The sequence below is a fragment of the Solanum stenotomum genome, chromosome 11, assembly GCF_019186545.1.
Source record: "Solanum stenotomum isolate F172 chromosome 11, ASM1918654v1, whole genome shotgun sequence".
In the NCBI taxonomy this organism is placed as follows: domain Eukaryota; kingdom Viridiplantae; phylum Streptophyta; class Magnoliopsida; order Solanales; family Solanaceae; genus Solanum; species Solanum stenotomum.
This window is the reverse complement of record NC_064292.1, coordinates 26,939,373-27,001,755: the sequence shown is the minus strand read 5'-3', so window position 1 is coordinate 27,001,755 and position 62,383 is coordinate 26,939,373. Positions and strand designations below refer to the sequence as shown.

General features: G+C 39.2%; 1 protein-coding gene across 1 annotated transcript; it reads left to right on the top strand.

Moving 5' to 3' along the window:
• The first annotated feature begins 21,378 nt into the window (after nucleotides 1-21,378).
• Nucleotides 21,379-23,026, top strand: LOC125843525 (mRNA-capping enzyme subunit alpha-like). The gene is made up of 5 exons (XM_049522637.1): nucleotides 21,379-21,499; nucleotides 21,909-22,046; nucleotides 22,186-22,308; nucleotides 22,400-22,498; nucleotides 22,825-23,026. Exons 1-5 carry the CDS (start codon nucleotides 21,380-21,382, stop codon nucleotides 22,939-22,941), a joined length of 597 nt encoding a protein of 198 aa, XP_049378594.1. The 5' UTR covers nucleotide 21,379; the 3' UTR covers nucleotides 22,942-23,026.
• The last annotated feature ends 39,357 nt before the right edge of the window (nucleotides 23,027-62,383 follow it).

Here is a 62,383-nt window from a genome sequence, read left to right as displayed (position 1 = left end):
TTCTCATCATTTTATCAAGTTCTCAACTCCAAACTCACATGTGAGGCTCTAGTTTCACTAGTTCGTTTTTAGGGTCATTACATAGAATTTTCGGGGTGTTACACCATGGGGGAGCATTTTTGTGAGGAAAAATGGCCTGCCCGGTCCATTTGGACTTGAGTTTGCCCGGAAACAATCGCAACCTAGAGTTGAATAGAAGCATAAGATCACCCACCACAAATTCTCGCTTTTCAATTCTTTGATAATGATACCTCTTCATCTTCTCTTTGTACAAGGCTGAACTTTCATAAGCTTTTAGGCGAAACTGATCAAGCATATTCAAGTCATTCATTCTTTGATTAGATGCGGCGCCCCAATCCAAATTTATCTTCTTCATCGCCCACATAGCCTTTTGCTCTAACTCTACCGGTAAATGGAAAGACTTCCCATATACAAGTTGGTAAGGAGACATACCTATGGGAGTCTTGTAGGTAGTGCGATAGGCCCATAGAGCATCATCAAGCTTTCTTGACCAATCTGTTCTATTAGCATTCACAGTCTTTGCCAAAATCTGTTTGATCTCTCTGTTGGACACTTCAACTTGCCCACTAGTTTGTTGATGGTAAGGAGTGGCTACATTGTGGCGGACACCATATTTCTCAAGTAGCGCCTTGAACAACTTAATACAAAAGTGGGAACCTCCATCACTGATAATCGCTCTCGGTGTACCAAATCTGGAGAAGAGATTCTTTTTCAAGAATGCGGTGACACTTTTACCTTCATTGTTGGGGAGCGCAACTGCTTCCACCCACTTCGATACATAATCAACCGCAACGAGAATATACTTCATCCCATGTGAACTTACAAATGGACCCATAAAATGAATGCCCCATATATCAAACAACTCTATTACCAATATAGGATTCATAGGAAGCTCTTGCCTCTTTGAAATTCCTCCTTCTCTTTTGCAACGATCACAAGACTTGCGAAATCGTGAGGATCTTGGTGGATGGTAGGCCAGTAGTTCCCACACTGCAAAATCTTATGCGCAGTTCTAATACCACTATGATGCCCACCAACAGGCGATGAATGGCACGCCTCAAGTACACTCAACATCTCCACCTCGGGCACACATCGACGAATAATCCCATCAGCACAACTACGATACAAGGAAGGCTCATCCCAAAAGAATTTCTTCACATCATGCATAAACTTTTTCCTTTGGTGAAAAGACAAATCTGGGGGTACCAAATCGCTTGCCAAATAATTAGCAAAGTCTGCGAACCAAGGAATCAAATCATGAGAAGCAGCCCATACCTGTTCATCTGCAAAAGCATCCTTAATTTCAGCCCTATCACCAAGCTTTAGCATAGCCTCTTCCTCTAATCTGGACAAGTGATCGGCAACTTGATTTTCGGTCCCCTTTCTATCTTTTACCACAAAATCAAACTCTTGCAGCAACAATACCCATCTAATCAACCTCGGTTTTGCATCATTCTTCGCCATCAAATACCTCAATGCAGAATGGTCAATATGCACTATGACCTTAGTACCAAGCAAGTAGGATCAAAATTTCTCAAATGTGAAAACCACCGCAAGAAGTTCTTGTTCAGTCACAATATAATTCTTCTGGGCCACATTTAGAGCTTTGCTAGCATAGTAAATAGGATGAAGAAATTTCTCTCTCCTCTGTCCTAATACTACACCAAGTGCCACTCTACATGCATCGCACATTACCTCAAACGGTTGTCCCCAATCCGGTGAAATAATGATAGGTGCAATAACCAACTTCTCTTTCAACTCTCCAAATGCTCTCAGATAAGTATCATCAAAATCAAACTTATACTCCTTTTCAAGCAGTTCGCACAATGGATGTTCAATTTTAGAGAAGTCCTTGATGAACCTCCTATAGAAACCTGCATGCCCAAGAAAACTTCTAACACATTTTACAGAGATAGGTGGTGGAAGCTTTTCTATTACCTCTATTTTTGCTCTATCAACCTCAATGCCCTTCTTGGAAATCCGATGACCCAGAACTATCCTTTCTTTCACCATAAAGTGGCACTTCTCCCAATTTAGCACCAAATTGCAGTCTTCGCACCTTTTAAGCACCTCAACCAAATGATCCAAACATCGATCAAAAGGTCACCTACCACAGAGAAACCATCCATAAATACCGCAATATGTCCTCCACCATATCAGAGAATATCGACATCAAACAACGCTGGAAGGTCGCTGGAGCATTGCACAATCCAAATGGCATCCATTTGAAGGCGAAAGTCCCATAAGGGCAAGTGAAGGTGGTCTTCTCTTGGTTTTCTGGGGCTATATACATCTGATTGTAGCCCCAATAACCATCAAGTAAACAATACCAACCCTTACCCGAAAGTCTATCCAACATCTGATCCATGAATGACATAGGGAAATGGTCCTTTTCTGACCAAGCATTTAGCTTCCATTAGTCCATGCAGACTCTCCATCCAGTCACGGGCCGCATCGGAACAAGCTCGTTTCTCTCATTAGGAACCACGGTAATCCCACCTCTCTTGGGTACACATTAAACATAACACACCCAACTACTATCTGCAATTGGATAGATAACTCCAAAATCTAACCACTTGATGAACTCTTTTTTAGCTACCTCTTGCATAGGCGGATTTAATTTTCTCTGGTGCTCAATACTAGGCTTGTGATCTGGCATGAGTTGGATTTTATGAGAAAAGATACCAGGAGGGATCCCAATAATGTCCGCAATAGTCCACCCAATAGCTCATTTGAATCTCTTTAACACAGAAACAAAACACTCTACTTGTCACCCCTTCAAATATGCTGCAATCATGACCAGTTAAGTATCATCCTTTCCCAAGAATACGTACCTCAAATGTGATGGTAGAGCCTTAAGCTCCAATTTTGGCGCCTCCTCAACAAATGGTTTTGTGGGTGGGGACACATAATTTTTCATGTTTAACTCCAGTTTCTTTGGTTTCGAATGATATTCGCACCTATCAAGTGCGGCGGCCAACTCATCATATTCTTCAATACCATCACTCTCAAAGTTCATCATAATCGCTGCTAGTGCCTCAACACCTAGTCTTTCCTCAACTTGCACCTCAGAAACACTCTCAACTCTATAGGTTATCGTCGATACCGATTGGAGCTCACTACTTTGCTTCATAGACCTACAAATATTGAAAGTCGTCTCTTCATTGCTCAGTCTGAATTTCATCTGCCCCTTTTCCATATACGCACTCCCCGTAGCTAAAAATGGTCTCCCAAGAATGATGCTGACCTCAAAATCAACCTTGCAGTCAAGAATCACAAAATCTACCGGAAAGATGAACGACTCCACTTTCAGTAGTACATCATGGAACATACCTATGGGCCTCTTCACAGTTCTGTCGGCCATGAGAAATCGCATCGCAGTCGATTTTGGATCTCCCAAACCTAACTTTTTGTAAATCGACAACGGCATTAGATTAATGCTAGCCCCAGGATCACATAATGCCTTAGCAAAATGCAACAACTCGATGGTTCATGGAGTAGTAAAGGCACCATGATCCTCCTTCTTCTGCACAAGGGACCTAGTAGCACTAGCGCTACGATGTTGCAATCTATCATCATCCTCGAAGCTAACGGCCCTTTTCTTGGTCACCATATCCTTCATAAATTTTGCATACCTAGGAATTTACTCCAAAGCCTCTATCAACGGAACATTGATGGAAAACTGCTTCAACATGCTAATAAACCTGTCATATTTGCTCTCTTCTGTCTGTATCACTGACCTTTGTGGGAAAGGAGGTGGAGGTTTGGGTATGGGGACAACTTTCTGAGTTACCTCATCTTCCTTCTCTTTCGCATTCTCAGACTCTCCAGTCAGCTCAACCACATCATCATCTTTACTAGCATCAGTTTCTACCCAGACAGCATAGGTGGATCAATGGTCTGCTTACCTCCTCGAGTCGTGACTGCCATGAAATTTCTATCATTATTTGGATTTTGGATAATATTACTAGGAAGAGTGCCAGGTTGATGTGGGTTTACTGTAGTCGACAACTGAGTCATCTGTAGCTCAAGATGCTTGATCGACATTGCGTGGGCGTCAACTTTTTGACCAATACCAGACAAGTCATTTCGCATCTCCTTCACATTCTCATCAGTCGTGTCAAACCTCCTCATATTGTTTTGCATCATATCCTCAATACGTGACATATTACCTCCAGCTTCTCTAGGAGCAGAATCTTGATTTGGAGGAGGAACATAAGTCCAGCCCGAACGTTTCTGTTGCCATAGTTATTTCGGTTGTAATTGTTGTCGCGATTATAGTTCCCATCCCTGACATATTGACCCTCACAGTTGTAATTACAATAGTTCCGACCTTGCCACCAATTATCCGTGTTGGAACCTTGGGCATTTGGTCGGAGACCCCCCCGTCTGCTCATTCACCACATTAGCATCCTCTTCAAAATAATACTCCTCTGCCGGTGGTGGAGTTCTAGTCAGATAGTTCACAACATTTACCTTCTCCGCTCCTTCAGTCACATGCTTTAACACCAACCCTAGTTCAGTTCTCATCTGTGCCATCTCCTTGTGAATCTCATCTGCGAGCTAGTTGTTTGTAGCTTGAACGTCGAATGTGCTCCTCCCAGTGTCTTACTTTCTTGTGCTCCAAGCTTTATTATTTCAAGATATCTTCTCTATTTTCTCTGTAATTTGTGCAAAAATGCATTCACCGTACGATCCTCCCGCAATACTATCGAGCACTACCTTACCAATATCATCCTGTCCTCGGTAGAAGTACTCTTTCAGTGACTCATCATCAATACGGTGATTCGGGACACCTCTCATTAAGGCAGTGAACTGATCCCAAGAACTACTGACAAACTCTCTAGGTAATGCTACAAAGTTGTTGAGTTTATCCTTCTTGTTCAACTTATTGGACTCTAGAAAGAATCTTGCTAAAAATGCCTCTGTCAACTGCTCCCATGTATAGATTGAGTTGTAAGGGAGTTCATTAAACCACACAACAGCATCTCCGGTCAATCATAGGAGAAACACACGCAACCAAATGACGTTCATATCCTAATCCGGTCGACCTATACAACTTTTGCAGACATGATTAAGTTTGGCTATGTGAGCATGTGGATCATCCGCTGGTAACCCCGCAAACAAGCCCCTCGCTGTAAGCATCTGCATCAACCTACTAGTCACCACAAATGTATGCCCTTGAGGTATAGGTGGTATGACAAGAGGTCCATCAGAATTGACACTATTAAGGTTGACTCTGGAATTTTCATGCAGACGTGGTCTTTGTGGTTCTTGTGCCCTCAGTGCATCTCCCAATCTATTCTCAACTGGAACCTGATTATTCACATCAATTACCTTCAAGGGTTGCAAGCCAACACCTTTACCTAACTCTTCCCCGATAGAGTTAACTGAAACTCCTTGATTATTCATTCTCCACAAAGTTCTATTCAGTTCGGGATCGTAGGGAGTAAGTGGTTAGCCTTGACTCCGTGTACTTGTCATACACTAGAGTAAGACCCTGAGAGACACAACAACAAAAGAAAAAGTAAAAANTAGGTTCGGGTCAATCCTACGAGGAATATGGTTTAGATTTAAGTTTAATGACGATTATATTCATTTAGCCAATGTATTTTTGAGATAGCTAAGTAAAAGGGGGGGGGGAGATTTGGTCCGGCAAGTAGCAACAAGGAAAGTTCTAACATTGCGCACTGTTAAAAAGACTTCTAGATGAAAGAATTATCAATGCATGCAAAACACTATTCGGGAATTACATAGTTACTATTCATACTTCGTTAATCGCTCAAGGTTCCCACAACCCTAGTTGTGGGTTTAGTTACACATATTAGTAAGAAAACAATTCATATTTTTAGAAGAAGAAATCATGAACTTACGTAATGAGAATGATAAACCCAAAGTTTCAACTTGAATTTCCAAACAAAAATCTTCAAAACAAGCTTAAGAAATAAAGAATTGCTAAAGTTGCAAGTTAATCTCCCAAGCCAAAAAAGTAGGACAAAAGTAATAAAGTCTAACCCCCAAAAACGAGGTTTACATGCCCTATATATAGAAAAATAATTCCTAACTAAAGAGGAAATGAAATAAGGAAATAATGTTTCAGGACACGGTTTCGATCGACGATATTGACCTACGGATCGTGGATTGATCTACGGTCCGTAGGTCCCTTCCGTGACTCAGGACTTGGGCAAATTTCTAACTTCAAAGTCTTTAAATCTCTGAACCAAATGACAGAGCACCAGTACGGACCGTGGATCCTCCTCCATAGCTCCATACTTAGAATCTTCAAAATCAGGTACTGGAACCCTTCTCTGAATTATTTGACGGATCAGCAGTACGGTCCATAGATCAATCTAAGGATCCGTCGATTTCAACTGTGGTTCCACACTTGGTCAAGAATTCCCTGATTTTCCTTCAAGCCTTGCCTGCCCATCTATGACACCCATCTACAGAGCGTGAATGGACCTACGATCTGTGGATCACCTCCGTAGATGCCCTTTTATGCACGTCCTTTAGCTGCGTCTCTCAGTTTATTAAGTATGATCATTTTGATATTGGGTGCTTAGGTAATACCTAGGTATGATTGGTTGGTAGATCCCTCCAAAGGTGATGATAAGGGATGAAATGTTCTAGAATTGTCTAACCTTAGTGAAAGAGAGAAAGTTTCATGTACAAAGCTCTTCTAAGTTTCCCCTAAGGTTTAACCAAGAAAGGATGTCTACCCATAAGTCTCAAAGAGTGAGTAGTAGTGAATCTTAAGGGTTCTGGTATGTATTTTATGCTTTATTAGGTTGCGAAATTCTATGCGTCAAAGATAGAGGAAGATCCTCTAGAGCTTATAGATTAGATTTCAAAAGTGATGAACCTTGTAGAAGTAATTCCTGTAATACTTGTGTTTGTGACCTGATTAATTGGGATATGATGAAATTTTGTGTTGCCCTTAGTATTCATGGGTTTAATTATAGTCATATGTGGCTGTTAGTATAACCCCACTTAACCATAAAGAGTTTTATGATGTGTTAGATTTTTGAGGGAATAGTGGTGCTTAAGTGGTGCCTAGAGAGGTTGAGTGAGTGGACTCCTTTAAAAGAGGATAAACGTGTAATCCTCCATGGTTTAGGATCATGTTATGTGGGGAGTGTGAAGGTTTAATTGTGACTTGCTCCGACCTTAGGATTAAAGGAAGTGATGTTGCAAGGAGTTTGTATAAGCTTACCCTAAGTGGGGGATAATCTTCTAAAATGGGAAGGTCATTGAGTGTCCTTGATGTTCATGATTTAGGCTTGCTTGATAATCCCACCTTAAGAGGTGTAGTGATTTTGAGAAGTTTGGCCCGGTTTGGTAGGCTCCTATGAGGCTTTGAGCGGTGTTGGTAAGGTTTCTTGTGAGCAAGAGTGCTTAGATGAGAAACTCTCTAAGTTGGAAGTACCAATTGGTATCTTAGACCAGGAAGCTAACAAATAGAAGAATAAGGAAATGCTTCCATGAAAATGTTGAGCAGTGGTATTTTGGTAAGGGTCTTAGTTGAGGGTGCTTATTTGGGAGGCCAATGGCCAATGAAATGTCCCAATATCCTTATGTTCCCTTCTATTCCTCCTCTAGCTTAAAATGATGAGTTCTCCTTGACTCATTTCTTGATTTTGGAGTCTTGAATGTTATGTGTGTCCTATAATTTCCTTGTCCCATAGAGTTACTTTTGTTAACCTTGGTAGGATTTGGATGCATGCTTATTAGACCTCTATTAGTTTTAGAGCCCGGTAAGGTCTTAATGAGTCTTGATGATTCCTTGAGTTGGTTGAAAGGAGCAGTATTTGAGGTTTTTGTAAAAAAGGGCTTACTCCCAAGCGGAAGATCATGTGCTTGAGTAGCAACATTGATTGAGAGTTCTGTTATACTCATCTTTGTCTTCTATTCCTATTTTAGCTTGAGACCAAAAGTTCCTTTTTGGGCTTGTTCTATATTTAGGGGTCATGAGTGTTTTAGAAATTTCCATGATCTCCTTATTTCTTGCATGTTTTTGAAAGATTCTTACCTTGTATAAAATGGATTTTTCATGATTTACATGTTTCTCATCTTGTTGTGCATTCTAGTATGGAGATGGCATATTTGTCTTCATGAAATGGTGTGATGAACATGCTTGGTTGTGTTTTGATGAAATGGCACTGGGCTCCATGTTGATTGTTTTGAGCTTAATTTTAATGAGAAAATGTAATTCTTCCTATGATTATGAGATTGGTGATGTTTGGAAGTCTTGGGATAGGCTCACTCCTAAGGGGGGGGGGGGATGGTATGCCTAGATAATCTTGTGGTTATGTGCTTAAATGTTGCCATGACTTCTTTATATGATGCATATTCATGAAAACTTGGGTTCTAAAGGAAATGAGCTGATGTGAATTGTTTTCCTCATGTTGTAGTGCATTGAGTATGAGTTGCCTATTGAACTTCATGAGAAGGTTTTATGAGCATGTTTTAGTTAGGAGTTGATAATTCTTCCTTGGATGAAATGCTTTTGAGAAGTGATTCCATATGAGCTCTATGAGAGTATGTTGAGCATGTTATGACTAGGAGAAGGTAGTTCCTCCTATGAACATGAGACATGTTGCATATGATGCATATGAGTTTGTAGATGTAGTTCTTACTTTCTTGTTGTGTTTTAAGATTATTGATGTGGAGTTGATGTTTCCTCCTAGTTGTGTGCTTTTGATTATGCATTTATATTGATGTGTCATGATTGATGGGCTGCTAGTCTCGAATCATTTTCCTCTTAATGTGTTTAAAGTGTCATTCGAGGACTAATGTTCCTAAGTGGGGGATAATATAATGACTCGGAAAATGATAGGTTGAACTAGAGCCTTAACGTTTGGATTAGTGTGACTTTAGGTTGATGTTTATGCTATTTTAGAACATAGATGGAGCAAGGTAGAAGCCTAGGGTGCAAGAAAAGGCCTAGACTACCAAGATAGGGTGGTGGAAACCTTGTTACTTGATGGAGCATTTTGGCGATGGGCTACTTGATCACCCAAAGGGTTGGGTGAGTCGCCCTTATGCTCTTTTGATAGCCTAAGGGACTGCCCTCTTAAACTTAGTTCTGGAACAACGGGCGAGCTAAGTTGAAGCTCGCCAAGCTGGTTGGCGAATCGCCCATTGCTCCCTCTCCATCGCCTAGTTCACTCCCCATTTGTCCAAGATGCTGGACCAAAGGGTGAGCTAAATGGTTGCTCTCCAACCTGGTTGGTGTGTTGCCCTTTAGCACCCCTCCATCGCCCAATGACTTGCCCTTTTAGTGAGCTCACTGGAACAAAGGGCGAGCCAAGGGTAAACATGGTTAGTCGCCTAGTGCACTTGGCGGGCCCAAGGTTCCAAAGGGCTAGCTTAGACGGGCAAGGGGCAGATTTCTAATTTACAACTTGTAGGGTCAAATTCAAATGACAATATCACTTAGCTCTAAACGAATTAGGTGGTCCATTACCTATCCAATTAAAGGACTCTGAGTTCTCATTCCAATGCCACCGAGTTTGCCCAATTCCAATAACGGAGTAAAAAGTTATTCCCAAAATAGTGAAGCACTGCCAAGCTGGAAAAATGGGCGATCCAAGGGCCATTAGGCGAGTCGCCTAGTGCCTTTGGCGAGCCAAGGGGGGCAAAGGGAGAGCTTAGACGGGTTTGGTGCAAACTTTTAAGTTTAAACTTTATGGGTCCTTAGTTCCTTTCTAAAGTTGAGTCCACATTATTTTATTCCTTCCCTAGCAACTATAAGACCCTTTTAGACTTGAATTCCGTTAATTAAGTCACGTTTCAATAAAACCCAAATCAAATCAAAAGTGCTTCTCCTCTCCAATATTTCTCTCTCTAAACTCAANACATTATTTTATTCCTTCCCTAGCAACTATAAGACCCTTTTAGACTTGAATTCCGTTAATTAAGTCACGTTTCAGTAAAACCCAAATCAAATCAAAAGTGCTTCTCCTCTCTAATATTTCTCTCTCTAAACTCAAAAAAGAAGAAGAAACCATTGGAGCTAGGGTTTGGTGACTTCAAAGAGGTTCTTCCCCACATTTCTTGGAGATTCTTAATTGAGGTATGGAAGTTCTTCATTCTTGGTTATCTATCACCATTAAGCCCCTTCAACTATGTTTTCAAATTACCTAAATCTAGGATTTTCAAATCTAATCATGGGTCTTCTTCCAAAACGATTTCAATTGTTTAATTATGATTTATTATGATTGTTTAAGTGATTTATGGTTGGATTAATGGAGTATTGATGGATTTTGATGAAAATCTCCCTTAGACCCATGATTTCCCTATCTTCCTAAATTGTGAACTAAGGTGTGACTTGATTGATTTTGTAAACTTAATAATTGATTTTGTTTATGTTTAATATGTTGTTGAATCATGATATCTCTAAATCTAGCATGATAATTCTAGAATTTAGGGTTGATCTGTATTCTTAGCCTTGAAAGGCAATCCACTAGGGTTGTATATGTTGATAAATATTGTATATGAACCTGTTGATCCACTTGAAAGGTGGAGGTATTTAATTATGATGTAATTGCATGATCTAATAGTGATTTTACATATATTCTTGATTAACCTAAGATTCTAGGGTTATGTCATGAAAGAGGCAAATTGAGGGTTTAAATGTGACCTTCCTAGATTGATGAATTTCTTCTTGTAATGCCTTAGATTAGACCACCTAGACTTGAATTGGTTTAAAATAATGCTTCTAAACATGAATTGAATTGATCATGATATCATATGCATGTTTGTGAATACTTGAAGTATAAAGTGTCAATCATGATGTGATTAATGTATTGATGAGTTGTTGGATCATGCTATTGACTTATCTATCGTGCTATTGTTGTATGTTTGGGTTGAGTTGGTTCATAGCCCTTGAAGGGCCTATTATGAAGGTTGGTGCATGTTGAAAAGATTGTGTGTGAACTCATGATTTACTTAAAAGTTGATGGCCCTATGAATATTGGGTATATTGAAGTATTGTTGAAAGGCCATTCTTCCCTTACCCTTACAATTAATTGTGAATGAAGTGTCCATTATTATAATGTTGTTGTGTCATTGCAAGGACAATTACACACACACACTCCATGCATAAACATGATTATGATGTATCAATGGTGTTAATTGAAAGTATAGTTCTCATATGCACCTTTACACATTTTTATGCACGAAATGTACATGCCCATGTTGATCCTATTGTGTTGATTGAAAGTGCATTATCATGAGAACACATAATCTTGGTATGAATGTCATTCTCACGTACTAATTATGATTCTAAGGTTGAAAGTACATTCTCACCCTTAATGAATCTAAGAGCTATTTTGATGAATTGTATTGGATGGATAAAGTATTCCTTCACACATGTAGAAACAATTTAAATACTATTAATGTATAATTTGGGAAATAATGCTTAGCACCGAGTGGATATGGATAATGAGGAAAAGGCCCCATCCACCAATGCAATAGAGCGGGTCATCGAAGTGATACTCATGAGATGGAAGCCCCTCCGCCAATGCAATATGGCGAGTTTCTAGAAGCAATCTCCCTATCCCATAAACTATGTGCCCACATAGGTCTTTAGCTAGTGGAACCACCTTATAGCTATATAGTTAATTCTACCTTAGGCAAGTAGGACACCTTCTTTCGGTGTGGGGTTACACGACACCAGATTCCATGTAGCTCACATGGTCTATGTCGGTTATGGCAACTTTTCCCTTAATAATAAAGATAATGAATGAGACATGAACTATACTATGACTTCTTGATGAGTTTACTTAGTAGGAGTGGGGGTATGGGACTTCACTCCTCCCACATTGCACAAGTAGACTTAGTAGGATGTCATGGGATGGTTCCTTTGCATTATGATGAGATTTGAAGGCATGCATGTATATTGAATGGATGGTTGTTATGAATGACTTTCCTTAGGATTCAAGTTTATTTGTGACCATTGATTATAATGAGGTCTAAAGATGAAATGCATGACTAATGTAGCTTCAAAGGAATACTTAGTGGGGTTAGTATTATGGGATGCTAATCACATTTCACAAGTGTTTTTTAGGGGTTACTAAGGTAATTGCTTTACTATGAAATTAGTATGAATGTGATATTGGCTTGTGTTGTACATTGTAAATGCATGTTAGTTACCATACATTACACAATTGTGTTTTAGAGGTTGCTTAAGTGATGATTACTTCAATATGTGATGGTCTTGATATTTAACCTTGTATTCTTGTATAATTGGAGGCTATGCATTGTGAAGATTGGGATGTGTATTATATTGATGTTGGAGACTGTGCTTGTTATTATAATGATATCTCTCATGTTATAATGAAATGTATGTGAGTTGCCACATTGGTTGCATTCTCCAACTATTTCAAAGACGATGTTCAAAAATGACATAAAGCATGATTTCAAATGAAATGTCCCTTTCTCATGCATGTTTTAATGGTTTTGTGCATGGCTTCCATACTTAGTACTTTTTGTGGTAATCCCTTCTTTCTACATTTTCTATAAGTGTAGGCTTTGGAGATCTTAGATTTCATCCTAGTGGCTAGGTTCATAGGAGATCAAGAAGAAGAAGAATGGTGAGTCCTCATTGTATTCGAGGGCTCAACCATATGTCCTTTATTGTCTTTCTATTATGTTTTAAACTTTTGTTATAAGGGTCGTGCCCCTAATTTTGTATCTTCAAGAGTATTCCAACTATAATAGATGGTTTGAGACATAGTTTCATAGATACTCTTTCATTTTATTAAGAGACTTCGATTGTAAAGAAAAGTTTAAATTCCGCGTTATTTTCCTATGCTTTAATGTTCATGAATTCTATGAGGCTTGTGTGCGACCCCTTTGGGGTCAATTATGTCGTGTTACTTCTAGGGGGTAACCCCGGGTCGTGACACAAAGGTCCTGTAAATTTCAGCGAAGAAACTAATGTCGCCGAGTGGGTGAAAACTGGACGGTTTTTGCAAGCCAAAGGTTTAAAAGTTTCAACTTCATTCACTTCCCCTCACTTTTTATCTGTCCAAACTCACACCTGCACTCTAGACTCTATATTTCGTGCACTTTTTGAGTATTTTAGTTGTTGAATTGTGCTCGGACTTGGATTACATTGCCACTTAGCATTTCAATCCTCTCCTTAGTGACACAAAAGGTTAGTTCTCTATGCCCAAAGTTTAATTTATCATAAATTATACTCATTTGCAATAGAATGATCTGGTTGAAGTGCTCTACTCCTCTTTGAGAGGATTAGATTGTTTACATGCATGATTTAATTTGATATCCTTGCTCGGGTAGTTGTGACTGTTGAATTCCCATAATATCATGCCTTAAACTGTATTAAAATTTGAGGGGTTGTGTTTGGGTATTATGGGTCCTACCTTAATTGTGTTGGTGCATGCTTTGATTTTATTTTTGGGAGTTGCAGGGTTAAATTCGAGAAGTTGGGTTGAAATTAGGCACGTTGGGCCATTTTGCGAGCTGGGTCGAGCTCGCCAAACCACTCGGTAGTTCACCTAATGTCCCTATCTCACTTTTGATTTCATGCTATATCTGATAATTAATTTTGTAACTTTCGGTGAGAAGCTTAATGTCGCATAAAGCATTTGGCGATTCACCGAAACTCTTCTCTTTCGCCCTTTATCTGCACCCTTGAACCTTTATGCCCCTAAACTTTTGGTGGGCTTGTCCTGGTTCGCCGAAAACTATGGATGACCCACCGAAGAAGTTCCCCTTTCGCCTTCTTGCTGCAGTTTTAGAGCTAATTCCTTTAGCGAGCCTGATCTAGCTCACCTAAGAAATTCGGCGATTCGCCATCTGGTTTGGCGAGTTTGTTGCATAAGTTCCACTTTGCTTTTATTTAAGTTTTTCAAATATCTCTTCAAGACTTTGCAGAAATGACTAAATCAAAAGCTGTGGAAAGAATAAAACCAGCCCAAGAAAAGTCAAAAGGGAGTGTGATAAATGACGAGACAGCTACGTCCAAAGGCAAATCTATGAAACTAACCACAACTACTGGTAAAAGCAAGGGAAAAAGGCCCACTTCTACCAGGAAGACCATTACCCTGGAGCCTAATTTTCCATCATGGGCCAGGGGATTTTGCAGAGCGGTGCATATCTTTCTGGCAGACACACACTCAGCAAACCTTGGTGAATCCAATCCCGCTAGCCCCCCTGAGGTGACTTTGGGCAGTAATGCCCAGATTCAGGGTGACACATCGAGCACTGATGCCCAGGCAGATGGAGTGACTGCTTAGACAGGATCCCTTTGTTACCTCTATCTCTGTCTTCCTTTAATTTACATTCTTGATATTTTGTTATATGCATTGGAGGACAAATATTTTTTTGTGGTGGTGTGAGGCCCATACCTTTTGTGTGCTACTTTTGTTTGTATTTAGTGTATATATTTGGGCTGTACTATTTCAAATTGTGTTAATATTTCTTTTCTATGGATGTTTGAGTTTGTGGCTTCTTTTATTTTAAATTGCAAAATGATTTTGACCCGTTCGAAAATTTGTGCCACCTCTCGTGTGTTGAATGTAGTTGTTCTTTGCACAATTTAAGTAGCGGTTCTAATCAATACCGATGACTTGAATAGTGCCTACAATCAAACGAACATGAATGTATTGCTACGATGAAGCCAAATGAAGTTGCATAGACAATATGTGAAGACTTTGCATCTCGTTGTGATTAGCCGTTTATCAAATCGATTATCTTGTGATGATCATTGCACACTAGCGAAAGTGTGGCGTCTTGTTTGACTGTAGTGCCAATGCCTAGTGTGATGAGCTTACTTTGAACCATGTATGATATATCCTAGAATTTTCCCCGTTAGTCCCGTCAACTAGGTGATGCTATCTCTTGATATGATCTTAGGCAACTTCTAAGAGTGTGAGCCAATTTGACATATACCTCTTTTGTGACCTACCTTATGAGTGTGTGAACCGCGTTTGAACACCCCTTGAGCATTACCGTTCTTTGGAAGAAACTTGATGAAATCATAACCTTTCTTTATCCATTACCCATAATCCTCATGAAGTTGTGCTTAGTTGAATAGCCAACTTCGGCCAAAAGCCTAAGTTGTGGGTGTGGTGAAAATATAAGGTCAAGTCAAGAAGTGCAAGGAAAGTCTCCTCTTACCAATGGTTTTAAGAAAAATGGAACCCCTCCATATATATTAAAAAAAGAGAAAGAAAAAGAAAAAGAATGAAAAAGAAAGTTGTGGAATAAAGTACAAAAGAGATGGGGTTCCCAAGCAATCCATGGAAAGTGAATAATAGGATGACTTATGAGCACTAAAGAGAATGATGAAGGAAAAGGAAAGGAAGTGTTGTGAGCACCACATTTCATGAGGATGAAAGTAACTGAGCCTAAATGACCATACCTTTGCACTCAGCCCTATTACATACCTTGAAAAGACCTTTTTGATCTTGAGTGAGCTGAAACAAATGTTTATTTGAAAATACGGGCAAACCTATTAGTGAAATTATGCATTGTGTTCTTCTTTGTGAGTGTGAGCATTGCATCTAATTCCAATGCTTTAAACTATGAACCATTGTGTGAATATGGAATCATTCCTTGTGTGAGGGCATTTGAACAGTTTAGTTGAGCTTGAACTTGGATTTGAAGCAAGTATTGTGAGCATGAGTGGAATCAGAAGAATGGAGACCTGATTTGCAGCTTATCCCATATGTATAACTGAAGAAGAACAAGAGTGGTTACAAAGAGAATTTGAAAAGAAAGAGATACTAGACAGTCTCAAGTTATGTGCAATGGAAAAAGGCACCAGGGCTTGATGGCTTCCCATGTCCTTTTACCTTGCATTCTGGGATGTGCTTAAAGAGGATATTAAGAATGATATTCAGGATTGTCATGCTAATACAATGTCTAAGAAAAGCTTTAATGCAACCTACGTGGCCCTCATCCCTATAAAAGCAGGGGTTTTTGAACTGAAGGACTTCAGACCAATAAGCTTGATCACTGGAATTTAAAAGTTGATAACAAAGTTATTGGCTAAAAGATTATAAAGGGTGATAGATAGGTTGGTCAACAAGAACCAAATGGCTTTCATAAAAAGGAAACAGATTATGGATGCTGCACTTATTGCTAATGAGAGTGTAGATTCTAGAATGAAAGGAGATGAGCCTAGAATCATGTGCTAATTAGATATTGAAAAGCCTTCATAGCTTCAAATAATCAAAATATCATTAGAATAGAACATAATAAGATATTGAAGACACTAATTGTTGTACTAAATAGTCCTCAAATGAGTGTAAATCTACCACTTGTCACTTTCAAAAAGGAGGTGCTACAAGGCAAACCAAGGAAATATGCCATCTACTTTATGCTGATGATACTATTATTTTTTGTAAACCTACCGAGGAATATAGAAATTACATCAGATTATTACTACTATTTTTTGAAACCACTTCAGGTTTGAAGATAAATTAGGTGAGGAGCAGTTTCTTCCCAATCAAGGAGGTACTCAACATCCAGAGTATGACATACATACTTGGTTGTAATGTGGATCATTTACCTGTTGTTTACTTGGGCATGCCACTTGGTTATAAACATAAAGAGGCAAGGATATGGGATGGCATAATAGAGAAGGCAGAAAAGAGATTAACAAGGTGGAAGTCTCAATATTTATCATTTGGTGGAAGACTCACTCTTATAATCTCAGTTTTAGACTCTCTTCCTACTTATGTAATGTCTCTATTCCCTATACAGCGGAAAGGTTCCGAAGAAACTGGACAAACTCAGAAGGGATTTTCCTTGGCACAGATGTAAGTAGGACAAAGGATATAATTTGGTGAAATGGGAAGTAACAATGAAAAATAGGTACCTCGTAGGATGGAGAGAGAATGATAGCCTCTTGATGGCTTTGGAGATACAGTGAAGAAGACCAGGTTCTGTGGAAGGAGATCATCAAGGTGAAATATGGTGAGAACAACCCATGGTGTAGCAGTACTAGTTCTATGCCCTATGGAAGTGGGGCATGGAGAACAATCAGAGACCTTTGGCCAAAGATAGAAGAGAACATGACTATAAAAGTGGGAGATGGGAGAAAAACAAAGTTTTCGAGAGATGCTTGGAACTATCAGAGCCATTTCAAGGATATCTTTCTTGACTTAATCATCATATGCAACAACCCAGAATCAATTGTCAAAGAATGTTCGACCGATCACAGATGTGATTTTTCTTTTAGAAGATTATTAAATATTAAATTATTAGGTGGAAAGAGTGGCCAACACGCTTCTTCTACTAAATGACTTCACAGGCACTACATCAAATTCAGGTTCCATGAGATGGAAGCACAAAAATGAGGGAAAATTCTCTATTAAGAGGGCTTATGAAATAAGTAATGCACATCAAAACAGAAGACAACAATTTTTGTGGAATAATGTGTAGGAAAACATAGGTCCAACAAAAGTAAAATGCTTCACCTGGTTGGTAGTAAGAAAGGCTTGCCTAACACATGAGGTTTTGAAGAGAAAGTGGCGTATCATAGTTTCCAGATGCCAACTTTGCGGGGAAACAAAAAAGACAAACAATCACCTCTTTTTGCATTGTAAATTCACTGAACAACTATGGACCTTATTTCTTACCCTCACAGACACATTATGAACCATGCCTGAGCAATCGACATATATGCTGAGTTGTTGGATTAGAAGACGAGGAAGCAAGAGCCAGAAGAGATGGTGGAAAATCATCCCGCACTTTATATGGTGGAATGTATGGAAAGAGAGAAATAGCAGAAACTTCGAAGATAGGTCCAATTCCATCCATAAAGTTAAATGGAGATTGTATTGTATCTTTTCATTAAAGGTGTAAAAAGATAGAAATAGATGAATTTGAACTAGTAGATTTGTTAGGATCTTTGTTAGTAGCATCCTCCTATTCTTCTTTTTTTGGCTTCTTTTTGAAGATCTCCAACATATCCTTAATGCTGAGGAATACAACATTACCAATTTCAAGCAAAAAAAAGTAGAAATTAGTGAAACTTGATTTTGAGTGCAATGTTAAGCTTGATTATGAAAATTACCAATTTATGACATTCCCAAGTCAGTTTGCCAATGGATCTTGTAAATGACAAATTCTTGAGTACCGACCTCGCAATACTTGGGATGCGAGGCTCGCCACAACTTTTTAAATTCCTAGTCAGAGATCACTTGATTAGGCCTGGGCTGGTCATTAAAGCCTTATGCCTGTCGAGGCTAGATAGCTTGAGCAACCTTATGTGAGTCTCCTTTCGCCAGCCAAGAGACGTTTTCCATGTCTGGTCTTAATACTCACTTTATTTTTTTCGATGAAACTTGTACCATAAAATATCGATATATTATTCTCAGATTGAGGACTTCTTTTCCTTAGACTCTGCATCAACTATGCTTCAATCGAAAACTAGTTTCAATCAGGATATGAATCCTCTATATAATTTTCTTTATTAGACTCAGTTTCATTTCAATTTTGGAATGATAATTAAGAAAATGGTCTCTTGTGCTCCTTTATCTGTCCATTCCTACCCAGTAGCCCTTTATGGAGTTAGCAGATTAAAGGTGAAATAAGTAGCCAAAATTTAATGCTGAAGAATTTTGGGTCATCATCCATTATTTTAATGTCTGACCGGGGTGCCTAAATGTGATGATAAAGGTTTCCTAGGATTGTTGTTTCTTGACTGATAAAGNTCATCCCGCACTTTATATGGTGGAATGTATGGAAAGAGAGAAATAGCAGAAACTTTGAAGATAGGTCCAATTCCATCCATAAAGTTAAATGGAGATTGTATTGTATCTTTTCATTAATGGTGTAAAAAGATAGAAATAGATGAATTTGAACTAGTAGATTTGTTAGGATCTATGTTAGTAGCATCCTCCTATTCTTTTTTTTTTGGCTTCTTTTTGAAGATCTCCAACATATCCTTAATGCTGAGGAATACAACATTACCAATTTCAAGCAAAAAAAAGTAGAAATTAGTGAAACTTGATTTTGAGTGCAATGTTAAGCTTGATTATGAAAATGACCAATTTATGACATTACCAAGTCAGTTTGCCAATGGAGCTTGTAAATGACAAATTCTTGAGTACCGACCTAGCAATACTTGGGATGCGAGGCTCGCCACAACTTTTTAAATTCCTAGTCAGAGATCACTTGAATTAGGCCTGGGCTGGTCATTAAAGCCTTATGCCTGTCGAGGCTAGATAGCTTGAGCAACCTTATGCGAGTCTCCTTTCGCCATCCAAGAGACGTTTTCCATGTCTGGTCTTAATACTCACTTTATTTTTTTCGATGAAACTTGTACCATAAAATATCGATATATTATTCTCAGATTGAGGACTTCTTTTCCTTAGACTCTGCATCAACTATGCTTCAATCGAAAACTAGTTTCAGTCAGGATATGAATCCTCTATATAATTTTCTTTATTAGACTCAGTTTCATTTCAATTTTGGAATGATAATTAAGAAAATGGTCTCTTGTGCTCCTTTATCTGTCCATTCCTACCCAGTAGCCCTTTATGGAGTTAGCAGATTAAAGGTGAAATAAGTAGCCAAAATTTAATGCTGAAGAATTTTGGGTCATCATCCATTATTTTAATGTCTGACCGGGGTGCCTAAATGTGATGATAAAGGTTTCCTAGGATTGTTGTTTCTTGACTGATAAAGAATTTCTCCTAAAAATCCTTAGAACTCTGTACTTAGCCATATTTGTTTTCTTATTTGCATTTGAGCGTTTTTACCTCCATTGACAGCCTATTTAATCGCCATTGGTCCTCCACCAACTAAGACACACCCAAGAAGAAATCTAGTTTTTCTTGAAAGCATGACAAAGGTGGGTAAACAATGCTAGAAGAGATCTAACTTTGCTCAGACTTGGAGCAAGCAAAATATTTTCTAGCTTGATGAAGAGTGCCTACCATGAAAAATTGAAAAAATACACATGCTAATGGTGTCATATTTGCTGACATTCTAGAAAGATAAACAAGGTGTGCTCCACCAAATAAAGAAAGACACACCCAAAAAGACATTTAGTTTTTCTTAAAAGCTCAACAAAAGAGGCTAAACAGTGCTAAGAGATATCTAACTTGCTTAGACTTGGAGCAACTATAATATTTTCTAGCTTGATAAAAAGTGTTTGGCATGGAAAATTGAAAAAATACACATGCTAGTGCTATTAATTTTACTGACATTCTAGTAAGATAAATGAAGTTCGTCCTCCTTTTTCTCTAATCTTTTGATGGGGAAAAAGTATTTTGGTATTTTCTTATATTGTATCATCAGTCAACTGCTTTTCAAGGTTTTGAGGATTGGGCTTTTTATCAAAATGGTTACTGAATAATTAATTTGTAGGACTGCTTCTTCATAGGAAAGCAAGAATTTGCAAACAATCAACTATATATTTTTGCTGTTCTATTTGATTCACCTTTTACTATTTGAAAGTTTATGTTTCAGAAAAACAAACTTAACTGAGAGAGCCAGAGAGTTGAGTAAGAAAAGTGGTCATGGTGATGTAATAAAGAAGGTGTGGGTGGGGCAAAGAGTGGGAAGAAGGGCGGCGCATCCGGGGGGAGGTGTGTGTGTAAAACAATGACGGAAGGCAATGCAGATGGAGGGAGAGAGAATGGGGGTTCGTGAGGATTGTACTGAAGTGAAAGGAGGGGTTTTGTTTGTGAAATCATGTTATTCTTTAAGAAGAGTGACTCGGTTTTGCTTGATGTCGCCCAATCTACTACTCTGTGCTAGTATACCTGATCTTTCTTTCCATTTGGTCTGTCCAAAAATATGATCCTTCGTTAAATGAGAAGTCTTTGTTCCCTTCATTTAAACTAATAAAAACTTATATTACTTATAAAAACTAATGATCAGACTGAAATACTTCTTGATTCTTGTGACCTGCCAAATAGGCAGAAAGACCCGTCTTTTTATTTTGGAATCAATTACCTTAGTTGGGTGGATTTATGTGAGCTCGACAGGGACCGGGATATTATGCTTGCAGCTCATGAAATAGGTTTGTTCTGCTAATATTGTTTTAATCTGAATGATAGCTTGTCCATCAAGTGTTCTGAGTAGTTAATGTATTTTTTTAGATCCCTTGTACAAATTTTGCTCATGGATAATAATCTTGCCATATCTTCATACCTGAACCTCATATGAACTCGGACATGGATATTAATATATTCTCTGAGAAAACAATTGTTTATTTATTAAACTGGCTAGCTGCCTTGCAAACTATGGTAGCATCCCACACAAAGCAAGGAAGGTGAAGATCCATAAATTAAGATTCATCCAAGGTAATTGTTGTCATGATGTGCAGGGAAAACTTGCAGTTATTAAGGCAGCGTTACTACTATGTTACATGGAAGGCTGTGGGACACGGTATATGATGTTGATCACGATGGATGGTTGTTTCTTAATTGATAGGTATTTCAACTTTCGGAGGGTTCAGATGAGATTTCCTTGCAGACACACTAATGAAGTATGCTAATGTCCAGTTAGCTATTTTCTTTTGATAAGATAAGTGGTATCAATAACAGCATCAAGAAGATGCAAGATTTACAAGATATGGCATTTGAGCGTACAAAATAAATCTCTGGCTAACTATACAAACTATCTAAGCCAGAACTAATGAGTTAGTAAAATACTGAAGTTGTTCTGCATTAACAGCAGGATACAAGTTGGACCAACTAAACAAATTTGCAATGCATCTACTCTTCAAAATGCCTAAAGTAGTTGACTCTCCATCAAAACATCTCTTTTTCCTCTCTAACCAAATGTCCAGTTAGCTATTAGGATGTTCTGATAGTTTTTTTTCCCTTTTATGTCTCGCTGTTGGAAATTATCTGTACATATGATTTATTACATGAAATTCTCATATTTTCTCCCAGGGTTTAGCTGAAAAGACCCACCACTTCACTTTACTTGATGGAGAGATGGTAATTGATACTTTGCCCAACACACAAAAGCAGGAAAGGAGATACCTAATTTATGATATGATGGCCCTGAACCATGTATCTGTCATCGAGGTTGGATTCTTTGATATGAAACCACCTTCCTTTCCTTCTTGAAAAATTTATGTTAGCTATACTCTTAGGGGTCTTTTGGTTCTCTTCGAATATTATCTGTACATTGTTGTTGCTCATTCTCTGTTCTATAATTTTACAGCGACCCTTTTATGAACGGTGGAGAATGATCGACAAAGAAGTGATTGGTCCAAGGAATTATGAACGTCAACATATATACCAGAGTAGAAACCCTTACTATAGATATGAGTTGGAGCCTTTCAGGGTATGTTTTGTCAAAATTGGAATATATTGTAGTTATTTTCTAGTATTATTTGTTCTGCCTAAGTGGCTGCTGATTTCTCAATGTTTATCAGGTGAGGAGGAAGGATTTTTTTCTGCTCTCTACTGTCACAAAACTTCTCAAAGAATTTATCCCAAAGCTTTCACATGAAGCTGATGGTCTTATTTTTCAGGTGCTAAAGAGTACCTATACTGAATTGCTTCTTGTTCTAGTGTTATATTGGATTTTTTCGTGAGGAGTCAATTTCTTACATCACTTAAGATGTTTTCAAGTTATATGACATGTATGTTTTGGCTGCTATGTTGGAAAACTCTCTGTGGAAGTGGTTTCCAACCTTTATCTACGTTTGCTGTTATGCTGCAGATAGAATTAGTAGCACATCCTCTTGCATTTTATTGCAAATGACATGTTTATGGCTAACAGTGACGGAGATTCATAAATCATACAGATGAATTTATGTTCTGGATACTGAGCCACCCTGTTTTCTTTCTGTGTTAGGGTTGGGATGATCCTTATGTTCCTCGCACGCATGAGGGTCTGTTGAAGTGGAAATACCCTGAAATGAACTCGGTTGACTTTCTGTTTGAGGTTGCATTCTGCTCTCCTAGTGAATAGAGCTGTTGCTATTTCCTCCTTATCCTTTTGGTTTCTTATTATTGTTATGCTCCTACACCTTACCTGTCAATATCATTTATTTCCATGCTTCAAGTATGTTGAGATAGCTAAGTTAATAAAACAAGCAGCTTAAGGTTTTAGGCGAGATGATCACAAACATAATATTAAGGCAGGCAATGGTCCTTAGTTCTAGTCTCGCTGTCACCCATTATCAAAAAGAGTTTCCACATGCTTGGCCCATGAAAAAGAATCAGACCCGCACGTCAGGGGATGTGTTGAAATAATTTATGTTATCAAAAGTGTGTTTTCTCTAATAGTTGTTTTAGATTGATGCTTTCATCCTTCAACAAGGCAGACTAGATAATGGATTTGATTCCCGAAAAAGGGTCCAGAAAAAATTTAGCATATCAATTAAAGACCAGTATGGTGATGTCCACCGCAATTTAACTAGTATGTTCTCTTGTTCCTTAATTTTTTAAACAAATTTTGTGTAAGACCCCGACTTTTCAAAGCGTCTAAATTAACTCGTATTTTCGTGGAAACACAAAGAGGGTGGGTAATAAATTAAGAATGATGTGGCATGTCATATTTTAAGTGTTCAAGGGTTGTATCTCATGTTTTGAAGTTAGGTATGTGGCAAAATAAAAGTTGCCAAAATTTATCGTAAGTTCCTTTTTAAAGATTTCTCTGAAATTTGGGTCAAATGTCTTGGATGTTTTCTCCCAATATATAATGACTTAGAAGGCCTATCAAAAATTAAATCGAAGGCCTACGAGTCTAGTTTGCAACGCACAGAACCTTGTATCCAACCGACATAAGAGTAAAAGTTATGAGGGGTTTACTACGGACTGCCGGGGTAGAATCCGGGTAGGGTAAAAAAATGTGGTATGTCGGCTTACTCAACGTTTTAAGACATGAAAACATTTCCTTTCACTTCCAAACCAAAGAGAAAGTTTAAGAGAGGTTTCCTATGAAGTTATTGCATGATGAAGGTTAGTTTTTGATGATTTCTGCCTTTAAATGTTACTCTCGTGCGTAGAAACGTGATCTCTACACGTGGCAATCGTTTTCCCTTCTATAAGTTGCGTTTGGAGCTAGTTTTTGATGATACAAATTTATAGTTATTGGTGTTTCTTCAAGGTTTATAACTAAGGTAATCATCTCTGGACTCTTTTATGATTGTTTTTATGAATTTATACGGACGTTTCGACAAGTTGGGGCAATATGGAAAATCTGCCAATTTAAGATTAATTATGAACTGTTTATAGGTGTGTACCAACTATGTATATATAGTGTTTGTGAAGCTTAGGAGATAAGGAACAACTTTCGTGAAGGAACTACGATTTTTCGAGCGTTCATTGGAAAGGTATGTTAAGGCTATTTCGTTCGTTCGACATGTTTCCTTAGAGGTAGTTAATGTTGGTGATCTTGTAGATATAATTGTGAGTGGTTGGCTGATTGAGTGTTATAAACCCTCATTTTAGTGACTAAAAATCTGTTAAGAACAACCCTAAGTTAGGAACAACTTAGAGATTATTCATATATATTGTTTGTAGCTAAATTTCTCGCCTTTAGCCTATTCAATTGTTTGTTGTCGCCCTTGGGGCTATTTTGATTAATTGTTGAGCTATGAACTGCCTATGGGGGCTATGATGTTGTCTAATAGAATTGTGTTATTTCCAAAGAGGGCTATGTGATTCCCACGAAGCTATATTGATGCCAAAGAGTGTTATGTGTAGCCTACATGGCAATTTTTACACCAAAAAGGTCTATGTGTTGCCTACAAGGATATGTTGATACGAAAGAGGGCTATGTGCAGCCCACAGAGCTATGGTGTTGACTAAGAGGGCTATGTGCTGTCTACAAGGCTATATCGTTGCCAAAAAGGGCAATGTGACTTCTTACAAAGACAAGGAGCTATCGATAGGGGTATGTAGATTGATTTGGCACCTTCTGGGCTTATGGGGGACTAGGTAGGTGGTATGTTGTTTGTACCTGCCGAGCTTATGGGGACTTGGTTAGGTTGATGTTTGATCATTTTTGTATTTTTTTAGATTCAGTAGCGGGTTAGCATGCTTATCTAAAATTTTGATTTCCTTACGTGATTTCTTTTCGTATATTATGATACTTGCTCTCTTAGTCTATAGCCTTTCATACTCTGTACATTATTTTCTATTGACTCCCCATTGCCTTGGGGGCTCTTCATTCATGCATGCAGGTCCCGACAGACGACCCATTAGAGCTCCTCAGCAGCAAGATTGACTTCTATATGATTGGCTATCCCCTTTCCTCCAGAGCTGCCAGAGTTGGGAGGTTTGTTACCTTTTGTTGTATATATGTGTATGGATAGGCTAGGCCCTGTCCCGCCAAACTTTACTACTCTTAGAGGCTTGCAGACTATTGTGCAGGGTGTATAGCTACGTTATGGCCATACTGGCCTAGTTTGTTGATTTGTTGAAGCTTGTGAGCTGTTTGATGTATTGTCTTGATATATACCTGCTTTCAGTTTTGGTATAGAATATCATGGTGGCCTCGATGGCCCAATCAGGATTTTTGTGGTAGTTGGCTATTTATTTATATGATCTCCTGAGACTAGTTGTTTCTTTTATAGATCAGTTGACAGGGGCCTTGCCGGCCGAGGGCTTAGTTTTAAGTCGAGATATACTTGTTTGTTTTCATGATTGCATATGGCTGCCATGCGTTAGTAGCAATTAGTTGAGCAGGGTCGGGTCGGGCCTGAGTTTTGGCATTCAGAGCCAGTTGCGCCCCTAAAGTTTGGGGTGTGACAAATTTGGTATCAGAGTAACGTCATAACCTAGGGAGTCTGCAAGCCGTGTCTAGTAGAGTCTTGTTTATAAATGTATTGTGCACCACAATCGATAAGCAAGAAGATATCGGGCATGTTAGATTGGCTATCATTGTTTTGCTCACCTCGTGCTATAGAGCGGTGTCTTAAGGGTTGAGGTTTCTGGCTTATAATTGATACTTGTATGTAGATAGAGATGGCTGACACCAGTAGACCACAACTGGCCAGGGGCTAGATACAGCTGCAGGCGAGGGTACCGACAAAGTACCACATTTGGAGGTAGCCCATTGTGATACCAAGGGGGAGACATCTTCTCAACCCCCTATAGCTTCTCCACCGCTTCAGTAGCCTCTAAGGGCTACAGGACTTCCGGCTCCACCAGCAGTACCACCTCTAGCTCCTCATATTCCATCTGATCAGGATTTCAAGAGTGCAGTATATATGTTAGCATGGTTAGTAACTGCACAACGCCAACCAGTTGTGCCAGATGTTGTCAGACCTTTTGAAGGGCCCGGAAGTTTGAGAGTTCATGAATTTCTTTCCTTGAATTCTCCATAGTTTACAGGGACAGACCGTAGAGAGGACCCTCAGCATTTTGTTGATCAGCTTCATAGGATCTGTAGAGTCATGCACGCCTCAAAGACTGAGTCAGTTGAGTTAACAGCATTTCGATTGCGCGATGTTGCAGTTTTGTGGTACAAGAGTTGGGAGAGATCTTGGAGAAAAGATGCATCTCTACCCATTTGGGATAGCTTTACAGAAGCTTTCATAGATCACTATTTGCCTCGAGAGATTTGGGATGGCCGGGTGGACAAATTTTTGAACCTTAGATAGGGCAGCATGAGTGTCCGTGAGTACGGGCTGAGATTTGATTCATTGGGTAGATATGCAGCAGCATTTGTTGATAAGATGCATTATAAGGTGCGTAGATTTATAGGAGGGCTCAACTCAGACTATATCGACGGTTGTTCTATCGCTGCACTAAATGATAATATGGATATCTCGCGAATTTAGGCTTTTGCACAGGAATAGAGGATCGCTGACATTTACAGTATATGAGTGAGAGGGTCGAGAGAGTGAGACAGAAGAGGACTAGGCCTGCTGGTTCACAATGAAATTTTCAGGGTCGTCCCATAACACGATATTTTATTAGGCCACCTAGACCTCCACCACATCAGTTCCAGGGTAGTAGATTTGATCGTCGGGGACAGTCACACCCAGGTGAAGGTTCACGAGCATCAGGCTTACAACAGCAGAGGGGTTCAGGCCAGCCTAGGACAACCTCGCCACGTTGCGCTACTTGCGGTAGGATGCATTTTAGGAAGTGCAGACAGGGTTCCACAGGTTTTTATTCTTGTGGACAGAAGGGGGATGGGTGGAGAAACTGCCTGACCATAGGTCAAGGTGATATAGGTCAGTAGTAGGTTCCTCCTCATCAGCACAGTCTACTGGGTGTGGACCCCAAACTTCAACACGTAGAGGTAGAGACAGAGGCACAGAGGGAGCATCTAGTTCTGGTAGTGGACAGAATCGTACATATTCACTAGCCGACCGACATGACTCATAGTAGTCAATAGATGTTGTGACATGTACATTGATTGTTTGCTCCCATTATGTTTATGCTTTGATAGATCCTAGATCTACTCTATCTTATGTTACGCCATTTATTGCGGGGAAGTTATGTATAGTAGCAGAGTCATTAGATCGACCTTTTATTGTAGCTACACCAATTGGTGAGTCTATTGTTTCCAGGAGAGTCTATCGAGTTGCACAGTAGAAATTATCGACCGTTAGACCTCTGTCGATCTCGTAGAGTTAGAGATGGTCGATTTCGATGTCATTATGGGTATAGACTGGTTAGCATCTTGTTATGCTAATGTTGAGTACCGGTCAAAGATTGTTAGATTCCACTTTCTAGGAGAGGCAGTTCGGGAATGGAAAGGCGATACAGCAATGCCGAAAGGTAGGTTTATTTCCTATCTTAAGGCGAAGAGGATGATTACTAGGGGTTGTATTTATCATCTTGTTCACGTTCATGATATAGATGCAGAACCACAGACTCTTCAGTCTATTCCGGTAGTTAATGAATTTCTAGATATTTTTCCAGATGAGCTCCCTGGTATCCCTCCAGAATGGGAAATTGATTTTGCTATCGATATGCTACCAGTTACACAACCCATATTTGTCCCTCCTTATAGAATGACTCCTACTGAGCTAAAGAGTTGAAGGATCAGTTGAAAGACTTGCTGGATAAAGCCTTTATTAGGCCTAGTGCATCACCATGTGGTAAGCCAGTGTTATTCGTAAGGAAGAAAGATGGCTCACTAACAATGTGTATTGATTACCGACAGCTGAATAAGGCGACTATAAAGAATAAGTATCCCCTTCCGAGGATCGATGACTTGTTTGATTAGTTACAAGGTGTTAAGTACTTCTCAAAGATTGATTTAAGATCAGGCTACCACAAGATACAAGTTTGGGATAAAGATGTTCCAAAGACAGCTTTTAGAACCAGATATGGATACTTTGAGTTCTTGGTAATGTCTTTTGGATTAACTAATGCCCCAACAATGTTCATGGACCTGATGAATAGTATATTCAGGTCGTATCTAGACTTGTTTGTGATTGTATTTATAGATGATATTTTGGTGTATTCGCGTTCAAAAGCTAAGCATGCAAATCATTTGCGAGAAGTCCATCATGTTCTTCAAGACCAAGAACTCTATGCAAAGTTTTCTAAGTGTGAGTCCTGGTTGTACTCTGTAGCTTTCTTCGGTCATATTGTATTAGATGCAGGCATTGTAGTTGATAAACAAAAGATTGAGGTCGTAAAGACTTAGCCCAGACCCATGACTCCAACTGAGGTTCGTAGTTTCTTAGGGTTAGTTGTGTACTATAGAAGGTTTGTATAGGGTTTTCTTCACTTTCAGCCCCATTAATGAAAATGACTCAAAAAGTAGCTAAGTTCTAGTGGACTGAGGCTTGCGAGCATAGTTTCTAGAAGCTGAAGGACAGGTTGACATCAACACCAGTTTTAGCATTGCCAGAGGGTTCATAAGGCTATGTGGTGTATTTTGATGTTGCTGGTGTTTGGTTGGGATGTGTTCTAATGCAACATGGTAAGTTTATCACATATGCTTCAAGAAAGTTGAGAAAGCATGAGAAGACCTATCTGACCCATGATTTAGAGTTGGCTACAGTTGTGTATGTGTTAAAGATGTGGAGAAATTATTTGTATGGCGTTCATGTTGACATCACACAGATCATAAAAGCCTTCAATATATCTTTAATATGAAGGAGTTAAATCTGCGACAACGTCGATGGCTTGGGTTACTGAAAGACTACGATGTGGATATTTTATATCATCCAGGAAAGGCGAATGTGGTAGTCGATGCCCTCAATCAAAGATCTATAGGTAGTTTATCCTATTTAGGTATTGCGAAGCATGAGCTAGCGCTAGAGATTCATTAGTTAGCTAGTTTGGGAGTCAGATTGTTAGAGGCAGAAGATAGTGGGGTAGCAATTTAGGACACAGCCGTATCATCTCCAGTTGTGGAAGTAAAATCACGGCAACAAGAGGATCCTAGCTTAGAGTAGCTCAGAGCCAAGGCTCAGGATCAGTAGTCTTTAGCCTTTGATATAGTAGGAGATGGAGTTCTTAGATATAGCGGTCGATTGTGTGTTCCAAATGTTGTAGGACTTCGAAATTGGATTATGGAAGAGGCACATCATTCTCGTTATTCTATACACCCTGGTTCGATGAAAATGCACCATGATATTAAGGAGATCTATTGGTGGCACGGGATGAAGAAGGACGTTACTGAGTTTGTGGCACAGTGTTCTAATTGCCAAAAGGTAAATGTTGAGCACCAAAATCCCGCTGGGTTAGTTCATGAGATAGCCATTCCTTTCTTGAAGTGGGAAGCAATTAATATGGATTTTATTACAGGGTTACCTCGATCGCGTTGCAAGTTTGACTCTATTTGGTTAATTGTTGATAGACTAACAAAATCAACCTACTTCTTACCAGTCAGGGCTACTTTTACGGCCGAAGACTAAGTAGGGCTCTTTATTAGAGAGATTGTTAGGCTACACGGTGTCCCAGTATCTATTATCTCTGATAGAGGAACACAATTTACCTCCAACTTCTGGAAGTCCTTCCAGAAAGGACTGGGGACACAGGTTAATCTTAGTACATCATGTCACCCTCAGATAGATGGCCAGGTTGAGTGCACAATTTTGACACTCGAGGATATGTTATGGGCGTGCGCGATAGACTTCAAGGGAAGTTGGGATGACCACTTACCTCTTATTGAGTTCGCATACAATAATAGTTATCATTCCAGCATCGGGATGGCATCTTATGAGGCTTTGTATGGGCGAAAATGTATGTCCCCCATCAGATGGTTCGAGGTAGGTGAGTCAGCGTTGATTGGACCCGACTTAGTACAACAGACAGTGGAGCAGGTTAAGTTCATTCGGGAGAGGTTGCTAATAGCTGAAAGCCGATAGAAGTCATACTCAGATGTGCGACGAAGGGACTTAGAGTTTTGTGTCGATGAGTGAGTATTCTTATAAGTCTCGCCTATAAAGGGTGTTATGAGATTTGGCAAAAAAGGCAAGCTTAGTACAAGATTTATTAAGCCATACCGGATCCTTTGGAGGGTAGGACGGGTAGCTTATGAGTTAGAATTACCTTCGGGGCTAGAATCTGTTCATCCAGTTTTCCATGTATCGATGCTACAGAAGTGCGAAAGAGACCCTTCTCCGGTTGTCCCGGTTGAGGATGTTCATATAACAGAGGAGTTATCCTACAAGGAAACTCCAATTGCCATATTAGATCGACAGGTCTATAAATTGAGGACCAAAGAGGTGGCTTCGGTTAAAGTATTGTGGAAAAAAAATAATAGAGAAGAGGTGACATGGGAAACTGAGGATGGCATGAGGTCCAAATATCCTCACTTGTTTCATACCCCAGGGTGATGGCATATCAGTTTATATTAGTGCAGTGAGGTTAGTTACCAATCTGATTTTTTTATATTGTTGCTTATTATTATTTTTGTTATCATTGTATATTTGCTCACACTGTTATTGTAGAGCTATAGTGCTTAACTATTTATGCCATCCTATGAGACGCCTAGGTTAGAATTTATGCGTTTCATGTTCCTGGATAGTCACATTTACAAAGGAAATTCTGCTAAAATTTTTGAAACTCTTAAGGAATTAACCGCGTGACTCAGATTTTTTTCATTCGAGGAAGAATGTTTCTAAGGGGAGAAGGATGTAACACCCCGACTTTTCAAAGCGTCTAAATTAACTTGTATCTTCATGGAAAGACAAGGAGGGTGGGTAATAAATTAAGAATGATATGGTATGTCATATTTTAAGAGTTCAAGGGTTGTATCTCAAGTTTTGAAGTTAGGTAAGTGGCAAAGTAAAAGTTGGCGAAAGTTATCGTAAGTTCCTTTTTAAAGAATTCTCTAAAATTTGGGTCAAATGTCTTGGATGTTTTATCAAAATATAAAGAGTTAGAAGTCCTATCACCCATTAAATCGAAGGCCTACGAGTCTAGTTTGCAACGCACAAAACCCCGTATCCAACCGACATCGGAGTAAAAAGTTATGAGGGTTTTACTACGGATTGTAGGGGCAGAATTCGGGACAGATCTGGGTCAGGTAAAAAATGTGGTATGTCGGCATACTCAACGTTTTAAGCCATGAAAACATATCTTTTCACGTCCAAACCAAAGATAAAGCTTAAGAGAGCATTCCTATGTAGTTATTGCATGATGAAGGTTAGTTTTTGATGATTTCTACCATTAAACGCTGCCCTTGTGCCTAGAAACATGATCTCTACACGTGGCAATCATTTTTCCATCCTATTAGCTGCGTTTGGAGATGGTTTTTGAAGATATAAATTTGTAGTTATTGGTGTTTCTTCAAGGTTTAAACATGGTTAACTAAGGTAATCATCTCCAGACTCTTTTATGATTGTTTTTATGAATTTCTACGGACGTTTCGACAAGTTGGGGCAATAAGGCAAATCTGCCTATTTAAGATTAATTATGAACTATTTATAGGTGCGTACAAGCTGTGTATATATAATATTTGTGAATCTTAGGACATAAGGAACAACTTTCGTGAAGGAACTAGGGTCTTTCGAGGGTTCATTGGAAAGGTATGTTAAGGCTATTCCCTTCGTTCGACATGTTCCTTAGAGGTAATTAATGTTGGTGATCTTGTAGATGTAATTGTGAGTGGTTATAAACCCTCATTTTAGGGACTCAAAATCTATTAAGAACGACCCTAAGTTAGGAACGACTTGGATATTATTCATATATACTTTTTATAGCTAAATTGCTTGCCTTTGGCCTATTCAATTGTTTGTTGTCGCCCTTCAGGCAATTGTGGTTAGTTGTTGAGCTATGAATTGCCTATGGGCTATGATGTTTTCTAATAGGACTATGTTATTTCCAAAGAGGGCTATGTGTTTGCCACGAGGCTATATAGATGCCAAAGAGTGTTATGTGTTGCCTACATGGCCATTTTTACACCAAAGAGGGTTATGTGTTGCCTTCAGGAATATGTTGATGCAAAAGAGGGCGATTTGCAGCCTAGAGAGCTGTGATGTTGCCTAAGAGGGCTATGTGCTGCCTACGAGGTTATATCGGTGCCAAAAAGGGCTATGTGACTTCTTACAAAGACAAGGGGCTACCGATAGGGGTATATAGATTGGTTTGGCACCTTCTGGGCTTATGGGAGACTAGGTAGGTTGTATGTTGTTTGTACCTGCCGAGCTTATAGGCCTTGGTTAGGTTGATGCTTGATCATTTTTGTATGTTTTTTAGATTCAGTAGCGGGTTAGCATGCTTATCTAAAATTTTGATTTCCTTACGTGATTGTTGTTGGTATATTATGATACTTGCTCACTTAGTCTATAGCCTTTCATACTTTGTACATTATTTTCTACTGAAGCTCCATTGCCTTGGGGGCACTGCATTCATGCATGTAGGTCCCGACAGATGACCCATTATACCTCCTTAGCAGCAGGATTGACTTCTATCTGATTGGCTATCCCTTCTCCTCCGGTGCTGCCAAGGTTGGGAGGTTTGTTACCTTTTGTTGTATATATTTTTATGGGTAGGCTGGAGCCCTGTCTCGCCAAGCTTTACTACTCTTAGAGGCTTTCAGACTAGTGTGTAGGGTGTATAGCTACGTTATGGCCATACTGGCCTAGTTTGTTGGTTTGCTTAAACTTGTGAGCTATTTGATGTATTGTCTTGATATATACCTGCTTTCAGTTTTGGTATAGATATCACGGTAGCCTTGACGGCCCAATCAGGACTTCTGTGCTAGTTGACTATTTATTTATATGATCTCTTGGGAGTAGCTATTTCTTTTATAGATCAGTTGACAGGGGCCTTGCTGGCCGAGGGCTTAGTTTTAAGCCGAGATATACTTGTTTGTTTTCTTGATTGTGTGTGGCTGTCATGCGCTAGTAGCAAATGGTTTAGTAGGGTCGGGTCGGGCTTGAGTTTTGACAATAGGAGCCAATTGCACCCCTCGAGTTTGGGGCATGACATTCTGGTTCCTTTCTGACATAAATTGTAGAAGTAGTTTTCTTTTTTTTTCTATTATAAATTGTAGAAGTAGTTCTATGATACTTTCTGACATGCATCATTACTGTTAGTTTCTATTTTGAATTCCCTATGAGTAATTTGATACATTTTTCTGATACAGCTTCTGTAGTATATTGGTTTCCAACTCCTAATTTTTATTGAGGATGGGCAAAATTTATGCCACTATGTGAACTGAAGGATCCAAAGAAAAGTTGCATTGTAGAAGCAGATGTTTCAGTGTTTCATGTTGCCAATGGTTTATCACAATCCTTGATTTATGATGATACAACAATAAATAAATATTTTTAATTCTCCCAAAATAATTTCTTGTGAAACATCTTTTGGGTGGATGCTTCCTTGTTTGCATTTTGTTATATAAATGATAGTGGACAAATATTCAAGGTTAATGTGCAAAGAATCGAGAATTACATGAGTATATTTGAGGAGGTTCTCTTAATCAAGACAATATAAATGATAGAGAACTACCATTATGTCAACATTAAATTAAGGGCTTTGAGGAGACAACCCAAGTGTCTTTAAGTTTATTTATTTTCTCCCATCTTGTGGGTGTTTGTTTGTCCACAAACGAGTGAGGTTGTGCTTTAGGACACTTGTATGGCTGATAGAGTGTCCACCTGCAATGAAAAAAGGGCATCCCCCAATTCTCTATTGTGTGTCACCCATCAACCACCCTCTCCAAATAGTATTCAAGAAGGAAAATCAACGGGCCGAAATTTACACAGCAACCCGACTAGATTCATCAGGACAGGACATTCGTTTAGGGAGAATTTGGCATTATATCGGGGTAAGGCCTAACATTGGCTGTACAATGCCAATTAAATTTTTGGTTATACATCGATCACAAAAGGTTTTTCACAATATTTCCCATCAGCCGACGTTTAATCTGTGAATCGTCGATCTCTCATTGTGCAACGCCTTTCTACCGGCGGTCATCAATAATCGCATGTAGCCTGCTCATCTATTTTTTCCATTTTGGGTGATAAACTGGTTCCGCCAATCCTTATTTATGTCATGCCGATGTCACACTCCCCCAGGTATAGGCTTAGTGTATGATAAAAGCCTATGTATGGGGAGGAAAATAATACATGGATCTAATGTTTTGTTGAAGTTATAATCTAATATAAGTGGCTTGGAACATAGATTGAGCTCCTTAACATCATTTTTGCTTTGACAAGCAAAGAATGGAGTTGGGTAAGACTCAATAGTGATGAATTGGTGGAATTAGTCTATGAATTTGAGCTAGAGATAGAATAATCCAATTAATTTCTCATTTAATGATATGAGCTAGGAATAGTCTAACTAGTAGCAATGTTTGGTGTCTTATTGGTAAGGGTCATGGAATTCAAGAGAATCCAAGAGATATATGATTGATAATTCAGGAGGGTATCGAAAGTAGCCTAGACCAAAAGTTATACTGTCACGAACCCGACCATCATGATTGGCACCCACACTAACTCTCCGGTGGGAGAACCACTACTACAACCCAAACTATGCAACTAAGGCATTTAGGTTACGGAAGCAAGTTAATTACTAAGGAAATAAATAGAGTTCCCATAAACATTATCAAAAATCTAACAAAAAAAAAACTAAAATCATGATGTTAGTAAGTGAAGGAAAAATTATCATTGACCAGGATAACAAAGCGGAGGCAAATCATGCTAGTGTAGCACCAAATCAAAAGAAGTGCTCAAGGTCCACTTTCTTGCAACTCGAAAGTTTTACTCCTATTGAAGGTTATTTTCCAAGGAAAACTCTTGAAGGTTCACTAGAGATAGACAACCACGAAGAAAACGAAGTTGCTGGTTGGACTTTGGTTACACATAAGAAGCGGAGACATCAAGTAGTTCTTAGGATACGACTTCCTGAGACAAGAGCAATAAGGAGTGATGTCAATCAACTACATCTACTGGGTCGAAGGCCCATTACATTAAATGAATTCTTACTATCCAAAAGATCATTGGTTTTTTATCGCAGAAGATTTGAAGGCCCATTACATTAAATGAATTATTTCCTGAAAAAATCTTTTGCGGTTCAAATTGGTGCAACACACATTATTTCCAGCACAAACGACACAAAGGAAAGCAAAGACAGGCATAATCCAGCGATAACACAAGAACATCAAACTGATGAAAAGTTACTTGATGTTGTGCTACAATTGCCTTCATAGATGATGACTTATTGTTAGGGTCTAAGCTACATAACAAACCTTTATTTGATGTAGGATCTATTCGGGAACAACATCTTAATCGCATACTAATCGATGGTGGTTCGACAGTCAATATCATGCCAAATGTTGTTCTGAGAAAACTTGGGATATCTAATGATGAACTATTCAAAAGTGACCTAACAATCCAAGGTTTCAATCAAGGAGGACAATGATCCATAGGGAAGATTCGCGTTGGATTGTCCATTGGCGACATGAAATCAAACACTTTGATTCATATCACAGATGCCAAAATATAATACAACTTGTTGCTTGGACGTCCTTGGGTTTATGAAAATAGAGTGGTGCCATCTACTTTGCCTCAATGCATGAAGTATATGAAAGATGGTGAAGTAGTCAAAATTGATGCAGATATCAATCCTTTCACTGAGAAGGAGTCATATTTTGCAGATGCAAAATTATATTTAGATTCTGGAAGATCAAATATGGAGAAACATGCGGAAGCCGACTCTATTGATCTCGAAGATAGAAAAGTTCAATGGGCTGCTATCAAGATGTCTAAGAAGAGAACGGAAGAGGTTTCCATTAAGCTTTCACCATCTAAACGAGACATGCAGAACAATATTGATGATGAGCAACCAATTTTTCACTATATTCCACGTGAACGTCGAAAAAGGGACAACCACTGCTAGAGGAATGTACTCAATAAGTTCACCCATCGAGGAAAGAATTGAGTCACACAACATTCCAAGAATTGAAGGAGAAAATGATTGTCCCAGTTACACAAGTCGCGTCTTTCACTTTGGAGCCTTCCAAAGAAAATACCCAAGTTGGTCAAATAAAAGGGAACTTTGATCAAAAGGTCTTCACATTATTTGAAAAATCAGGTTACAACTTCTCAAATCCAGCAAAGTTAGGAGAACTCATGGGTGAAGTCACCGGTGAAAAGATACATGGGCTTACAAATTCTCAAATGTGGTTGAGAAAAAAAGAATATTATATCGCCACTCCTAAGTTTGGGTTAGGATTCAGCATACCGGAGCCTCTTTGAATTTCATCTAAGAAGGGGAAAGAAATAACTTCATCCCACTACACCTCTATAAAAAAGACAAAGATCTAAGGAGGGTAAAACATTGTGTTTCCTGTTCATATTTATTTAGTCAATCTTCTATAGTTTTTAACCTTCTTTCTTCCATATGATCAAAGTTATATGATATACTAACTTGCTTTTGAGTATTAATTTTGATACTTATATATTAATTAATATATTTATGAATTATGATAATTATATAAATTATTGAATTTTGCTGATTGAATTTGATCGTGAATATTAATTTTATCTCAAACAAATGTATACAAATTTGTTGATGAATAGAAATCAAAATATAATGATGTAAAATAATAAAAATAGTAATGCTAATAGATCTATACCTATTTATTAGACGAGTAATGACAAATGTATATCAATAAATATCAATCTCGATTTAAGTAAATATATACAAATTTTGTTAAGTATAAATGAAAAAATGAATATCAATTTCGATTTAAACAAATGCATATAAATTTGTTGGATCAGTACATACTGATGAGTACACGATTTGAACTCATTTAGAGCTTTATTTGGATAGATTTAGTGTCCTCAAATGCTTATTTTATGCCAATAACTGATGTAAAACCCTTTATTTCCAGGTAAATAGAGTGAGTAACAAAGCATGGACACTAATGGGCAAAAAGGAACAAGGCAACTGAAAGAACAAAGAAAAAAAGACCTGGTGATCACCTAATCCATTGTGCGATTCATCGAATGGCTATTATCTCACCTAAAGTTCTAGTGTGCCAAGCCCTTAAGGAGAAAATCAAATCTGCGAGAGAAAGGAGCAGTCGGCGTGTCGTCGAAAGGTTCTGCGATACAGTGTTAGATCGCCCAAAGTTACAGAACTTGAGGATGCTGAAGGCCAAAGCAAAAAGGCGATGGAACGTACCAAAGGGAGGATCGCCAAATTGATCGGTGATCCCGACTTACTACACCGAATGGTCCTTTGCAGCATATTTTTGGCCACTATAAATACATTTTCAAACATTATCTTTAGTATCAAATTTTATTTTGAACATTCATTAGAGTAATTTTTGAGTTTGAACTCTAAGTATTGAGATTTAATTTCCTTGGCTTTGAAGAATTGAAGTTTTCCATTTTTGAGAAATTGGAAGTGGGTCTTTGAGAATCTTTAATTTGGACCTTTGTAAAGATGAAATTAATCTTACCCATTTTATGGAAACACAATTTGGTAATGATTTTTATATTATCATGATGCCTAACTAAAACCCCAATTCTTGGGGTGTGATTATCTGATTATAGGTTGATTTAGCTGATGGATATTGCTAATTATTAGTTTAAATGTTGTTTAGAAGTAATTTCAATCATTAATTGTGGTTAAATTAAAGGATTGTAGCTGCAAATGCAGTCCTACCTTCGTGCTTGCTCAAGAGAGAGGTTTTAAAACAAAGATTATTAAATTTTTTATCTGTGCTTTTGGGTTTTCATGGGTTCAGCTCGAGAGAGTGAATTCTAAACCCCTTTCCACACATTCAGCTCGAGAGAGTGAATGGACTAAGGCGTAGGTTGTTCTTATTTGCTTGCTTGTTGGTGTTCGAGAGAAATCGACTTGATTCGGGGTAAATTGTTCGAGAGAAAGGTTACCTCCTCTATAGTCTAGCCTATTTACTAATTTACAGTTATTTACTAACAGTTGCAATTACCCATTTGTCTATATTAGTCTATAATCGAATCAAATCCGAAGAACCCGTCTCATTTTTGTTATTCCTTGTTATTTGTTGTTGTTGTAGTTGATAATTACAATCAAAACCCCACTGTTATTTGACATTTGTGTCACCCCTGATTTGAATTATGTTTTTATTCGATAATGTATATTCATAAGGTTGACCTGAGCATATTTGTACTTTCTTATTGATTCTCAAACATGTACCATTTCCTGTGGGATTCGACCCAAACTCAATTAGTTGGGTTATATTACTGACTAACGATCATTGACACTTAGAATTGGATGAAGTGTCCTGATCGTGAAATCAAAATGGACCCGCTGCCGGGGAGTGGTGTTGTTTGAGAATTTTTAGTTAAGTTGAATTTTGTTCTTGTTAGTTATAGTTGAATCTACTTATTTTTAGCTTTGGTTTTGTGTTGCTGTTTTAAACAGGAAGTATGAGTGTGAACGGAAGCAATGGTCGCCAAGTAGGCCACCAAGACGACATCGACAATCTCAATGATGTTAATGAGCCTAATATTAATGACCCTCATCTTATGGGTGGAATAGGTGTCATTCGATTGCCTCCGATTAAAGGGAACGCTATGTTCCATATTACAGCACTATGCTTCAGCTCTTGAAGTGATGCGGCTGTTCAGTGGTTTGGCTCATGAGGATCCCCATGAGCATATCATAAATTTTGTTGATGTTTGCGGACCATTCTCCTTCAAGAACATATCCCAAGAGTCGGTCCAGTTGAGATTGTTCCCGTTCTTTCTGATGGGAGAAACGTGTAAGTGGTTGGCTGCATTGCCACGAGACTCAATCACTTATTGGGAAAAGCTTGTCACCGCATTTCAAGTACGATTTTTCCCTCCCTCGAAGATGATGATACTTCAGGATAGCATTCAGATCTTCAAGCGTCTGGAAAGCAAGCCAATTCATGAGACTTGGCTGCGATTCAAGAAGTTAGTGTTGTAATGCCCAACTCATGGTTTGCTTGACAACGTGTTGCTGCAGTATTTTTACCGGAGCCTTGATTTTGTAAACAACGGAGTTGCTAACCAACTTTCTCCTGGAGGGTTGATGCAACAACCTTATCTGATAGCAGCTCAACTTTTGGATGGCATGACAAAGATCAACCGGGCATGGTACACCCGCGAAGATAAAGTCTCTCCACTCACTTTCAAATTGACCAAGGAACAAATGGAGAAAGATCAAGAGAGGGATCAGAATATGTCCAAAATCATAACCCAACTTGACATTTTGTCTAAAAATGTCATGGGAGCAGGTGCTAGGAGTGTCAATGTCGTTGGTGTTGGGTGTGTGAACCCTGAAGAAATCAAGTTTGAAATTTTGTATAATGAGGATGTGAATTTCCTAGCCAACCAAAGAGGTGGTTATCGTACAAACTACCCAAGGCAGGGTGGTAACCAAGGTTGGAGCAGGGATGAGAGTTGGAGAGATCGTGATACAGAATGGAGGGATCGAAATCCTAATTGGAAGGATGGGGAGAAGGATAGGTATATTCCTCCCCATGAGCGTCAAAAGCCAAAGGATTCTGAGGGAGGTCGGTCGAAGGATATGCTTTCTCGTATCCTCAACAAGGTTGAGGGGTTGGACAAGATCTTGAAAGAGATGAAGGAAGATGTGTCGACCCTTAGCCAGATAGTTACTTCTCATTCTGTCTCTATCAAATAGTTGGAGACCCAAATGGGCCATATCTCGTCTTATTTAAACTCGAGACAACAATAGGGGTTGCCTAGTGACACTATGGACAACCCCAAGAATGAGGTTTAAGCGTAGACTTGCGTCGTGACGCGATGTTAACTAAGCACTGCTTGGGAGGCAACCCAAGTTTTATTTGCTTTATTTTTTATTATGAAATAATGGTGTGTTGATTGTGCAGGTTAAAGTGTGCAATGTGTTTGAACAGGGCAGATTGGCGAGCCAAAAGTTCAGTCGGTGCATCACCGAATAGGTCGGCGAGCCCGACTTGGACCGCCATTGGACGCAAGACATCTTGAAACTGGAATCTGTAAAACTCGGCAAGCCCATGAACAAATTGGGGAATAACCGACCAGGTTGGTGATCTCGATTTTGACCACCTTTTGGACCCTCACATTAACTGGAGGTTCTGTACAACTCGGCAAGGTAAGTGCACACTTGGCGTGTCACCGAGTGGGTCGGCAAAGCAAGACTAATATCGTCAAATGGGCGAGAACTAGATGGTTTTTAAAGGCCAAAGGTTTAAACTTTCAAACTCTTTCACTTTCCCTCACTTTTAAACTTCCCAAACTCGCACCCGTACAATATTTTCCATATTTCTTACATTTTTATTGCTTTTTAGTCATTTAGTTTGTGTTCGTAGTTGGATTCATTACCGCCTAGATTTACAACTTGAATATTCAGCTTAAAAGGTTGGTTTTCCGAACCCCGAATCTATATTTAGGGATGTTTACTCTTTTAGAACTGATTTTTATCTTAGTGATGTGTGTTGGGCTTCTCTGTTGGTAATTGTGTATGTGTGTGCCTATTTTAATTTGACTATCTTGCCTGTAATGCCTATGTTGTTAAATTCCCAAATTTTTTCGTGATTAAAATTGTTGGGTGTGCTTAAATAATTGTTGGGTCTAGTCGGGTGAAGTCTATGTAACCCGCATTTGTGCCAAAAAATGTATTTTGCCCAATGATGGAGCGGTTGACATCATTCCTAAGGACAAGGGTAGTCAAATGGCCAAAATTGGCCAAACCGAGAGAAGTCTGAGTACCCCGGGGGCATGGGTAGTATGAGTCTTGGATTAATTTTATGGGTGCATGTTTTGATTTTGTTTTCGGGGGCTACGGGGTTGAATTTGGAAGGTGGGTTGAAATTAGGTACGTTGGGTCATTTGGGAAGCTGAGTCAAGCTCGCTAAACCACTCAGCGGTTCGCTGAATTCCCCCTTATCGCCTTTAATTTCATGCTTAATCTTGATTTGGTTCTGTAACTTTCGGTGATAAGCCTGAGTTTGCCAAGTGCACTCGGCGACTCGCTGAAAGTCCTTCTTTATCACCCTTTTCTGCGCCCCTAACTCCTAAAATGCATTGTAACATTCGGCGAGATAGTCTTTCCTGACAGAATGCTATCGGCGATTCACCGAAAGGCCCTTCCCATCGCTGACATGCCAATTTTTTTTGGGATTTTTTAGCCAATCCATTCAGCGAGCCCGACCTAGCTCACCAAAGAGATTCGACGACTCGCGTTGGCGAGTCTGTCTGCAACTATTTTTCTGCAACTTATCTTGAATTTTTTCTAAGTTTTTCTGATGTTTTTGCAGATATGGCGAGAACCAACATTGACATGCCACCCCATAAAAGAGCACGTGGTATTAAGATCAATGAAGGAGAAGCAAATCATCCTAAATAGGTCAAAGGCAAGATGCCCGCATCAGAGGTCCCGGAGCACAACTCCGGAAGGGAAAAAGTGTATGCTGACTCCTAGGCTGTCATCTCCGAGCCAGATGATGACCAGCCACTACAGTCGTGGAGAATGAAGATCTGTGCTAGATCTCGCCCTAACTCAGCTAGAGTCCCTACAGCTTCCACCCCAGCAACAGCTACAGTGCCAGCTCTGGTACCTCCTGTAGCTCCAGTGCCACCAGTTGTCCCTCCTCCCAAGCTACTCAACACACTAAAAGACGATGGTTTGCAGACTATCCTAGAGGAGACATTACTCTCTACAGAGGGCCTTGTAGGAAAATACTCCTCAGTGAGGGACACTCTACAATATCACCACTTTGAGCAGTTCACTAGACCCCGAGGCCCGTACATACCTATATGGGTCCTGGAGTTTTACTCGGCATATGGTGACCTGGTTCCTAAAGAAAAGAAGAAGGCTAGTTCTTTCAGACCGGTGGGGTTCATCATGGTACGGTGGATAGTAGTACATTGTATATGTGAACACATCAACGCGGTAATTCATAGAGGATCAATCTTTGACTACCCAAATGTGGCTACCACTACGACATCATTGGATGAGCTCAAATGTTGGTTGGCTCCACACATTTCTGATACCACCTCGATGTGGATTGAGGCCGGAGTTTCAATCGAGAAGGAAAACTTGAGCGTAACTGCATGATATTGGTTTGGATTCATCAGCAACTCCATAATGCTGTCCCAGAAGGAGTCCATCGTTCGCCATCCTAAGGCTGTCTGCCTCTGGTCAATCATATTGAGGAAGAGTATTGACATGGGACTGATCATTGAGCAGGAGATGGCCATGCGAGCCAAACAACATTAGACATCCCTCTATTTCCTAGTCTTGATTACAGAGTTGAGCCGGTGTGCAGGAGTTCCTCAGGACACGACGAGAGATATTGAGATCAACTCATTCATCTTCTACATACATTCTGTGTATAGAGGTCGATTACATGCGAGAGGAGTCCAATAGGAAGAGAACAACTCTTATGGATACATCTTCGGAGGTGGACATTGATTCGATAACTACAGAGGCATCTTTGCCTACTCCAGCCTCTGGGCCTTCAAGTACATCTGCTCCTACTTCTTCGTCACAGGCTCCGGGTACTTCTACCTCATCCTAGCCCGCCAAGATTACTCAGACTATGATCGTTAATATGGGGTACTTGGCCCATTCGGCTGACGTGTGGACTACTCATCTGGAGGCTGCAGTCCTATGGATGACCGAGAGCATATTTCTTGCTGCATTGACCCCCTTCGGACTTCCATTGACACTCTCACTGTGAGAGCTGAGGCTTGAGAGAGTAGACATGGGGAGACTTCTGAGGTTATGGATTAGAAAGCCGAGGTTGCGGATCTGAGGAAGGACGTGGACTACTTGTAGTCCACTGACTTCACTTCCCTATTGGAGGCAACTGATGATGTTGATGCCCCGACTACTTCTGAGATTCCTCCGGCCACCACCAGAGATGTACATCAGGATGTTATGGCACCTGATTAGTCCGATGCAGAGATAGATGAGGAGCAGATAGATTTGAGAGATGTTGAGGTTTATGATGATCTGGCTGACCTTGAGGATGCGATGTTTTAGACTGCACGCCAGACTTCTTTGAGAGATACCACCATGGATGGGTCTAGTGGAGCCAGTCCTTCTGAGGTGACCCCGGGCCCTGATGCCCAAGATCAGAGTACTACATCGGGCACTATTCCCCGACAGATGGAGCGACTACATAGATTAGATTTCTCTTTACCTCCCTCTCTGTCCCCTTTTTTTTATTGACTTTTGGATATTTTCTTGCATTTGAGGACAAATTGCTTTTGTTTTGTAGTGGGGTGAGGCCCACCTTTTGTGATTATTGTTCTGTTCATATACTGATTGTGTTTTGGCACTGTATTTTGTGGAGGTTTGAGCTTGTAGCTCCTTGTTTTAATTGTAAATGATTTTTGACCCATTTTAAAAATATTTGTGCCTCTCTCTTGTTTGTGTTTGAATGTGGCTGTTCTCTTGCAAATTTGAGTATTGGACTTGATCAATACCGATGACTTAAATAGTGCTTATAATCGAACAAAAATGAATGTGCGGCTACGATGCGAACAAATGATTTAAGTAAACCCACAATTACTGATTTAAATCACCTTTAAACAACATTTAAACTATCAATTAGCAATACCCATAAGCTAAATCAACTCATAATCACATAATCACACCCCAAGAATTGGGATTATAGCTAGACATCATAAAAGGATAGAAATCATTACCAAATTGTATTTCCATCAACTGAGTAAGATTGATTTCGTCTTTACAAAGGTCCAAATTGAAGAATCTCAAAGACCCACTTCCAATTTCTCAAAAATGGAAAACTTCAATTTTCAAAACTAAAGTAAATATTATCTCAGTACTCTCAGTTCTATCTCCAAAATTGATAAGAAAATTTATATTATGAAAACTGATCCTAAACAATGAATTAAAAAATGTATTTATAGTCGCTAAGAATATTCTACTAAGGACCATTCGGTGTAGTAACTCAGGATTGCCGATTAACTCAGCGATTTGCCCTTTGGTCAATTCTATTGCCTTTTTGCTTTTGCCTTCAGCATCCTAAAGTTCTGTAACTCTGGGTGATCCAACACTGCATCGCGGAACCGTTCGGGGACACGCCAACTGCTCCTTTCTCTTGCCAACTTGATTTTCTCCTTTAGGTCTTGGCACGCTTGAACTTTAGGCAAGATAATGGCCACCTGGCGACTCATCCAATGGATTAGGCGATCATCAAGCCTTTTTTCCTTCGTTCTTTCAGTTGCCTTGTTCCTTTTTGCTTATTAGTGTCCATGCTTTCTTCCTAAATCCAAATGCCTGGAAAACAAGGATTTTACATCAGTTATTGGCACAAAATAAGTATTTGAGGACACTAAATCTATCCAAATAAAACCCTAAATGAGTCGAAATCGTGATCTCATCAACACCCCCAACTTAAACTTTTGTTTGTCCTTAAGTAAAACTCTAGTTCAGCAGTTCAAAAAGGATGTCTCAAACAGTGCTACACAAGATTCAATCATGAATGCACAAAAAAAGACTCAACTTACTCATGCAAGAATCAATTGTACACTCAAAGAATCAAGTTGTGACTCACCATTATCAAAGGTTCTCAAGTGCACAATACTTGCTTCAAATGCAAGTTCAAGCTCAACAAAGGTACTCAAATGCCCTCACACTAAGAATGATTCCATATTCACACACAATGGTTCAACAATTTATAGCTCCGAAATCACAATCAACACTCACACTCAAAAAGATAAACACAATGCATGACTTCATCCATAGGTTTGCCCATATTTTCCAATCAACACTTGTTTAAGCTCACTCAAGATCAAATGTCTTTCAAGGCTTGTAATGGGGATGAGTGTAAAGGTATGGTCATTTAGGCTCAGTGACTTCTATCCTCATGAAATGTGGTATGAACGAAACTTCCTTTCTTTCTCCTCATCATTCTCATTTATGCTCAAAAGTCATTTGATTATTCAGTTTCCATGGACTGTTGGACACCCCATTTGTTTTTGCATATTCACAACTTTATTCCACAACTTTTCATTCTTCTATTCTTTTTCTCTTTTTTTTTTGTATGGAAGGGTTCCATATTTCTCAAAACCATGGGTCAAAGGGGACTTTTTTGCACTTCTTGATTTACCTTCTCTTTTCACCACACCCCCAACTTAGGATTTTGGCCTAAGTTGGCTATTCATACAAACCACAAATCATGATGATTAAGAGTAATGGATCAAGAAATGTCACAATTTCTTTATGTTTCTTCCAAGAAAAGGGTAAGGCTCAAAAGGTGTTCAAGGGAAGTTCACACACTCACAAGGTAGGCCACAAAAAAAAGGTATAATGTAAAATTGTTTCACACTCTCCAAAATTGCCTAAGATCATATCAAGATATTGCATCACTTAGTCAACCGAACCAATGGGGAAAATTCTAAGTGTCATCACTCATGGTTCACGGTAAGCTCATCACGCAAGGCATTGACACCAATATAAAACAAGACTCCACACTTTCACTAGTGTGTAATGTTCATAACAAGACACTCAATTTGATAATTGGCTAGTCACAACGAGATGCAAAAAAATCACATATTGTCTATGCAACTTCATTTGGCCTCATCGTAGCCGCACATTCATTTTTGTTCGACTATGAGCACTATTCAAGTCATCGGTATTGATCAAGACCAATACTCAAACTTGAAAGAGAACAACCCCATTGAAACACAAACAAGAGGTGGCACAAAAATTTTCAGTAGGATCCAAAAATCATTTACAATTAAAACAAGGAGCCACAAGATCAAACATCCACAAAAACAGTGCTAAACACAATTTACAGCTCAAAAAACCCAAATATATAGATAGAACAATAGTTACAAAAAGTGGACCTCACCCCACCACAAAACAAAAGTTATATTTCCTCAAATGCAAGAAATAAAATATCCACAAGTCAAATAAAGATAAGACAGAGAGGGAGGTAAAAAGGGATCCTGTCTAAACAGTCGCTCTATCTGTCTGGGCATCAGTGCCCGGAGTAACCTCAGAAATAGTATGTCTATTAGGGTCAGCTAAAGGTGTGTCTACCAACGAGACTTGCACAGCTACATCTACCATGGCCTCCATAGTCTTCGTAATGCCCTCGTAAGAAGCCTCCTTAGCAACCCCAATCATCTCCTCCTCCGTCTCAGCCTCAGACTTAGGATCAGCTGCCTCATCAACTCTAACATTATCTCTGATAGTAGCCGGAGACATATCTGGCACATCTGGGATCTCCACCGTCTTGGAATTCATAGACATGTTGGTGGACTTCAGCTGGTCCGAATCTCTCATTAGTGCAGCAATGTCGGCCTTTATAGCTGTCACCTCCTCAGTGGCCCCTTGGCCACGCTCAGACACCGCTATCCTAGATGCAAGGACATCAATGGTAGCACTTAATGGTGTCACAACATCAATAAGGGCTATTTGAATCATGCCCGGAATGGAGGCCTCAAGTCTGGCGGCATGACGATCGGCAAAATGGGCAAGCTGCACATCCGGAGTAATGCAACCTGAGTGAGCCGAGGCCGGGAAATAACAACTGCAGCAGTTTTGGGAGGAAATGTAGCAGCAGAGGAACTAGGGGTGTTAGAAGGAACAAAACTGGATGTACCGGAAGGCCTATAGGCCGAAGTAGGCAAAGGTTCCTCTGTAAGTAATGTGTCTGTATCTACAACCGAGGAAGAGTCCACCGGGGCTGCCTCTTTCTTCTTCTCTGCCTCATCTTTCAGTTACTCTGCCTCGATTCTATGGATATTAGTAGAAGATGTGGGAAACACTTCCACATATATCTTCTCATCTCTAGGAACTCGAGCCCATCTATACAGCTCAGTGATCAACACTGGAAAGGGGAGGGAATTTTGACGTTGTTTGGCCCGCATGATAATCTTTGGTGCAATGATCATCCCCAAATTCAGCCTTGACCTCACAATGAGGTAGCCTAGGCAGGCTGCTTTGGCATGGCGGAGAATAGACTCCTTTTGGGAGGGCATGATCATGATGCTGATGAAGCCAAACCAATACCGCGCTACCATCATGAGGTCCTTCTTTTCAACAGTTGCCCCAACCTCCAGCCACTTTGGGAGTGTCGTCTCATATCAACTGAGCCAACCACTTCTTCCCGTTCTCCAGCATCTTTGTCTTGATCTTGTATTGACAGTCATCCTCAAGTCTCATAGTGCATTCTAGGACGACATTGGTGACAGCAAAATAACACTGCACCCTCTTCCCCTTGACAACCATGTAGTCAACCGACTTGAATTTAGCTGTCGGCTTCTTCCCTAGTGGTATTAATGTACTGTAAGCACTGTAGAGTTTTCGAACGTAACTTGGGATATACGGGCCACGGGGCTTGGTGAATAGCTGGAATTTGTGGGACTTCAGACAACTCATAATCTCTGGGTACCTGTCAATAACCCCATTAGTGGACAAATATTTCTCCTCGATAATGGTCCTCAACCCATCGGTCTTTAGTATGTTCATAGACTTGGGAGGAGGACCATGTACTGGTGATGCTAGGACCACAGCTTGCTCTGCAACGGGAGGAGGAGTAGTGGTGGCCTGAGGAGTCCTGATACTAAATGGATCATTCATCATTTTGGATCGCAGCTCTGCCCTTTGTGCTGCTAGTGACTCATGCTCCTCAGGCTCAGAAGTTACAGCCTGATGCTCCTGGTTCTCACCCTCACTCTCAGAAGTGGTGAGGTGAGTAACGTAGATACCGTCACTGTCGAAGCTGGCCTCTGGTGACGCAGGTGCCTTCCCTTTGCCCTTTCCTTTCCCACCAGTTGTAGGAAGTTTGGTGGTGTTGTCCCTGGATGCAGCTACATTCTCATTGATTTTTATCCATTTTGCCCTCTTGCGGGGCGGCATGTCCCTACCAGCAACCTTTGGTCTAGCCATGTCTGCAAAATCATTAAAAAGAGTTAGAAGTAATTCAAGTAAAATCACAGAAAAGAAGATCCAGACGGACTCACCGAACTAGTCGGCGAGTTACCAAACTAGTCGACGAGTCACCGAATCACTTTGGCGAGCCAGATCGGGCTCGCCGAAAGGATTGGCTCAAAAAGTACCGAGACAAATGGCATGCCGGCGATAGGAAGGGCCTTTTGGCAAATCGCCGACAGTATTCGGCAAGCACGGCTTAGCCCGCCAAAAGTTACAGTTCAATTATGGATCAGGGGTGCAGACAAAGGGCGATCAAGGAAGACCTTCAGTAAGTCGCCAAGTGCACTCGGTGAACTCAGGCTTCCCGCCTAAATTACAGAACCTTTTTCATGATAAAGCATAAAATTTAAGGCGATAAGGGAAACTTCGGCGAACCGCCAAGTTGTTCAGCAAGCTCAACCCAGCTCGCCAAATGACTCAGCGTGCCTACTTTCAACCCAACTTCCCAAATTCAACCTTGCAGCCCTCGAAAACAAAATCAAAACATGCACTATTACAATTAAGCTAAGACATATTACTCCCATGCCCCTGGGATACTCAGACTTCTCCTGGTTCCAAATTTGGCCATTTGATGACTTTTGCCCATTAAGAATGACGTCAACCACTCCATCATTGGGCAAATTACATCAATTGAAACAAATACTGGTTACTTAGACTTCACCTGACTAGACCCAAGAACATGCAAGCACAACCCCACCATTTTAATCAATTTTAAGGCATAAAAAATTTTGGTAAATCAACATATAAGCATTACGGGCACGATATTCAAATTGACAAAGGTACACACATAAACAATTATTATTAGAGAGGCCCATCACACATCACTAAGACAAAAACAATTGCAAATGAGTACAAATTGTTAAAAATGAACTCGAGGTTCGGAAAACTAACCTTTCATGCCGAATAAATAAATTGAAAAGCTAGACGACAAAGTGTCCAACTCCGAACACAAATCCGATGACTAAAATGTGATAAAAACATATGAAATACAGGAAATATTGTGCGGGTGTGAGTTTGGGAAGTTCAAAAGTGAGGGAAAGTGAAAGCGTTTGAAAGTTTAAACCTTTGGCCTTTAAAACCATCCAGTTCTCACCCATTCGACAACATTATTCTTGCTCATCGACCCACTCGGCGATACGCCGAATGGGAACTTACCTCACTGAGTTTAAAGAACCTCCAGTTAAGGTGGAGGCCAAAGGATGAACTAAGTCGTGATTGTCGACCTGGTCGGCTATTCGACGATCAGCTCATGGGATCACCGCGTTTTACAGACTCTAATTTAAAAATGTCTAGAGTCTAACGGGGGTCCAAGTCGAACTCGCTGACCTCTTTGGTGAATCACCAACTCGAGTTTTAGCTCACCAACCTGCACTTTTAAAACACTTTCCATACCTTGACCTGCACAATCAACACACCATTATTTTAACTTAAAAATAAAGCAAATAAAAACTTGGGTTGCCTCCCAAGAAGCGCCTTAGTTAACGTCACGGTACGACACAAGTCCACACTCAAACCTCATTCTTGGGGTTAGAGATAGTATCACTAGGAAAAACCTCTTGCTGTCTCGGGTTTAAATGAGATGAGATAACATTTGGTTCTCTAACTGCTTGATAGATACTGAATGGGAGGTAACCGTCTGGCTAAGGGTCGATACATCTTCTTTCATTTCTTTCAAAATCTTGTCAGACCCTCAACTTTGTTGAGGATACGAGAAAGCATATCCTCCAACCAACCTCCCTCGGAATCATTTGGCTTTTGGCACTAATGGGGAGGAAGATATATGTCCTTCTCCCCTTCTCTCTCTTTCCAAGTGGGGTTACAGTCCCTCCACTCTCGATCACGATCCTTCTAACCTTCGTTCCTATTCCAAACTTGGTTACCACCCTGCCCCGGGCAGTTTGAAGGATAACCACCTCTTTGGTTAGATAGGAAGTTCACCTCTTCGTTGTACTAAGCCTCAAACTTGGCCTCATCCAGATTAACACACCCGACACCCACGACATGGAAACCTCGAGCACCAGCTCCCATGACATTTTTGGACAAAATATCAAGTTGTGTCATGATCTTGGCCATGTTTTATCCCTTTCTTGGTCTATCTCCATCTTCTCCTTGGTCAATTTAAATGTGAGAGGGGAGACCTGGTCTTCACGAGTGTACCATGCCCGGTTGATTGTGGTCATGCCATCCAAGAGCTGAGCCACTATCATATAAGGTTGCTGCATCAAACCTCCAGGAGAAAGTTGGTCAGCAACAACCTTGTTTACCGAGTCAAGGCTCCAGTAAAAATACTGCAGCAACACATTGCCAGGCCAGCCATGAGTTGGGCATTGGAGCACAAACTTCTTGAATCGTAGCCAAGTTTCATGAATTGGCTCGCCCTCCAGATGCTTGAAGCTCTGAATGTTATCCCAAAGAGTCATCATCTTCGAAAGAGGGAAAAATCGCACTTGAAATGCGATGACCAACTCCTCCCACTAAGTAATTGATTCACATGGAAATTCAGCCAGCCACTTACATGTTTCTCCCATTCAAGAGAATGAGAACAACCTCAACCGGACCAACCCTTGGGATATGTTCTTGAAGAAGAACGGTCCGCAAACATCCACTAAGTTTCTAATATGTTCATGGGGATCCTCATGAGCCAAACCACCGAATAGCCCCTTCAATTGCAGAAGCTGCAACATAGTACTTGTGATATGGAACACCACATTTCCTTCAGCCGGAGGGAAGCGAATGGCACCAATTCCACCCATAAGATGGGGGTCATTAGCATTAGGCTCATTGACATTGTTGAGGTTTGCGATGTCATCTTGGTTGCCTACTTGGCTACCATTGCTACCGTTCACACTTATACTTCCTGTTTCAAAACACAAACAAGAAAAACAAAACTAAAATTAAGTAAGTTCAACTATGACTAAGAAGAACAAAATTCAACTTAACTAAAGAATATTAACCAACACCACTCCCCGGCAGTGACGTCATATTGATTTCACGTATCAGGATACTTCTTCCAATTCTAAGTGTCAACGATCATTAGTCAGTAAGATAACCCAACTAAGTGAGTTGGGATTGAATCCCACAAGGAGTGGTATGTGCTTAAGATTCAAGAGCCAAGTAAAAATATGTTCAAGTCAATCATAGGTTAAGATATTTACGAATAAAACCATGCTTCAAATTAAAGGGTGACACAAGTGTCAAATAACAGGGCGTTTTGATTGTAATTATCAACTACAACAGCAGCAAATAACACTAATTAACAAGTAAACAAACGGGTTCTTGGGATGTGATTGGATTATAGGCTAAGCAAGAAAAATGGGTAATTACAACTGATAGTAAATAGTTGTAAATCAGTGAATAAGCTAGACTTTAGTGGGGATAAACTTTCTCTCGAACAATGTACCCCGAATCAAGTTAGTTTCTCTCGAACACCAATGAGCACCAATTAAGAACAGCCTACACTTTAGTCCATTCACTCTCTTGAGTTGAATGTGTGGGAAAGGGTTTAGGATTCACTCTCTCGAGCTGAACCCATGACAATCCAATACCCACAGACCATCAAATCAGTAATCTTGATTTTAAAACCTCTCTCTCGAGCAAACCGAAAACACGAAGGTAGAATTGCATTTGCAACTACAACTTTTTAAGTTAACCCATAATAACTGATTGAAATTACCTTTAAACAACATTTAAACTATCAATTAACAATACCCATAAGCTAAATCAACCCATGATCACATAATCACACCCAAGAATTGGAGTTTTAGCTAGACATCATAAAAGAATAGAAATCGTTACCAAATTGTGTTTCCACCGACTGAATGAGATTAATTTCGTCTTTACAAAGGTCAAAATTGAAGAATCTCAAAGACCTACTTCCAATTTCTCAAAAATGAAAAACTTCAATTCTTCAAAGCTAAGGAAAATATTGTTTCAATACTCTCAGTTCTATCTCCAAAACTAATAAGAAAATCTATATTATGAAATTCGATCCTAAACTAAGAATTCAAAAATGTATTTATAGTCTCCAAGAATATGTTGCGAAGGACAATTCGGCGCAGTAAGTCGAGATCACCGATCAACTCGGTGATCTACCCTTTGGTCAGTTCTATCGCCTATTTGCTTTGGCCTTCACCATCCTCAAGTTTTGTAACTTTGGGTGATCCAACACTGCATCGCGGAACTGTTCGGCGACACGTCGATTGCTCCTTTCTCTCATAGACTTGATTTTCTCCTTCAAGGCTTGGCACACTCAAACTTTATGAGAGATAATAGCCACTCGGCGACTCGCCTAATAGATTAGGCGATCATCAGGCCTTCTTTTCTTTGTTCTTTCAGCTGCCTTGTTCCTTTTTACTCATTAGTGTCCATGCTCTGTTCCTAAATCCAAATGCCTAGAAACAAGGATTTTATTTCAGTTATTGGCACAAAATAAGCATCTAAGGACACTAAATCTATCCAAATAAAGCCTTAAGTGAGTCCAAATTCTGGACTCATCACGTCTTACACTTCACACTCACAGAGGTGATTTCTAACCGTGTCATTTGTCGATACACTATTTGGTCAAATCTGCCAAACTTAGAAAATCATTAAAAACTTTAAGCTTTATTAACTTCATTAACAAGCCTTAATGTTTTAACCTTGTTCCAGAACATTGTCTTCATCATGAGAAAGGATTGATTTGATTGACAATGTCAAACCGTCAGGCACAACTTTGTTTTTCTCATTGAATCTAGCTCTTGAGATCTCTAGTCTGCTAGATAGAGTTACTGCCATGCTGACTTGTCTTAAGCCATAAACCCATTCCCTTAGATGATCTTTCAACTGACTCTCTTACTAGGCCTTTGTTTGTGTGCTTGCTTGAGTCCATAAAGCGACTTCACAAGCCTGCACGCTTTCTCTTCTTTACCAGGAACTACAAACCCTTCAGGTTGTTCGATGTAAATTTTTTCCTCCAACTCTCCATTTAAGAAGGTTGTCTTCACATCCATTTGGTGGATTTTAAGATCATGCACTGCCGCTAGTGCTATTAACATCCTAATTGATGTTATCCTTGTTACTTGAGAGTATGTATCAAAGTAGTCCAGACCTTCCTTTTGTCTGTATCCTTTGACTACAAGACTAGCCTTATACTTGTCAATAGTCCCATTGACTTTCATTTTCCTTTTAAAGATCCACTTTGATCCTAAAGGTTTATATCCTGGAGGAAGATCAGCCAATTCCCAAGTATGGTTACTTAAAATTGATTCGATCTCACTATTGACTGCTTCTTTTCAATAAATTGACTCAGATGAAGACATAGCTGCTTTAAATGTTTGAGGCTCATTTTCAAGCAAGAATGCCACAAAATCTGGTCTAAAAGAAGTGGATTTTCGTTGACGATTACTACGCCTAGGATCCTCATTAGATAGTGTATTTTCTGTTGATTCTTCCTGTGGTGGTTTAGGTCTTTCACTTGTCAACTCACATTCAATTTTATATGGATAAATGTGTTCAAAGAACTAAGCATTATCTGACTCAATTGTCGTATTCACATTAATTTCAGGATTATCAGATTTGTGAACCAAAAACCGACGGGCCTTACTGTTCACAACATATCCAATAAATACACAATACACTATTTTGGGTCTAATTTTCACCCTCTTGGGTAAACGAACCTCTACCTTGGCTAGACACCCCACACTTTGAAATATTTCAAGTTGGGTTTCCTTCTTTTCCATAACTCATATGGAATCAATTGTGTTTTGCTACGGGTTGCCTTATGGAGTATATTGTTAGTCGTAAGGATGGCTTCTCCCCATAGGTTTTGTGGTGAACCATAACTGATTATCAAGGAATTCATCATTTCCTTTAATGTTCTGTTCTTCCATTTAGCCAAACGATTTCACTGTGATGTATAGGGTGCAGTAGTTTGATGGTTAATACCATATTCCAAACATATCTCTGCAAAAGGAGATTCGTATTCTCCACCCCTATCACTTTGAATCATATTTATCTTTAGATTCAATTGATTTTCCACTTCATTTTTGTATTGGTTAAATGCATAAAGTGATTCATCCTTACTACTAAGCGAATATACATAACAGAATCGAGTGCAATTGTCAATAAAGTTATAAAATACTTTTTCCCACCACGAGATAATATCGACTACATATCACATATATCTGTGTGAATTAAGTCTAAAGGTTTTGAATTCCTGTCAATAGACTTATAAGGATGTTTAACAAACTCACTTTCCACACAAATTTAACATTTCAATTTATCACATTTGAAATCAGACAATACTTCTAAAGTAATCAATTTGACTCCAATAAGTAAACAGAAGTAGCATTCTTATTAATATTGTCAATAACCATTACATTCAGTTTGAAGAGGCCCTCAGTGAGGTAGCTCTTTCCTAAGAACATATCATTCTTACTTATTACAGCTTTGTCACTAACTAGGTTACACTTAAACCTGCTCTTAACGAGCAGTGCAGCAGAAACTAAATTTTTCCTAATAGTAGGAGCGTGCAGAACGTTGTTCAAAGTCAACACCTTGTCGGATGTCATTTTCAACATTACTTTCCAGTTCCTGCAATCATTGTTGTTGTTGTATCCCCCATGAACAAATCTTCATCGAATCCAGCAGTAGTGTACATTGCAAAGACTTCTTTCGTAGAGCAAATACGTCAAGTGGCACCTAAGTCGAGAAACAACTCCTTGGGATTTCTAACTAATTTGCACTACGAGATCATTACGCAACGGTCATCTGCATCTTCCATCTCTTCCACGATATTTGCTCGACTTTTGCTTTTGTCTTTGTCTTTGTCTTTGTCCTTTCTTGGAGCTCGACAGTCAGAAGACTTCTGACCAGCCTTACCACAATTGTAACAGTTGCCGTTGAATTTCTTCTTGGCCTATTCTGACTTATGTTCGTTGGACTTCTTTCTCTTCTTGACTTTGGTAGGAGCTTCTTCAACAATATTAACTCCAACTATTGTCGAACTCTTACGAGACTTCTTTTCGGTGGTTTTGTTATCTTTTTCAATCTTGAGCCGAATCACAAGATCTTCAAGCTTCATTTCCTTACGTTTGTGCTTTAGATAATTCTTGAAGTCATTCCACAAAGGAGGTAACTTCTTGATCATTGTAGCCACTTGAAAAGCTTCATTTACTACCATATCCTCCGCAATCAGATCATGGACAATTAGTTGAAGTTTCTGCAGTTGTGATCCAACAGTTTAACTATCTAACATTTTATAGTCTAAAAACATTGCGACAACAAAATGTTTCAAGCATTCATCTGTTGTCATATATTTCTTCTCAAGTGAATCCCACAATTCTTTAGAAGTTGTCATTGCACTATAGACATTATATGTCTTCCTCTAAAGCACTCAGAATGTAGCCCTTACATAGGAAGTCTGTCTATTTTCATGCTTCAATAATCATGAATTTTTCTCTGTCTGGCATTTCAACAACAGGCACTGAAGTTTTTTCATTGGTAAATTTCTGCAGATCAAGAGTGGTAAGCCAGAAAAATATTTGTTGCTGCCATCCTTTGAAATTCACACCAGAGAATTTTCTCAGTTTCTCTGCTAGTGGTACAACAGTTCGAGATGGTGCAACAACAACTACCGTCACATTATTGTTTTCCATTTTAGAATCAGAATCTGTAATAAATAGAAAGCTATACAAATGGCTCAATAAGCAACAACTTAAATTGCAAACATAATAGGAGTATAAATCCACTAAGGTTTTTGTCTCCACCAGAAACACAGATTAAAAAAAATAAAATGAAATTTTGCTTAAGATTATTGTCCAATCTATGTTTAAAAACAGTAGTACTAATTAACAGAAACTTTGCACAAACACGAAGTTACCAAAGTTTTTAATGAACCAGTGAAGAACATAAATTAATTAACAAAACTAAAATATTTAAAACGTACCAGAATCTGAAAAATAGAATAGGAAAAAGATCAAACCCACTGAATGCACGGTGTCCACTAAAGGAAATTATTCCCCTCTAGTATCCGAGGTTTGATTTGGAGTTTGTCCTCCCAGGATAGAATGATCTAAATCACCAGTGTATTGATACCCAAACTCTGGTGTCAGCGAGCCACTCAATGGCAGTAAAGCATATGAAAAATATTTGTGTAGAAGAAGAAGAAAAAATCAGAATTTTTCGTAAGTAAAAAGTCTGAAGAATCAGTGGTATTTATAGCCAAGAAACACTGGTTCCGAAAGGTTACAACCTTTAAGAAATCAGACGACCATTCCAGAAAGTGTGCAACATTTCAAACGGTCATGGCTGTTCTGGAAATGGGAAATTCAAATTAAAATGGGAAAGTGTTTTAAATAAAATAGGTTGAGCGAATCCGAGTCGGGTCGGAACGTTTTGGTTAATTAACTAAATAATTGAAATGTTTTTTCCATTTAATTTAATTTATTTAATTAAATAAATAATTAAAACAATTTTGTCCAATAAATAATCTCTCGATCGATCATTTTCCAAAGCCATAGCTGAAGCCGAAGCCGAAGTCGAAGCCGAGCCGAGCAAGCAACGAAGACTATGGCGCGATGGGGGTCCCTTTTTCCACCCTTTTTAACAACTACTAGAAGTGTTTCTCTATTTAAACATTTCTATTTTTCTTTCCACCACCAATGAGGGAGAAATGCATTTTTACTAAAGCGTAAGAGAACTTTTCAAGTTCCTCTCTTTTCATCTTCCCTCTATTTCCCATTAACTCTTGATATATACCCAACATTTGGTACATTCAAGAAATTTAAAGCCCTTGTTGAGAAGCAAAAAGGTTGAAGCATCAAAACCATGCGCAGTAATAGAGGAGGTGAATACACAAGTCGAGAATTTGAAGAATACTGCAAAAATGAAGGCATTCAGAAGCAACTTACTGCAGGGTACACTACTCAACGAAATGGTGTATCTGAGAGAAGAAATAAAACAATTATTGAAAAGGCCAGAACTATGATGAATGAGAAAGGGGTGCCAAAATATCTTTGGGCAAAAGCAGTACATATAGTGGTGTACATCCTCAACAGGTACCCGACAAAGGCATTGAAGGACAAGACACCAGCTGAAGCTTGGAGTGGAATAAAACTTTATGTAAGTCATTTTAATTTTTTTGAGTGTATTTGTTATGCTCATGTACCTGCTGAGAAAAGAATAAAATTGGATATAAAAAGTCAAAAATGTATATTTCTTGGCTATAGTGATGTGACAAAAGGGTAGGCTTCTCGATGTCAAAACTAACAAACTTGTTGTTGGTAGAGATGCCATTTTTGATGAAAAAACAGCATGTAATTGGAAGGATAAAATGATAGAGAATACTTCTATCATATCTTTAGATGTGTCAAATAGAGGATGAAGAAAAGGAAGATATCCCTCAAGAGGGAGAAATCCCAGATTCAGATGATGAAGAATCGCCACCAAGACGAACAAAAATGTTGAGTGACATTTATCAGAGATGTAACTTTGCTGGTGTTTAGCCAGAAAATTATGATGAGGCAATAAAGCATGATGTTTGAAAGAAATCCATGGCACAAGAAAGTCGGATGATTGAAAAAAAATAATACTTGGGAGGTTGTGGCTATACCCAAAGAAAAGAGAAATTATAAGTCTAAAATGGATTTACAAAATCAAACTCAATCAGGAAGGAGATATTCAAAAGCACAAAGCAAGGTTGGTTGCTAGAGGTTTCACGCAAAAACCAGATAATGATTTTTATGAAACATTCTCTCAAGTTGCTTGTCACGACCTGGGAGCACCCCCAAGTCGTAACAAGGCGTCCTCAACCCCGACGGGGTCTTATACAAGCCACATAGTCATTCATTTCAATCAATAATGATAATAGTGCGGAATTAAAAACTTACTTACATCCAAACATTCAAACTTCATTAAAACAACTTTAAAAACACACAGCGGAAGTCTAAGTCTCACATGGCCATCTTAGACACAATCACAAAACATAAGTAGGGACACAACCCTTTACAATCGAAACAATAACTAAAAGTGTCTATTACATGAACAAAAGAACTTAAAAGTCTTGTCCTCGAATCCATGAGGACGTACCAAGTCTTGGAGGAAAGCAATCTAACACTTCAAACTATCTAGGAGGGATCACTTGCCGGAACCTACATTTGTAGTAAAAAAATATGAAGAATATGGGTTAGTACACAAAATGTACCAAGTATGATGACCATGCAAAACATGCTTTAAAAGGGACATTTTGGCTAGAAACCATGCATTTTGCCACTTTTAGAAATATCATGAACAGTTGAATAGGAGACATACAAGACAAGCATAAACATCAAGTAAGTCATAATATCACACTTTAAAGATATCAACATGAAAACCTTTACCTTTACCTTGGACCTTCACCTCAAGCAACCCTTATGCTATACCTTATGCAATGTATGGAAAGCGTCCCATACCACCATCCATACTAGGGCACCACATTTAGGTCACCTAAAGTAAACTCATCCTTCCTTTCCTTCACCTTTGCACAATATTCATACATAAGAGGTATATCATTAATTAAGACATGACAAGGGAAAATAACTCATAATATAACCCAAGTATAACATGCACCAAATATTAAGCATTTGAGTACCAACATTCTTTAATAACCTCATTTAGGGCATATTTATGTCACATACATAAGGATTTTAGAGAAACTCACTATGATCCTCTCCAAGCCTACTCGTGCAATGTATAGGTAGCATCCCATACTACCACCTACACTTAGTAGAACCTATCAAGAAACCATAATGAAATCTCACATGATGGGAAGTAAGCATTTAACCGACATAGACCATGAGAGCTTGTCATGGAATCCAGTTTCATAAGTCCCTACACCGTAAAGAGGTGGTCTACTTGCCTAAGAAAGACCGGTACATATAGCTTAATGGATCCACTAGCTACCTATGCGGGCACATAGTTTATGGGATAAGGTAGACGATCAATGAAACTCATGCCTAACCATTGGGGGAGTTTCCATCTAACCAAATCCACTCGGTGCTTAGCCTACATTCCCATAGAATAGTTCGTTACCTTGACATTATCACATATGAGAGGTGCCATTGGCCTACCAACTCCAAATTACATTCATTAACACATGAAAGGGTGCTTTAAGCTTACTGTTTCAAGGTTAATTTAGGAAAGCTCATTAACTCCTCTTGAAAGGGTGCCATGGGACTACTGGTTCAAGTCTCATCATTAACCTTCATGGAAAGATGCCATAGGCCTACCGATTCCAAGGTTCATTACTATCATTAATGGAAGGGTGCGATATGCCTACCGATTCCACGGTTCATTATTATCATTAGTGGAAGGGTGTAACGCCCCTCAAAATAAAGTAGGAAGAACTAGAGCAACACATGTGTTTTGATGGAGTATGGTTGTCCCGAGTCGTGTTTAAAAGAGTTTCTGAGTCAACGTCAAGGCACGTGCTAGACTCTATGTTAAAAAGCTGTTTTTAAATGATGGTTTAAGGAAGAGGCATGTGCTAAACCAAGGGGACAAGGCATGCTCAACCTTGGCCAAGCTACTGCCCCATGACCACGGACTACTTCACGGTCAGTGGTCATGACCACGGCTCGTAAAAGTGGCCGTGAAGGTCACTTGGTGTCAAAGCTTGCAAGCCCTTTTAGCCAAGCCACTGCCTCCAAGTTCACGAGCATCACCACGACTCGTGGAGTTGACCACGGATCGTGGGAGCTTCCGTGAACTTGACTTGGCCTTGGAGGGCTTGGAAAGTGAGGGAGGCTCACTGCCTCAAGGACCACAGGCACCACCACAAGTTGTGGTGCCCCTCACGACCCGTTTAGTTAGGCGTGGTCCCTGATGGGCTGCCTCAAGAGAAGGGTTTTTAAGTAATTTCGTTTTAATTGTTTATTATGTTGTGTTGATTTTAAATGGTTTATATGATAAATATATAAGGTTTTAAGTCTTTTAACAAGTCATTTACTCTCTTTTCCCAAATCAAATCCCAAAGTTCTTCTCTCTCAATATTTCTCTCTCAACTCAAGGAAGAAGGAGAAGTGGAACCTAGGGTTTTAGATTTCAATCTTTCTTCATCAAATTTTCGTGGGATTCATCAAGTCTAAGGTATGGTGACCCTTGATCCTTCATTATCCTTTCTTTCAAGGAGTCTATTCAAAAGGGTTTCAAAAGTCTTCAAAGAACAAAAAGCCTTATTTCTATTCTAAGCATGGGTTCATTGATAAATTGTTTTCAAAAGCATTATATTGGTGAATTAAAGTAGAATTGATGATTTTATATGAACATTCTTCAGGAATCCATGTTTTCACTAAAACCCTAAATTTGCTATGAAGTGGGTCTATTTCTATATATTCAAAGTTGATGGAATTATGTGTAAAGTGAATTGTATTGATATCTCTTGTGTTGTTTAAATGTTTATTTCTGATTATTTGTTGATAATAGATGAATTAAGGGTGGTAAGCCTTATGGGTGAAGTATTGATGATTTTGGCTATGGATTTGGATTATGGTAAGCAAGCTTGAACTCTCTTTTATGGAATTGATTGTTTTTGGTAGGTTGAACCCACCTTTGGTGGAAGTGTTATATCTTATTCTTGTGTGGTATTATTGGGAATTGAGGCCATGAAGGGCAATATATGAGTGTTATTATATTGTTGTATTGTTATATATATAAATGAGGCTATATGTAAAGTCCTATATGAAGCTATATGTAAAGTTTTATGTGAAGCTACATGTGTGAAGGTACGATGTGAATGAGTTTATGTGATCTTGTGATGATCCTATGTAAAGTGGATAGCATTGTGATTTAAAGTAGGTTTTTCTCATGATGTATATATGAGATGATGTTGGATGATGAAGTATCCTTAAATGATAATGTTGTGACTTGGTTGGTAGGCTAAAGTGTCTCTCCTTGTTACTTAAAGTCTTGAATGCATGAATGTGTGAAGTGGGCTAGAACTAAGAAATGGTGCCTTTTCCATGAATGGTAAAAAGAGGACTCTTAGACTATGTCTTGATTAGGCTAGACCTAGCATGGTACCCTTTTCATGAGTAAGTCTAGGTTCCTATATGTGAATGTATAACCTTGAAGGATGGGCCTTAGGGCGATGTTCCCTTCTTGAGTGAAAAGATAGACTTAGAGATGGATGGAGCCGGAACGGCATGAAAATCCTTATCTAAGAAAGTCACTATCCTGATGAACCTAGATTGGCTATGACTAAGAAATGGGGACTTTCTTGGGAAGAGGTACTATGAGTTGGTTGAACTAGAAAAGGAACCCTTTCTACTACATATGTGATTGAATACTCTATGGAAACCGAGGTTAAGCACCGAGTGGATGTGGTTAGGATGGTGGCCTAGTTGAGGATGAGATTAGGCACAATGAACATATTTGGACATCTCTTAAACCATGTGCCAACATGGGTTGCTTTTAGTTCTACCCTTGGCAAGTAGAACAACCTCCAATGAGTAGGATAGACTCCGGATTCCATACCTTGCTAGTGTGGTCTATGTCGGTTAAGGCCTATTTCCATCATGTAGGATGTGCACTCTAGTATTGCATAGGTTCTACAACGTATAAGTAGTAGTATGAGATGCTATCTACACATGGCACGAGTAGGCTTAAAAGATGCTAAAGTGAGTTCCCTAATCCTTAGGGCTATTATGTGATTGTTCCCTATATGCTTGTGTGTCTCTTAAATGGTTTTATAAAGAATGTTGACTTAGTGAGTTATAATGTAATGATAAAACCCTTGTCTATGGTAACTCTTAGGAACACTTAGGTGTATATGAAGAGGTTGTATGGGCGGTCACTTCATTATTCACTTAAGTGTGGCTTAGGGTGACTTCAGATAGAGGCTTAAATGGTAATGAGGGAATTACTTTACTATCTTGTTTAAGTAATGTGCACTTGAATTAATTGAGTTGTAAATGATGTGAATATGGTCTTAATTGTGAATGGTGACTTCAAATGTGGGCTTATGCTTGTGGTTGTAAAGGTTTGTTAAAGAAGGTCTTAAAATCATACATTCCTTGTAAATGTCCGGTGTGCATGTTTTCTTGCATGGTCATCATACTTAGTACTTATTGTACTAACTCCAT

Excerpts from the sequence above, each read along its gene's own strand:
- LOC125843525 (XM_049522637.1), top strand. The coding sequence starts at position 21,380 with ATGGAAGGCTGTGGGACACGGTATATGATGTTGATCACGATGGATGGT. Across the intron at positions 21,500-21,908 it reads CTTGCAGACACACTAATGAA|GGTTTAGCTGAAAAGACCCA; the intron begins GTATGCTAATGT and ends ATTTTCTCCCAG. Across the intron at positions 22,499-22,824 it reads CTGATGGTCTTATTTTTCAG|GGTTGGGATGATCCTTATGT; the intron begins GTGCTAAAGAGT and ends TTTCTGTGTTAG.